We start from the raw sequence: 72,089 nt of genomic DNA on the forward strand, positions 1-72,089 counted from the left end.
TTCTTGGAAAGATTTTGCACATGATACCAAGTTCCAGGTGGTCAGATTGTGGCTGGCCTGCCACCCATATGCAAGCTAGCAAGTTAAAAGCAAGCTGTGACTTAAGTGTAAGTCTATACTACACAGTTAATCCAAATTGAATGGGATTTTCAGTCCAGCCCCCTTTTATGAAGACAGAGGAACAGCTATAGGTATTTAGAGTAGTTTTAAGCATGGTTTTATTTTCACATAGCTGAACTACATTCTAATCATGACTGTGACAATCCTCACAGTAAAAAAATTACTTAGGTACTGGTAATCTTCCAAAAATTTTATTGTGTTTTTCATGGTAGGGGAACAGTTTTGCAGAGTGAATTTATTATTAGGAATTCTTGAGCATCTCTGTGTAAGGAGCTGAAAAACATGTCCCCAGACACATGAGAAAATGTAAAAAGGAGTGTACAACAATGTAGATTGAACTCCTTTGGAGACAATGTTCCTTAGAAAAGCTGCTGATTACTTGGGCTAGGCAGGTGGTCTGTAACTAGCTTTCAATGTGAGATTTAAAAATGAAAGGCACCACTAGCTCTCGGTAAAAACCATTTTGAAAATCTTTATAACACCCTACTCCTCAGTATCCACATGTGGTAGAAAAGGGTCCTTGTAATGAAGAAGCAGAAATGTGACATCAAAGCTAAAGAGCAACAGCTCAAAGCTTGTTGGGGAATGATGAACTTTACACTGTTTGCCCGCCTGCTATTATATCACTTAAACTGTTTCTTTTATTCTTTAGAGACATCATATTAAAAAAAAAAAAAAAAAAAGTTTTAAAGTTTGACGAACATTCTTCAAGAAATAGTTTTTGTTCAGAGTGCTCAGAGCATTTTATTGACAGTTCAGTTGAGAGGAAGACCGATAAAAGAAATAATAAAGGACTAGCTTTATTTTATCAAACTATCAGCTATTTTTCTTCTCTCACTTGAGCTCAGATTTTAACATGGTCAGTCTTTCTATTGGTCTAGTGCAGACATGACAACTTTTTGCTATTGCTGCTCTCTCAGCTAGAATAGGACGGGGTAGAAGCCATGACCTTATCACTGAACTTACTTTTACTTTCTTGCCAAACATGGTAAAACCTTCGTTATCTAATTTTTTGGTGCACCAAGAATAGCTAGGAATGGTAAAAAGGTATTGTGCTACAGAGGACTCTCCTCTGTTTTATTGTAGAACTGGGTTTTTTGTGTGTAATGAAGCTTCATTACAACATCAGAATGGTTGTAAACAAGAGTCTCTGATTGTTCCCAGCATTTCCCTTAAGCTTTTATTTTTTTCCATATTTCTTTTTCTATTGATTCTACTTTTGACATAAAAGTTTGAAAATCCATATTGTAACACTACTCTGTGGTAGAAAGCAATGAGTTGCTCATGAGAACTTACTTTCAATGGTGTTAATGTCATAGGAGACCCAAGCATTTAATTTATCAATGCCATCCCCCGATGGTAGTCCAGGAAAACAACGAAAGAAGCAAAAAATCAAAGCAGCCAGAAAAAGCAACACAGAAAGACGCAGAGGAATCCTGTCTACTGGAAACTCCTGTTTAGCTGAAAATGGCAGGATGTTTTTCAAGGCAGCATTAAAAAAAACTTACACTGAAAGCTTAACAAAAGAGTAAGCATTATGTGCAATAAGAAACTCAGCTGTGAAGCCAAAACCGCCCAGTTTTGTATTTCATGGTAGGAAACTCTACTTGCATCAGTACTTGCATTAACTTATTCCTATGGTTGCAGCCCCATAGATGTGAAGGAGTACAATCCATTGTGAAGAGCTAACAAGAGTACAAATGGCTTAAAACCATCAGAAGAACTAAATAGCCACATGACTTGCAAGAGCTATCCTGTGTGCATTAAATAGCACTTTTGTGAAAGCAGCATTCAATTTCTGCTCGTGAGCATGTGGACTTTTGAAACAGGACTGTACAGACAAACCGATTGTCTTCAAGGAAGACAAATATTCAGAGCAAAGTGAGGTGCTGAAGTACAAGCAGAACAGCAAAGCTTTGATGGTTAATGCCAACACCATCAAACATTAAGAACTAACAGTCAGTTGTATATGCTTATGTGCCCTGACATTCTCAGAGGATTCCAATGACTCTGATTCATACAGAAAGACTACTGGAAGCCAACACAGGGCCTTTATAAATTCTTAGCCCTGTTTTAAGTTATTCTTCTAGCTCAATGACAATTGCAGGAGAGTGTAAAGAAGGTGTGACGTAGCTTTTTCTTTTGTCAGAGTACCTGGAAACTGTTCTTTGTCTGTGCTGTGAACAGACCAGTGTAAACACACAAAGGCCCATTGCAGCAATTATAAAGCAGGAGTCAGGATAAACATAACAGTACCTTTGCTGCAATTCTGCTTGCTTAGATTACCTTGGCAATGTTCTCGAAATATAATTTTTTGCTTTCTTTTTCCATACTGGAGAGGAAAAGTGAGGTTAAGGGGCCATTTTTACATCACTAACATATTCTACAGGAAATGTGTGGATCCCAGATGAATACTAAGACATCATTAGATTTACTTTTCTCTTCTATGTGTTATGGATATGCTATTTCAGACTTATGTTCCTGTGCTGCTTCCTCTGTTGGTGTTGAAATCTCTACAAATTACCTATGGCAATGCATGCATTCAACACAGAAAATCCTCAGTTATATATTATTAAGTTCAGTGTTACAGTGGTAGCTTTCTCACTTGAAATCTATTTGAAAAAGGATTGCTCTAACTTTGGCAGAAAATTTCTATTAGGTAAGTGGCTAAGGCTAATCATCAAGTTATTAACAGTATAAGAGACAGCTTTACAGGGATTATTTGTAATAATAACAGGTGTTTTTCAACCTAAGTTATTCTATGATCCTAATTGTGTCACAGAACAACATGGTGTACATTGGTACATTGGGACATTGGTGTGCAATTTCCCATAATACTCTGATAAAAGTAATGTTGCAAGGTACTTCAGTAAAACACAGATGGGCTTCATCCAGAACCCAGGCATTCTGAGTTGTTCTTCCCAAGGGAATCTGGCAAATTGCTATTATTTCTGTATGAACCGAATCTTTTTAAAGAAACCTAAAAATATTGGAAACCTATAATACTAAGTATTAACTACAATTATGGTTATAGAATTAACTAAGATTGTTTAATTTGAAAGTCACCAAGGCAGGATGTGTTAAACCAACATAGTGAAAACAAGAATTGTCTGTTATAAGTTGTCACTCTAAAATCAAAACCAAATTATGGAGATGGAAAGTAAAAAAGTAATTGTAGTGACTACTGAAAAGACATTTGGTGTTTCAATATTATGTCATTACATATAATCAATTGTTGAGCACTGTGAGAGAATGGTACAGAAACAGTTGTCATAAAGTTGTTATTTTCCACTTGACACAACCACTTGGTTACATATTGAGCGTTTAATCCAACATGGCTTTTGAGAAGAAATACTTTTTCCTCATCTAGCCAAAAGTTTGGGTTAGCTGCTGGGAGTACCAGGTGGCTGAAGTGATAAACAAAAAGAAGTGAAATGCTCTCAGTTCTCATTTCTGGGTTTATGAAGTCATTCTATATCTTTATGCCTTAGTTTTCCTCCATGTGTAATGGAGTAATATAATCACATCTGCCCTTTTCCAAGCATATTAAACCAATTCGTATATTTTTGAGCACTGGTGCCCAGCCCTTCACAAACTAAAATCCTCTGAGAATTTCCTTTCAAGCAGCAAATACAAAATATGCTCTTCTGGCCAAATGGCTAAGCAGCGTAGTGATTCGATTCTTTGCAGCTATTAGTACTGATACAGGAAGAGGAAAATGGAGTTTTTGAAAAAATGTCATTGAGCTCCAGGCCTTGCAAATCTGTTCTGAGCATCAGAATCGAGCACCGAGCATGGAACTCAACACAACCAGAAATCATATAATCATAGAATATCTTGAATTGGAAGGGCACTCATAAATCATGTCACAGGAACGATGTGAACACAGCACAGACTTTGTCTAATTATCCACACAACAACTTTCAACTGAATATGTGAGCTGCAGTAGCTTGTCTCACTTACAGTGTAACTTGAGAATGTATAATGTTGTTAGTACCTGTGTAGGGGTTAATCTTATTTTTCAATATTACCAGATCTGGACTAACACATTTACATATATATATATATATATATATATATATATATATATATATATATATATATATCCAATTAGTTATTTTGCATTTTAAAAGCCTATCTACTGGAAATTAATAATGGAAAAAAATCTGGCCTTTTGAGGATCTGATTTTTAAAATTGGATTTTATTAATTTTAGGGTCACTAAGAACGGGTGAGGAAACAGCTTCTTCTAACCACTGCAATATAAATTTTAACTAACTATAGGATTAACAGCTAACATGGGTCTTTTACACTTCTGTTGGAAGGAAAAACCTGGAATTCTGAAGGAAATATTTTTTAATTTTTTCATTCACTTTCCTGTAACTTTTATTGGATTATGAGTGTGTCTTCCTGACTTATTACTTTTATTATTACATCTGACATTCACCCTTTTTGTAGGACTACAGGGAAGACCTTTGCCTGGAATTTCCTAGATGGCTCAATTATAAGCACATGTAAATGGCAAGGGCGACACATGAACTCACCCTTGAGTGTTGGGTAGCCTTATTTGAAAAAGATTATAGGCAGCCAAAATCCCAACAATTAAATAAACAGAAGAATTGCTCTTCTGAGCCGGTTACCACAATGTTACTGTATATGTAGGAACTGTATGTATCATACTTGGAAACTGCTACAGGAGTGGACAAGTTGACATCGTTCTATTTCTCAAAATTAAAATAAACACAGGACCTTGGTGTCAATTTTTTATGTTTTTCATCTTCTTAGATTATTATTTTGAGTGTATCAATAACCCGAAAAAAAATGAAAATGTGCTGAAAAATCATTTGCAGGGGTGTCGGCTTAAAAATAATTATCAGTTTTGGAATGTGGAAATATTTTCAGTTGATTCAGAGTTAATGTAGCTGCCAGGGCACTACATAGCAGCTGTGTGCCAAAAACTGCCTTCCCCTCTGTGACTCTGTGGCCTGGGCTGTATCTACAATAAGGGCACCATCATTAAAAACTGATGAGAGACAGCAATAACCCCTGAGGGACAGAGCCTTCCCTGAGCAGACAGGTGGGTAAGTCACAATTTCTCTGTAAGAAAACACCTCTACTTTGTTTCACTTTGGGCAGAATAGATCTTTTATTGTGGCAAATTTTTTGTTGTGGAAATTCCAATTTCCACAGAACACTTTGAGGGAGGATTTCCATCCAGCTTCACCAGGATGAAAGTTGTCACCTGGTGAACCAGTAAGGACAACAGTCTGTGTGAGTGGGAACCACTGTAATAACCCCACCATTCACAGAACCACAGAATCATTAAGATGGAAAAGACTTCCAAGATCATAAAATCCATCTGTTAACCCAACACCACCATGTTCACCAAGTCCCCAAGGGCCACATCCACATGCCTTTTGACCACTTCCAACGATGGCGATTCCATGAAGGGACAACCAAACTGCAAATGGGGCCCCAACAAGGTAGTGCTGGTGAATACTAAGAGACAGACATAAGAACCTTGGTTTCCAAGGTGAGATAAGGTGATGAGAAAAGGAAGAGCAGGTTGTTCTCAGCAGCTGTATAGGACTGGGAAAAACCCACTACGGAAGCAGCAGGAGGTGAGAGTAGAGTCCCTGCTGGTGACACCATGGGGCCATTACAACTTTTCAGGCAGGCAGTGCTAAGGAAGTGGCAGCCTTTTTCCCCCTCACACATTAGTGAAGTTGTCGAAGCTTTTATTCCTCCCTTTGTGACTTGGCAAGCTAGCACTACAGTTGAAAAATGATCCAGGTCCTGGGGATGCGATGAGAATTGTCTGTGCTGCACACTTGTTAGTGTTTGTGCTTTGCTGCTTGGATACTTTTATTGATGATGTGAAGTACTGCATACTATTAAATTATCATTTCATGCTACTTATGATAATAGGCAGAAGAGCATGGCAGATTATTATTACTTTCATTTGTAACTGATTAATGTGTATTGTTGATAGCATGCATTTCTTTCTTAAGGAGGGTGGAGAGGTGTGAGATTTCAATTTGAAAGATTTTGTTATGTTCCTATATAGAGTTCGATTCTGTAAAAAGAAAAAGGAGCAAAGTAGAGAAAAGAGGACAGAGTGAAAGGACAGGGATAGCTGTGTTAAACAAGCTGAGATGATGTTGTAATAATAACTGTTCTGTGTCTCTATGCATATGGTGCTGAGCACAATGCATTGATTCCCCTTAACAGTTATGTCTTTATGTGTGCAGTCCCCCTACAGTTAATAATCTATTGTACCTGCTCTTCAAGACACCTTGCTATTGAATGAATTACTAAATAGCACAATGTGTAGCCATTTAATGAGGCTGAGTAATTCTATTATATTTTCATACTATTTATTCACCAGCTGCATATTTTCCACCTCCACCACAGATAAAGTTAACAAAATTAATTCTACCATCAGTTTGATAGTCCTGTCATCTCTGTGTGTGTGTGACATGCATGTACTGGAGATCCACCATCCTGTGATTTGTCTATGTCCTACTGTACTTGAGGTAACCAGAAGACAAAACAGTTACTATAGGAGTACTATACAGAATAGCCACAAAATTTCATTTTACTTGCCATAATACTCATTTTTCACAAAGAGTGAAAAGAGTTTATCTCCTTTTGACTGCATGCCAAAAGAAAGTCGCCAAAAGAAAATTAGGGCCTGTTGCACACTAGGTGAAGACTGTTGTATTATGGTAGAAAGGAAACAGAGAAGCACCAAGGACAGACCATGTAATTTGCACAAGAGCTGCAGCCCTGCCACAGATCCACACTGAATGAACCTGATGACTGTTGAAACTAGTATGTTACACCAAATGAAGCATATAAATCCTTTTTGCTGCCTTTCACATTCTTTGAACATTTTTAATATCATTATTCTTCACCAGCCATTGAAACTCAAATTCCAAAACTGATTTTTTTTTTGTTTTTGTTTTTGCATTCTGTTGAATAACTATGACAGACATATTCAATTGTCACATGAGCAGCATAAACACACACATGAACAGTGCCACAGTGTTATTCTCATATATGGACTGAACACACATGATGAAAGAGGAATGCTGAAGATCTGTTGAGGATGAAAATGAGAATGGTAGTCTGATAGTCTCTCTAGATTTGGCATGGAGATCTCTGCAATCTACCAAAGTGTTGCTCAAGCCAACTGGATTTAGTAAACCACAGCAAGATAAAAATCTAAGATAAAATATAAATTACTGTTGATGGTATTTTTATGGTGTTTCACTGAACTGGCCTTTTGCCATCAGATTTTCATAGTGGGCACTGTGAATGAACAGAAAAGTAGGAAATTGTATGAAATTTGTGAAAGTGCAGAGAAAAATTTGATGTAAAACCCTATTGTTGGCTCAGTTTAAATTCAGACTTCTGTGACTGATTTGCCCTCCTAGCTTTAATACAACTTAAATTGCTCATCACACAGATATGGTACTGTCCCTTGTCTCCTTCCCCACGTGGATTGAGTTTGGGTGCCAACAAATTGCTGTATGTAGTCTTAAGGTTTACTCAGGTTTTTGCTCAACAGGGTGAGCAAAATCCTTTGACCTCTGCCACACATTTATGAGCACAGGTTGTTTTCCTAAAGTCTATTATAAAATGGGGGACTCAGCTGCTTCAGGCCCACAGAACAGTGTGGATGGACCAGAGTTAAAACCTATTCCCACGCTCTGCCAAAAAAAGGTACACAAACATAAAAACATCACTCCTGACATCAAAATTATTGTCAATCCCATACACTATGTTGCTCAATGATAACTAAAACTGAGGAGCACTGAAGCTTGAAAAGCATCATTGAAAAGTATCCTTCTGCTTTAGCTAATTGAAAAGTTACACTGAAGCAAAAAACCAAAAACCTGCAAATCCAACCCAAGTGCCTTTTTTCTCCTCCTCTTCTCAGTCTTTCTCTTCATCTTGCAGTTTCCATTTTGTTTGGCTCATCTTCAAATTTAAATGAGATATTGAGCTCAAAAATCATCTCTCTATCTCTCCTATCACTGTCTGTCCCTGAGAGACATAATCTCCTTTCTAGTATGTGAGAAGCCAAGAGTTGGATCCCTTCATAACTCAATGAGCAGGTCAGTGCTGCCCGTGGAGGAGCTGCAATGCTTAGGGGCTGCAACAGTAGGGAAGGAATGGATGGAAACAATCCTTTCAAATGTGAGTTTCTACCAGGGAGCACGTTCCTAACAACAAAGCAATGGCACCAAAGCACCAGGTCCTGCTGGACATCAGACCCTAGAGCATGGAGGCATGTGGTACTGTAGAGCAAAAGAGAATTTTGTTATAGTGCTATAGATGAATGACAGATCTGTATATTAGAGGGGGAAATGGTGAGGAGTTGCTCTGTCTTATAAAACCTTCATTAATTAGTATGTGTAAATCTAGTCCTCCTGATAAGAGAAAGGTCGGTTCCCCACAGAAAAATTTGGAGAATTTGGTCTTACCTCCATCATGACCATCCCACATTCACAGTCAAATAGAAATCATGATTTAATAGCTTTCTGTTTTCTCTGACCTAGCTTAAGAGAAGTATAGGCATGGAAACACATGTGCTCCATGTCACCATTTTTTGTTGAATTTAATAGGATTCATATATTTTCTTATGAGAAATTTTGCAAGTCAAGAAGTAGAAGCTGTTTTTTCCCTCTCTCTACACTTAGTAATTATTTTATCAAGTCTGCTTATATTGACAAACCTCTAGCTGTCCATAAAACATTGCAGCTAAATCTTTGTTCAGCCTACTCATGCTTCTTTTGCACAACATCTATTAATGTTTTGGAAATAAAAGTAGGAAACTATACTGTGGAGGGGAGAAATGGAACATAACAAATCTAATACTGCCCAACAGTTTAATATTATTTATGCAAGTGTCTAACTCAGTTCCTGTCAGAGGTTTTACCATTTTGGTTCTTGTTGCAGTGCATTTGAGATTTACCCAAGTCCTGCACGCTTTTGTTTCTTGTTTTGTAATGGTTTGTCCCTTATCCCCACATTAAAACCCCTGGTTGTGAATCTTGTCTGTCACCCTGCCCAAAAGCCTGGAAAATTCTGGTGAGGTTGTGGGGTGATTTGTCAGGTTCTCAGTTCCCCACCCTCTTTTATGTATAAGATTGTTCTGTTAATTGTCCCCTGTTCTGGGTCACTCCCCTCCTTCCCTGAGATTGGTTCCAGGTTGTCCCTGCTCTGTCTACATCCCCGGTATTTAGGCCGAAACCCAAGGGCCAGAACTCACCCTGCACCTGGGCAGCCCTCTGGGTGGAATAAAGTCTAGTTGAAGCCCACGTGGGAGTCCTCCTTTCTTCTTCCACGCCGTTTGCCATGTTTCTTCCTGAAGTTCAGGCCCACAAGATCGATGAGCTGTACCCCTGAATGAGGATTCCGTAACGAGATACCCAGCATGCAGCTCCGAACCCCCACAGGTTCTCTCATGCAAAACAGCTCCACTAAAAAAACAATCCTAGCACCCTATGAAACAGTAGACCAAGTGTTTCAGTACCATAAATCATGTGAAAATACACCAAGAAAAAAAATTCACTTGATCAAATTATAGACATATGAATATAATGAGTCTTAAATTGTGCATTCTGACACCTGTCCAGTTACAAAATTTTCAAGAAAATGAACCCAGATTTAGTCAGTTACCTAAGTATTAGGCATAATTTTAGGCACATTATTAATCTTTGTGGTCTTGCTGAGTTATGAATGATTTTGAATTTAGGAGCAAATTATTTTTTTTAAAACTTGGCTTTTTTTCTTCTCTCAAATGCTACTCATCCAACCATAACTGCCTTAGAAAAATAAAGTAGCCATTGTGAAATACTAAAAAAGACTCTTGACTAGTCCTTAACTAGAAAGATGATGGTGTAAAGTTAAAAAGGAACAACTTCTAGACTGAGTCATAGATCAGGAGGACTCTGTGAAAAAATGTTTCTCACCATGGTAACTTTGAGAAAATTGCACTAAAAGAAGAGCACATGGTTTTCCTTTAAGCTAAAGAGACAATTATCATGTCTCTCTTGTTTAAATTAAGTGAAAATCTGAGATATGCGCAGCATAAATGAGGAAAGCATATGGCCCTTGCTTGGTAATTTAAAGGGTAATTTGGTTAAGAAATTGAGAGTAGTTCAGACCAAAGTACTATTATGTAATATCAATGCAAAGCAGAAGCCTCCCCAGATAATCAGGTCGTATCTTGCTGACACATTTTTATACTTCATGATTCATTTCCCCTGTTTCTCACACTTCTTATTTGTGGTTTTAAAATATGTTCAACTTTTTTTTAACACGGGAAACACTGCTTTATTAAAAAAAAAAATATATAAAAGTTAGCATTTACAAATGAAATATAAGGAATATTTTTCTCTTCAGTTTCAATCAAGAAAGGAAGAAATACTCATCTTATTCTGAAAAATATTTTGAGTTTTACTATTTTGTATATATTCACAACAGAAAAAGCTTTCACAATATAGGATTTTTGCCTGTGAAAAGCTAGAGTTGGAGTTCCTCCACAAGAGTAAATAAAAGTGCACTGTGGTATCTTTAAAAATCTTCTCCAAAATGGACAGAGCAAGGACCTTTTGGTAGTAAATTAAAAATTGTGCAGGTTGATTCTACTTTGAGCCTGCTTTCTCTAAGTGTTTAACCAGAAATATATTTTTGAATTCCCACTAAAATATTTAGTCAAAGCTGGTAAGAATCTGTGTGTTCCCCCATGAGCAGTTGTTTAAATTAATAGCACTTTGACCTCAAAGATAGCCGTAGTACACCATGAAGATATTATCTTCTTACTCAAGTCAGTTTAATTTGTACTTTATTTTTCATTATATGCTTACAACCAGTGCAAGCAAAAGGAAATTAATGTCTATTTGTGTTGTAGATATAAGAATATGCATCTTATTATACAGAATCTCTTATTACTTGGCTAACTGCAAGATACTAAGTATTTCCAAGGGAAGAACCTATATAAATGTTGAATTCAGTCAGGAACCTTGTATCACCTAAGAGTTCTTTGTAGTCTGCTAGATAATCCATTATTTAGCAAATTATATGAGTGTGCACTTTAATATTTCTCATTGTGCAAAATTGTGCAAACATACTTAATTTAAGAACACATATTATCGACTTACTGAATTTAGGCCCAGAATTTGCAGGTTTATGCAAGGATTATTGACTTCTGACAGATCTATTCTGAAGCTGTCAGAGAAAGCCAAACCTTTATGAAAGCTGAATTTATGCTTCACTGATGTGACTAGGCCCTTCTAGGGAAATCAGTCATTTTACTTCAGTGATATGCTGCCATTAAGTCAGAATCAGCCCAAAAAGATTTTTGAGAATTGTGTATGTATATGCACATGAACATACAGAGAAGCAAATACCTATGGTAGGAACCCACCAAGATATTCCCTTAAGGGGAATACCTCTTGTCCAGAAATAGGAAGAATATTTTACATGTGCAGATATAATGCAAATTCCCTTTCATTTTTTTGAAGACAAACAAAGAGTCAATCTTATTACTTGAGAAATAAAACTATCCAGAGTTTTTTCACTGCAAAAATTGTAAGCTAGTTAAGAGTTAAAAGACATGGATCGTAACCTTTGAAACTTTCCCCAAAGCTGCACAACTACTGATGGGGTGACATGAAAAGCCATTTCCCTTATAATGAGATACCAAGCGGATCTGTCTTCTTTTAAAACCTGGCATTTAAAAATACATTTACCTCTATTATGTACTGGCCTAACCTGCACAGGCTATTTCTTGTGACATATTACCAGAGCAGATGTTTTAGACAACCTGCTGGCATAACTGCAAAGAATGAGCAATGTTTTTTGTTTTTCTTTTTTAATTTTGACAAACTCTTGCAAAAGTTTATTTTCCAGTATTTTAACACAGGTTTATCCAAGGATTTCTTATGTAAATTGCCTATTATTTTTCCCCTACTGTGCAACTGAGTAGTGTAATATGAAGAAATGGGAAAAAATGGACACCCTGATGACTTTTTTTCACAGGACATCTGCTCACCTTACCCAGATCTTTTGCAGCCAATTTGTCTGAGACCATATGGATGAGATCAAATTGAAGAGAATTGGGGGGAGGGGAGAATGCAGAGGAAAAACAGGGGCTAGTAAGGAAGAATAAAGGAAAAGATGAGATGAGTTTGAGAAAATAATATTTTAAAGAAATAACACCCCCACACACATATTCTGCCACTGATAAAAACATTGCCTGCAGAAAATAGGAAAGAAGAAAGTTATGATTTTATGATTTTTAGTTGTTGCATATCAGCTCTAGGTTAAAACTTCATGTTTTTATTGAATAACAAGATACTTTGCACAGAGTAGCTATTGCAGTCTTTCTACTGTCATGACCTTTCCTGAAGCTTAATAACAGGATCTCAAACTGAATCTGTTTAATATTTCATTAAATTGTTTAAAATATAAATACAGAGCATTATGCTACAGAATATATTTGTACTTTTTACCAAGAGATGGTATATTTCTGTATTCATGAAGAAATGACCTTCAGGATCTGGAAGAAGGTCTTCTCTGTTTCATAGTTCCCTATTCCATTTTATTAGGTTTTTTTTCAGGCTGTACAGAAATATGAAATTCATCTCATCATCTCTAACAAATGTATGATCAATCAGGGAGATGCAAAATCATCTAATGTTTATATTAGTTTCCTGGCACAAGCAATCACCCCTAATGACTTAGTAATGCCACAGTAAGCTGTGCATATGCTCAAGTATTTTCATTTGTATTTCTGATATTTATCTTTACATGGTTATGGGCCCAATCCTTGGGATAGTTATGCAGGTTCTTAAACTGAAATTCTGTGGCCAGCTTACAAACTTAAGTATGTGCTTCACTGTTTATAAACAAGAGCATGCCTTTTTTAACATATATAATAGATGTAACAGCTGTGTAAAAGAAAAAGTATCAAGCAATATTTTGACAGAAGAGGAAGGGGTTACAAGGCAAGAGTAATAAAGAAATCAATGCACAGGTTTCAAATTCCCACTAAAGTCAGGAGCCAGTTCTTGATAGGACACGAAAAATGATTTTAACATTATTTTGCAGATAACTAAGGAGTGCAAAGATGTGTTACATCAGTTTGCATCTTTTTTTGTTAAAACTAATCTAACAGCTAACACTCAGCTGCTGTATAGCCCTGTGTTCAGCTGCAGTAATGCCTTTGTGCTCTTGGGTTTTGAAGGACGCAGAGTTCTCAAAGGACAAACTACCGAGCAAAGAATTCAGCTTTATTACATAAGCGTACTCTTACCACTATCAGCTGTCACCTATTGCATCAGTTGGACAACTGGAAAATGTAATATTGAAAGATTGACCAAAAGAACTCCCCAAAATGCTGTATAATTAAATGAATCCACTGGAAGATTTCTCATAAACAAGTGTGTGATGGTGTCCTTGCCTACCAAGTGAGATGGGTAAGGACCACTGTTTTCAATTGCATAATTTGCTGATCTCATTATTTGATTCATGCTACTTCATGGAGAAAACCAGAAGAATGGACAAAGTGAGGTTTCTCAGTTTTGTACTTCTTTCAACTCTTTTCCCACCAATTTCACCAGTTTGTATTTTCATTTATTAAAATCATCAGAAACTGATAGCCAAGGGAAATATCTCCAATGCAGGTCTGCACATTTGCAAAAATTACTGAAGATATGACTCTTTTGACAAAGAAAAACTCATTTTCCAGGTTTCGTATTCAGGCCTCTTTTGGCCAATACCCTCTTTTTGTTGGAAATTCAGTGCTATGACAGCACCTACATTGGGGCTGGCTCAGGCCAAACTTCCACAGACTTCAGCAGCAGCACCAGCTTAAGCTCCTTCTGTCCACATTTGTCCTCCTGCCTCTCATCTTGTGTTCCTGCACTGCCCCTCACTAAGAGGAGCATAGCTGGGAGGCCACATGGGGGGACAATCACAGGGTGAAAAAGATCAAAAATAACCTATTAATTTTAACAGACACCAGTTCTCTGGTCTGGTTCACTGTGGAAACTCTTGAGATGTGGGTCTGTCTTTTCTCCCTACAAACATTAGGAGAACAGGAAAAGGCTTCAAGTTGCTCCAGGGGAGATTTAGATTGCACAGTAGCATAAATTTCTTCCCCAAAAGGATTTTTAAGCATTGTAAAAGGTTTCTCAGGGAAAGTGTTGAGTCATTGTCCTCAGAGGTTATTAAAAGACATGTAGATGTTGCCCTTAGAGACACGGTTTAGAGGTGGATTTGGCCGTGTTAGGTTAGTGCTTGGACTCTATCATCTTACATGTCTTTTCCAACCCAAGTGATTCTATAATTCAATGAACACAGGAGGCATCTGGGAGTAGGAAAAGGCAGCTGAAAGTGAGGAGAGAACCAGAATCCACTGAGCAGGTGTTGATGCTAATAGAAATGATCCTTGAAAAAGGCTTTCTTCTCTGTCTGTCTCTGTCTCTCTACCCCAGTTCTCATAGCCAAAGCAGTACTCAGGCAAAAAACTCTTCACAGGGCACCTGAATTTCTGAGTGATATTGCATTTGCCTTTGTTCTTTAGTAAAAACAGCTGCTTAACTGTTTTTTAGAGCCATCTGAAAAAGGCTGTGAAGAAATCTTCTAAATTAATCTTATATGAGAATGCTTCAAGAGAATCAAATAACAATTAGAAATATGTTAGGGCTGTGTTTGAGTTTCTGTTTAGCCTAATATCATTCTGTGAAGTAGATGCAATATCAGGGAAAAAAAACAACAAAGGATAGTTTTCTTATCTAAGCTCCATAAATATTCATTATATATATTGCAAACATAGGTTTAGATGATTGTATAATCAATACATTTGAAAGAGCATGATATACGAAATTGTGTTTTTTTCTAATAGCAAAAGAGTTTCCTTAACCAAATACAGTATGTTATTCACGTTGTACATGATCAAATGAGCAAATAGGGAATATGATCCAAAAAGTGCTATGCCTGCTAGAAAAACGATCAGACATGAGAGTAACACAGGGAATCAGTCTAGCTGTAGGGAAAATAGGCTAAACAGTGTTTTGGGCAACAGTGACAGCTGAGGGAATTGTTACAGCTGTGTTCAGGTTGGAAAAGTATTATTTAGCATGTGATAAATTCACAGAGGGTGTACAAGTGAAATGTACTAAACTGGCTGGTTTTCATAAATGCACACTAACCATTAAAGGAGAATTTAGGGAACAAAATAACACATTAGTTAATTAGGTGGGGGTGTTTTTTTCCTGTCCTACACAAAGAGTAATTTCTGAGAGTTGCAAACTTCATTATTAGGTGCTGTATTCACAGTCGTAAAAGAGGGTGGAAGTGAATGCAATATACTTATAGCACAAATACATTGATAGAAACTCACCTCCAGACATTCTGTGCAAAATAAATACACTGGTAGGTGGTGTGTTCAATATATCTTTTGAACATAGAATTAATTTCACTGCATAAGTGGATATGATGGTACAAAACAGAAACTTTTTTTTGTCAGCCCAAATGCTCATTTAATAGTCCCAAAACAGCCTGATGAAAGAGGTTTTGAGTCAAATATTGCTTCCTTTAGATCTTCAGCACTAAATAATTATACATTTCAGAAATGCCAAAGGAAGATAGTAGTAAAAGCTTGCTGATGTGAGTGGGAGCTCCCCTATTTGCTTTAAAGGATTCAAGACGTCCAGATACTTAACATTTTTAAAGTGTAAACTGCAGCTCCCACACACCTTCACTCCTTTGTGGACAAGATGCTTTTGAAAAACATCACCTTCTCTCATCTCACAGATGCCAGTTTTGTCTCCTCCACCCCCTTGACCCCACATGCTGTCTTCAATTTTTTTGTACTAAAAAGATCAATTGTTAAACCAATATATTCTGAAATGTGTTTAAAGCTGTTAAAATCAAAATGCCTAAGTTGCACTCCATGGCTCACTACTCATGGTTTTTATACTATTAAGGTAAATCCACTGATGCAACTCCTGAAAGAGCTTGGAATGGTTCAAAACATAATTATTGAGAAGGTATTTCTGTCAAGAACTCACTTTATCGACCAAAATGTGGACAGAATTTAACAGATCTGCATAAAATTACTTTGGAAAGTATCTGCCCATTCTGCACTGGGAGGAACTGCAGCTGAACAACGTGTTAGGGAAAAGTACATAGCTGCCAACAAAGTAGCTGCTGCTGTTGGACACCATAAAAGCATAAAGCAGAATTACTAGATATGTTGGTAAAATCCAATTGACTGAAATATTCTAAAATTCCATATAAGTTGTAGGTGAATTAAAGACATATTTTGATGACACAGGGAAGAGAGGAGGTCAAGCACTACTTTCAGAGTGTTTGTGAGGGTTTAGATCAGTGTTTTTCCATAATGGTAAATTTTTGCCCTCTCATACTCTTTTAGGAAATTATTCAAACTACAAAATGATTTCTGAAATTGGCATCTGGATTTACTGGCTAGAAATATATATTGCCAGCTGACATCTATCAGGTCCTTCAAAGCTTTTTTGTCCCTTCTGATTACTAGTATTGGAATAATTTTTCATTAAATGATTTTCCATAACAGTAGGAATTATTACTGTGTTTAGAAGCTGGAAGATAGGTAGGTAGATAGATAGATAGATAGATAGATAGATAGATAGATAGATAGATAGTAGTGTTATTGGGTAAGCGTATAAAGCTTTTGTGTCATCTCTTGATTCCTGCTTGTCTACAGCCATAAACTGATTATTAATACTGCACAGGGAAAAACTGCTGAATATTTAAATCTACCCCATCTGATATAGGGAGCCTTAAAAATTTGACTTTTAAAACCCTGGCTGAGTAGCAGAAGACTTTCAACTCTTGTAGTCTTCTACACACTTGTACTTAAGTCTTCAGGCTTCCTCACCTGTTTCGTGTCTTCTGTGTTTGGGTTTGGGTTGACTTGTTGTTTGGTGTTTGCTTGCATTTTTTTTCTCTTTTTGTGTGTGTGTGTGCAGGTTTTTTTTTTTTTTTTTTTTTTTTTTTGGGTTTTTTTTTTAATTTTTATTTTTATTTTTATTTTTATTTTTATTTTTATTTTTATTTGTTTTGTTTTTTTTTTTTTTATTGGTGGGTTGGTTGGGTTTTTTGGTGGTTCGTTTGTTTGGTTGTTTTTTTGTTTTTTGGGGGGGCAGGGTTGGTGGTGGGAAAAATGTCTGGCTTTTGTAGAATTTGTGAAAACAGAAATAGCACAATAAGGTTTCCACTTGTTTTCAATAGTCAGGAGAGCTGCCAAAATGAGCTGACACAAGTACAGCACTGTCTTGTCCCTACATATGTCTTGGATCATGAGGCATAGCAGCATTTTAGCTTCAGAATGGTGCTTGAAGAGCAGGCTTCATGGGGACATGAGCATGTAAATAGGATGACTTAATTTTAGTGCATATGCATGCATATTTTTCCTCCCTTGTGAGCAGCTTTTCATTCAAGGAAATGATTAGGTTCTTATTATTTATACATTGTTTTCCATTGCTTAGGGAGATTTTTCTGTAATCTGCCTCACACTCTGAAGGATTGTAAAATAACTTTCTGTCCATTAAGTAATTGGCTTAATGCAAGAAATAGAGAATGAAAGAAATCATGTGTACAGGAGGCTCTCTGTTGACTTTTATTCTCTTTAAATTCAGACAACAATCTCGTCTGGCCTCGTTGTTGTTTAAAAGCTTTTGAAGATTATTGGCTGGAAAACAAAAGAAAAGCAGCAACAGGAAAAAAAAAGAGCCATGCAGCATGTTTTAAGCTAATGGAGCACCCCAGGGAGCTTATTCTAGAGAAACTCTCCTTAAAGGCAGCAGCAGGGATGGGGAAAATCTCTGTCCATCTCCCCATATCCAGTTGGGCTTACATGATAGATGTTTTGATTATAAGCTAAAGAAGGATGCTTTTGACCAATTATGTGATATTAATTCTACATATGACCATAAGGACTCAGATTTATTCCAAAGTAAATGGCTGAGTGTAGAATTTTAATTTTTTTTAAATTCATAACAGACACAATCTTACCACTTTATTCATGTTCTGTAGCACCTAACTCCTGCAAACCAGTAGAATTTTGGGGTAAGGGAGATAATAGTCAAAAGATTGCAAAATAGGAATCTAGCTCTTACTGAAAGAGGCATTTCTGCCATCACCCTATCCTAATGCATCTCCCTTACTGTCCAAAATGCAACTGAATGTTGAGAAAATTATATATAGGGGAGGTTTTATGCCTCTGACAGCTCACGCCTTTGTGTAACTGTCAAGTTTCCACATTACACAGAATCTGCTTGGTCATGATATGAGTTCAAGTAATCAACAATCACTTGCATGAACACATATTCAGTTTTTTTCAATCAACTCATTGCATCCTAATTGTATTTGGACCATTAATGCAATAAAATTTCTTGCAGAATTTTACCATAATATGTTCAATCTGGATGCTATATTTGAAGATTATTCTATATAATAGTAATTAAAATGCCTGCACAAATAAAAAGACATGAAAATATTGGCTCATGAACATCAGGATAGAGCCCTTGAGTGGCAAAATACAGAATGCAATGCGTTGTTATTTTAGGTGTTCTAAAAGAAAATAGGAAAATGGGATGTATTGACAATAAAAGTCATTTGGGAATTTTCTCATGGAATATTTTTATCTGCAAATGCAGATTTAATGGGGTTAAAGAACATGCTGTTTCAATGATAATTTCATCAAATACTCAGATAGTCTCATTTAGATTTAAAATGAATATGATGTTAAAAAACAGCAACAAAGATAGTAATTTAGTCTTAGGAGTCTGCTTTCCCTAAAATATCATTAGAAATGGACCTTTAAAAGGGTAAATCAGAGCAACAGCTCAACACATGCTTTAAAGACCTCAGCATCTTTTTCCCAAGTACAGAATAATCAACAAACTAGAGAAAAAGGCAAAGCTTGATATATAGTCAGAAGCCTCCAGTCATCCTGTGCAACAGGCAAGTATCCTAACCCCACTTATGGGCTTGGTTCCATTCTGTTAGCTAGTTAGCTATTCAAATTATTTTACTGGATTAAATTGTTAGACAACTATTTCCAGAACAGTTCAAAAGGTTACAGTTAAGTCGGTTACTTGCCAAAGAAAGGAAAAGGGTCAACACTTTAGTTTCAGCAAGGAAAAGCAGTGTGACATCAGTAATTTTGGCTGGTTGTTCCAGCCTTTCAGCTTCTGAAATGACTTCTGAAACCCATTTTTTCTGCTCAATAGGAAAACACTGAAATTTGTAAAAAATCCTTTTTCGTCCCTTGCTCACTTCTCCTGCCTACCCTTAGTTTTCACTAAGAAAAAAACTGCGAAAACTCAACACCTCTATGTAGAGATAGAGCAGATGAGCAGATTTATGAAAGTTTGTTTTCTTTTTTTAGCTTGATAACCACAAGTACAATGCATGTCTCTGTATTTGTGTGTGTGTGTGTGCCTATCTGTAGAACTGAAGTATGTAGGAACTGAAAGGATTATTTTAATGAACAGTTTCTCGCATTTACCATTCCTCACAAAACAACCAGACAATGAAATACCATGGAAAGAGAGAGTGGACTGAATAAAGCTTCCATTGTGTTAAATAACAAAAAGTTTAGAGTAAGAATAGTCACAGGAGAAAGTCATGTCAAAGAATATAAGAGACACAATAGGTAAAATAGTGAATTGTACTGATAAGAAAAAATGAAATACTATTTTTCTTGTAGTAAGCAGGAAGCAAGACCAAAAGCAGCAAGACTGAGACCAAAATCTTGCATGTATTAAGCCTCTGGAAGAGAGCCTGTCAGCTTTTGGAGACTAATTCTACCATTTACAAGTCTAATTAAATTCTGAAATCCATAAAATATTAGAAAGTTAAAACCACTAGCAAATTAGAGCATGGAAAGTTTTTTAGAAGGGATCTGTGTGTTTTACAATAATAATGAAAATATATATATATAATTTTACACAGTCTGGAAATCTTTGATCTCTGGATACAATGGGTGCAAGACACTGCCAGTGGACCATCTAGTCACTATGAAACTCTGCACAATTGTGGTCACAGTGCCTGGAGGGCTGTTGGCACTACAAAATTATCTGTGAAATACACAGAGATTCTTTAAAAGACCTTTTCAGAAAAAAAATATTTCAATCCCTTAGATCAAAATTGGTTAATATGCTGAAAGTTAGCATCCTGTTCAAATTAATTTTTTTTTTTTTTACCAGAGTAACTGTGGATGTTCTCATTACTCAGATAAAATTTCATCTCTTTTTCAAAGGCTCTTAAACTCTTGAGCGCACTGATATTTCATGACAGTCAGTTCCACAGGTTAATTGCAAACTCTGCAAAAGTATATTGCTTTCCTAGTTCATCAGAACTTTTTGTTCTTGCATTGTTAGAAGATGAATAGAACCTTCTTATCAACCTTCTGAACAACATTTGTTGTTTTAGCTGAATCAAATATATTTCCTGTGATGTGTTTGCTTGGGAGGTTTTATTGCTGTTTTTGTTGTTGTTGTTGTTGTTGTTTTTTAATTAAGCAGATCAAATCATCTTGGTTTCTTTAGCTGCTTAGAAATTGCCTGTAGTCTGTAACCATTTTCATCACCTGTCTTTGAAAACTATTTATTTCTCCTAGAAACATAATGCAATGACCAAGATTCTGGTACCATTAAACTTGACATAAGTTCTTAACACCTCATTTTTAAGGCCAGATCAGATTTTTGCCAGTGGTACAAGTAAGGAGACACTCTTTGCTATTGCTGTTAAAGCATCTTCTAGTACTTTGTTTTGTCTCATCTCTTAGGTCTCTATTCCTTTGCACATGTAAGGTGCAATTGTCATTAAGCTTCACCATCTCTTTCAGGATATTTTTAGAACACATCGGTGAGTACAAGTAAGGTAAAAAATTTTTCCATTAAACATTATTTTGCAATTCTCAAAATTTGTACAAGTTAATATTCTCTGCCCCAATGTTAGTATGTTTTCTGAATTTTTCTGTGTTTATCTGGGGACTGTGATAGCAACTTTTTTTCCCATGTCTTTTTTCACTCAGAAATGTAAATATATTTAAAATCTTTCAGATATATTTTTATGCCAACTTTTCTGGCACACTCTTTAGCCAAATCAAAATTTGTTTTGTTACCTAATGGTTGCTTTCATTAAAAAACTTATTCATGCTTAGAAGTCTACACTTTTAACATGCAAACATTTTTAAAATAATAATTTAATAATGGAATAATCTGTATAGTCAATTTCAAGTGAAAATTCATTATGTTTATTTGCAAATACTGCACGGATTTGTACTCAGATATCCATACAAGTATGTGACTTTTAATTCTTTTTGGATAAGTGTACTAGCTTTGGCTGTGGTAGAGATAATTTTCTTTATTTTACCTTGTACCATGAGGAGGAGTTTTGCCAGGTTGCTGTTGCTCAGGATGGGTGGTCATCTACCAGTGGTGAGCAACTGATTTTTGTGTCTCTTGTTTTCTTCTGTTTTGTTTTGCCTTGTCATTTCCTCTTTTGATTATTAAAATCTTATAACACAACCCATGAGTTTTCTCGCTTTTGCTCTTCCTATTCTCTCTCATTCCACCACAGAGGGAGAGAGATAGAAGGTGTGTGTAGTGTTTGGCTGCCTACAGGGTTAATCCACAGCAGCAAGCATTTCAGAAAACCCTATGATCATCAGACTTGTAAACAATAAGTTACAGGTAAAAAATGTGGGTGCACTGCCTATCACTTGTCATGAAGGGTTGCTTCTTGTTTATGAGATTTTTAGAACCTTCAAGGCATTAGGCAATCTTCAGAATAACCTGATCAAATAACTGCTGTTTTTGTTTTACAGAAGGAAAGGAGGCAGACATGTTACAGCAAAGATTTTCAAGGGTGAGCCAGAGCATCAATTATTACTGTAGCTGAGTATTAACTCTCTCTGAAATCTACTTGCTTTAAAGGATGGATCTTAAGATGTGTCCTCAAAGTCTAAGCCATCCAATATGTACGAATAACTGGAAATTTGGGGCAATTGGCCAGCAGACCTGTCACAGGATTTCTGATCTCCTTGTCCTTGGTTTCATGACACTGCATGCTATCACAATGATATGGCTGCCATTTTATCAAAAGATTTCCCAGTTTCAAGTGGCTCTTCAGAGAGCTCCTGACTGACTCGTAAAGCAGTGAGTGTTACCAAGCCAGCCCACAATACTTCCTTCATCTTCACACCCAGCCATCCTCCCACTCTTCTTTTTTTCCCCCCCTCTTTTTGTCTTTCCTTGTCCTTAGTCTTACTCAATCAAGATGAGGAGGTAATCAAAGCACATGTGACAACAGCTGCATTTGTATCTATTTAGATAAGTATTTGAAAAGCAGGGTCATCCCATGGGTGCTTTCTGTCTGTTTATAATTTATACATGGGCAAAATGTAAGAGTATTTTTAATAGCATAAGGTATCATTTCATATGAAAGTTAATAGCCAAAACTGAATGTACTGTGCTTATTTTTTTCACAAGACAACCAGTTTGCACAATACCAACAAGTTGCCAATTGTACTTTAAAGAAGAAACTGTGTAAGATTATCAGATATTTCAGAAAATATCCTCTGAAATCAATAAAAAGTTCCTGAAAAACAAAGGCGGTATATTGTCCTCAGGGTAAATATTCACCTGATAACAATGGTCCCATTATCACTGCGTGCAGCTCTGCTCAGGAGTGATGGGTAGCTCTTACATCAATGAGATGAATTCCACATATTTCCATATCTTTCAGGAAGATATTTCACATATAACTGAGCTATTGAGCTCTCTCTCTGCATTGCAGACAACACATACTGTATTGCAAACATAACCTAGCCTTCATATTCCAGCAGAAAATGTAGTAATGAAGTTTTCAGGAAAAACTTAATTTATTTTGTATACTGTAATGTATTCCGAGAGCAAGAGACTTCCTGAGAATTCATTATATAAGGAGCAGTCACCCAGAACCATATGAAGACAATTAGTTACGTATTTCTGGTAGCTGAATTGCAATCTCAAAATTTTAAAAGTGCCTATAACATTAAAGTTATATATTAGTCTGATCCTATGAATTATTCGCATAGTGTTTTAACAACATAACCCCAATTCTCAAATGGTTGCAAAAAGCTTACTTTATTATTTTTTAAAGAATTGTAAGGATTTAATGAAAAATGAGAAGCTAGAAAAAAAAATTGAGTTACTAGATTTAATTTAAAGCAAAATCACAGATAGGTTATGCATTTGAAACTTCTATTAGTTGAATATGTTGAATAATAGTACCATAAAACCTATGCAACTGCAATGCAAACAATAAAATATGAGCACAAGTTTAGTGTTCACTGTTCTGTAGTTAAAATTATTGTTAGCCAAATATACACATAGTAGAAGGAAAGGAGTTCACTCTCCCAAAAATGCATTCTGCTAGTTCTCTGAAGCTTCTTATACCTCATAATGTCAGAGTTTATATATATTGCACAGGTAAAACAGAGGATCGAGGGCAGAATGGTCCCAACTCAGCTTTGTCACTGGTATACTTCTCCAAATCAAGTAAGGGTTTCTATAGCCTGTAAGTGACAATGTTTTTTGTGACAAATATACTAGACAGAGTGGTGGGGGGAAAAAAAATTAAAAAATTTAAAAAAAAAAAAAAAAAAAAAAAAAAAAAAAAAAAAAAAAAAAAAAAAAAGGGCAGCATGAATTCTAGGGTAATTTGTTAAATTTTGAACTCATTTTCATAACTCAGCAGGAAATACATAAATACTGTGAGAGGTAAGAGGGCTTATGTTGCACTCTTGCCACTACAGTTTTAATATCTGAATTGGGACATATTTCAGAGCTACAAGAGAAGAAGGCAAATGGTCTCTGCTTAAGCTGTACAGATAACGGATAGCTGGGTATGCACAACTTGATCATTCAGGAGCTGGATTTGTATGATCATCTAGACTGAGAATTTGACTGGATTGTATCAAAACCTTCTGCTGGCTGAATACCCATCTTCTCTATCCAGACAAACAAAGCTCAGGGGAAGAATGATGTATGGGACTCCCCCACAAAATGGAGTATGAGTGGAGCTGAAGCTCAAATATGTAGAGACCCAAAAGATGGGAAGCAGTTTTGGGTCCTTCAGCTAACATATGTGCATTGTGTATTTAAACATAGCAAGTGAAAAAAAGAACAGATTTCAGTTATCAATTCATCCTGTTCAGGTGGTGATGAAGAACTAGGATGGTCACATTCCTGTGTTGTCCCATTTAAAATGTATGTGAAGCAACCAGTCCTCTTCCTTGGGTTATATGGCTCTCTTATGACTATGGCAATTTTATTTAGGGAGTTCCAACTAGACCTTAGGCTGATGAAAAAATCTGGAGAAAAAAAGTACGTATTCAGAAAAGTGACTCACCTAATCCTTGACAGTCATACAACAGAGATATACCATGTGCAGTAATGGAGAACAATAAAAAACAGATGTGCTGATGTTCGTACAATTTCCTTGAAGAGAGTTAAGATAATTATCTGTGAAACCAAGAAGTGACTGTGAGGTTGAGTCATGAGTGTCAGCTCCTGAACAGAGTGTGCCAAGACAGAATTCACCAGAAATGTGTTATGCCATATTTACTTGAAAGCAGATCAGACAAGCTTGTTGCCTTTGAGGCTGATCATGAATCTATTGTATCTAGAAAAGATCTGCTGCTGAGGAGAATTCTCAGAACTATTGAGGCTGGAGTGGAAAGACAAGAGTTAAAAGAGACTTGATTGTTTTTTGAATGATTCTTATCATAAGCTGTAAATCAGAATAATATGATTAATACAACTAATTTGATATATAAGTTTTTTTTAGAGAAACTATAGTGTGTTAGAGCAAAATGGTAAACAGCGCCTACTATTCCTAAACAACTGTCATTCACTGAATCTTTGTGAAGCAGATTCAGCTGAAAATGATACCAAAGCTGTTGCTTGTGCTGGCATAGTGAAGACTGTTTACAGTTTGTTTTGTAGCATTCCAAAAAGCCAAGACACCCTGCAGCGTCACACTGGAAATTCCCTTCAAGGGCTCTCTGGTGCAGGATAGACAGATTGTGTTAATGGTGACTGATCCTTCACAGCTTGTTTACCAGGCATCAACACAAATTTAGAAAAGCATTTAGAAAAATCTAAAATTAAAAATGACTAGGACATGGAAGGAAGTAAATGAAACTGTAACACAATACACTTGCATGTACAGCATGCTAATAGCCATTAACTTAAGGAACCAAATAATTCAAGAAAAACTGATGATGCAGAAGTGGAAGGTCTGCAAAAGTTGATATGTGAACTGGAAATCATCTGCAATGGTTCTACGGGAGTATTCTAAGCAATGATCAAACATAAAAAAGGAGGAAATAAGTTTCAGATTAACACTATAGCTGACAGAGGAATCACAGTTTACTTCACTTACACATTAATTAACCTCTTATTTCAGCCCTTTCTTACACTGCCAACTTTTCAGATGTTTGTGGAAATGCTCTGGGGTTTTCAAGACTATATATTTATGGCTTGTATCAAAATTTTACTTCTCCAGAATAATTTGTATATGTTTGAGCTGAGTCAGGAAATTTTTCACCTTAAGACAAACAAAGTCAAATTTGGAGTATGTTCTCATGTCTTTGTATGTAGTTAGACTGTGTGGGATTTTTAAAAATAATTTATACATATGTCAGTTATTTTTTCATACACTGACAGCCACAGCTGCATCTCCTTACCATCACTGAGCAAAATCAAGATCATCAAAAGCTCTTACACTTGCAAGTTAGTTCAGGACAAATTGCATTATATCAGTAAAACATTTTTCCTCAAGACTGACATAAGTAAAAGATTGAATATAGGGCCTGAATATTTCCTTTTTTCAGGCAGCCATGGAGACCAAAGCAGTGATGGTGATAGTAGAGCACAAAGGCAGATGAGATCATTTGGGTTTTATCATGCTAATTCTGACATTATCAGGTGAACTTAAGGTCTGTAATGCTGAAACTTTAAGACAAATGACAAACATAGATGGGCCCAAATATGGCCCTGTCCTCAAAAATCTACAAAAGATTGTCATAAAGAAAAGAGAAATCTGTTCACACAGGAAATACATAACTTTTGGTAGTTTTTGTTAGTGGAGCCAGAATGTAGACAAAGAAGGGCAGGGAAGTTTTATGTGCACACACAACAGTGAAAATGAATGAGGGGCTCTGCCATCCAAGAAAAGTTATAGAGCTTGGAAATATAAACCAAGATTTTTGTCTACTTTTTTTAAATTTTATTCCTTAAATTAGGATTCTAAGTACTTTTTGATTCTTTCCTTGTTACTCTATTGTAACATCATCCCATCATGTTTTTTCAATAATTTACTTTTTAATTGGCTTATTTCGATACTTTGGCCCCTGGACTAGGTTCAATTCTTCTGGACTTTTCATCTGACCTTAGCCTACTTCCATCTGTGAAATACTTGAGCATGTCTTGGCCAACCTCTACATCTCTGTGTGCACCCCAGATTTGGGGCTGGGAGTATCAGGCGTGCTCTTCCTCATGCAATGCTTGCAAATTGTTGTTTCCACGGCTCACGACCCTCACATATCATTTAAAAAACCCAAGTGGCTGATTTGCTGGTAATATTCAGCAACAGTGGCCTAGCTTCCTTCTTGATTCTGCCTATAAGGTTTAGTGATTGCCTGGTTACTTTTCCCGTTTCTACTTTTTTTTTCCCCAAAACCTCAAAGAAATGCAATCTTCATGCTTTTTGATTGAAAAATACACGGCTCATATGTCTTTTCATCCAACAAGATGTTGTTGCTATGATGACCAATAGCACCTACTAGCCTGCTTGAGTTGTATTTGGGACCCAAAATAATTTTATTTGTCTTTTTTATATGGACATGCATCTTTGACATATGAGTTCATTCTAATTACAGCCTCCTAGTCTTTATGATATTGGCATTACTCCTAGTTCCTTTGTAATAAAGATATACCAGAAGAAAACATACTTTTCCTCCAGGAAACAGATTTCTGATTGACTGAGTTGCAACAGTAAAATCTTTCATTTGATAAGCATTTTGATCTACACACTTTCCATTCCACTCAAGTAGAGATAGCCTTGAAGGCAAACAAAGATTCCCCTAGTAGGTGGTGGCAGATGCAATTTCCAACTGGCTTTCAAAGATTCTTTACACTCTGGATCCTATTTAAACATGAAGCAGTGAATGCTCTGTGGCAAAACCTGGGGTTCAGTCTTTTCCTCTACCAGTAAAGATACTCATAATAAGTGAGGTAAAGCCCCCTGCCCTTTAACTTGGTCTACTGCCTCATTCAGAGACTTCCCCTAATTATCTCAGCCACGACCTGGTTTCCTGCTCGGAAGTCAGAAAACCACATCCTCATTGCAGGCCCTACTAGTTCTGCACCAAAACACTGTGTACAGAGAATAGACTGCAGTAAGGACTCATAGTCCTTTTTATTATTAAAGCACTGGATCCAGTCATAAGATATGTCTTCTTGTTCATTTGCCAACTTCTATGCATTCTGGTTAATATTCTTCATGACAGGTATAAGCCCCTTATGTATTATTTTTAATCCACAGGCAAAACAACTGTTTTATCCCTGAAACTGTGACTAGGGAAGACATTGCTTTTCGCTGATGTCAAGGCTTTCTCTGGCGATTGAGAGCCTGGGACAGTGCTGGAGATGGAAACAGAGCCATGCACTGAAAAAAAGGCGGAGTCGAATAGCTCCTTAGTTAGACAGCATCATCTATTCCCTGAGAAATATCACAGGTGATGTAATTAAATATTATGTGATAGACACAAGGGAACTAAGTGAAAGCTTTGTAGTCAGCTAACTTAGAGCTGTAACTACTTTACTTTGAATTTTTATAATATAGTTACATGTAATACACTTTATGTGAATTACACATGCAATTAATTTATTAAATCATCATTAATTCTTTTAAATGAATATATTGAAGAAAATAAAATATTTACTTTAGACTTGGCAAAACTTACCAACCTAGTTTTAAAAGCCACTAAAGGCTTGTATTTCTCACTTAATAGGAAAGATGAACAGTCAATGCCCATCAGCTTTTCTTGTTTTCTATTAAAAAGGCTATGTTTACATGGATAAGAAATGCCATACTTATTGGATGCTTCTAACTGACTAGCCTAGAGCACTAGAGGAAATTACTCTGCCTGGGGATGCATTAAAGTTTGCTTTGAAGCCTAATCTAAATTTCACAACTGAATCGTCCATGGAATTGGTTTAACAAAATCTCAGTGCAAAAGCCTATTTATTTAGCTAAAGTTATTGTGAGGAACAGAGAAATACAACTTGTGGTCTTCTCCACTTCTAGCTGTCCAGACACAAAATGTATTGTACTGAGTGAAAAACCACACAAGAAGTCTTATCAAATAGTTAAGTAAAATATATATACTTCATACCATACATATTTTATGTATATATGTTACTGTGTAGTGGTTTCTATTGTCAAATAAATTAAAGGATATTAAAAATTTGAATAATAAATTCAAATCTCAGATAAGGGAGATTTGTGCAGACCACCCAAATCTGCAACTTCCAATCTTTCTAAGTTTGGCTGAAGACTAGCTAGGTTCATTATTCACAGCACATGTATCTTTATGAGTCCTCAATAATCAGAAATGCAATGATGACAGAAAACTGGAACCCAACATATTAATGATGGTGAATATTCTTTCAGAGATGAAATGCCATTAATCTGAGAACTATCATGGGTTACAACCTGCCTGTAAGAAAGACCTCAGGTCCTTTTAGGCTTATGTATAGTGATTTCCAGAAGAAATTATTTAGATTACAATATCTAATTGTAATTTATTTGATTTTATGAATTGGAGAGTCTTTTTTTTTTTTTGCAGTGCATGAAGATTTCTGTGTTTTAGAGAACACAGCTCAACATTTCACATCAAGGTTAACATCTTTTTTACCTTAAACACAAACCTAAAATGGTCTCTCAGGGTTTGCTTATGATGACAGAAAGCCAGTAGTTAGGCTAGTGATTTTCTGCTTGAGGCAGTGCAAGCACTTGTCAGGGAAATGTTCTAAGGGGACCTTTTCACAACCTGACTCCACTGGTTCACAGGCTCTCACAGGCACAAGGCCAACTCCACACCATTTGATCATGAGCATACAGTACATGTGACTGGAAAAGAATTCAAAGAGCTCTTTCAGTGAACATTTGGGTCAGAACTTTTATTATATAAATAGGCACCTGCTGCACAGAGCTGTGGCAGTGAGCATGTAGGCATATGCTGCTATTCCAGCATCTCTTCTAGGGGAATCTCTGTTCTGGCCCCATACCTGGCTGCTTCCAGCATGTGTCTTCATGGAAGACACTGCCACTATTTTAAAATTTGCATGCTTCTTTCTTCCTTCTAAACAAGTTTAGTCTACGTTTTCTTCCTAGAGCTGGAACATCTAATGCAGATTATAAAGGCAAGGATCCTGTAAACACTTGGGTGAAAATGATGGCAGCATTCTAGGTAAATATTTAAAAGACAGAAATATAATGAAGAACTTCAGACATTTCTGTGCACATTTGACTCATTTCTTGTGGTGTGGATATGATCTTGCCACATTGCAGTGTGTGTTGGTGTTTAGAGCCTACCCTCACCCTACAAGGCTTATTTTAATTCCCAATAATTCATGGACAATTGACCAGACAGGTCATAATGTGACATTCATTGTTTAGTGAGAAGTACTGAGAAATACTTCAACTTCTGTATTATTGACTCAATCAAAAATTTTGACTCTTTATAATCCCAATGACCAGTTGAATCAACATTTCTAGTGGGAAAATCCATGACCATTAGTATCCAAAAATGTCTGCAGAATGTTTTACAGTATTTTAACACGCATATAACCATTATTCTAAAATAACTAACTTAGTCCTGAACCATTGAACAATAATCAGAGACAGAAAACACACAAACCAAAGGGCCATTTAGCAAATTAATGCTTCCTGCTTCTCTTCAGGATTTAACTCCCTGAAATCTAGTGCACGTGAAGAATTTAGCAGAAAAGTCAGTCTGTCCATACTCCACCAAGAGAGCATCTCCCTCAGGGACATTTCTCATCTTGGCTACATCTCTCTATTGTGTCCTCATCATGTCCAGGTGATAGCATGGGACTTTATTCCGAATTATCTTTGCAAGATGCAAGCATGGCAACATATTGCACTTTGCAATGCTGTGCATCTTTTGGCTTGACACATCCATGGGAAAGAGTAACATTTCAGGCAAACATGTCTCTAGATCTGAAGACAGAGTTCACAAATTAATCATTGCCTGGCTCATCCTTTGATCATTTTAGGGCTGGTTATTTTTTTCTTTCATATCCTCCATTCAATGAAATGGAAAGGGGGAGTTGTGGGTTCATATTTTTCAGTTTTTATAACAAACCTCTAAAGACGCTTGGCACTGATGCTGCTTGAGACCTGTGCAGCAGCAGCCTCCCTCCAGAGCTAAAACTGGATCAGGGTTTCTGATTTTCCAGGGCTGATTTTTTTATTCAGGTCTGAGGACTGAGCACTTTGGCCCATAACCACCATTGCTGCTCCCACACATTTTGAAACCATTTCTGGTACCCTCCACACAAACTCCCAAAACCTCAACTTGCTGTATCCCCCCTCTACTAGGTAAATGTCTCCCACTTAGCTGCCGTCCCCTCAGCAGGCAGATAGAGACTGAAGATGTGAATTCTTTTTAATCAAGAATCAGATTATCAGGGAACAGTTAATAATCAAAAACCAGTTAGCAAACAGGTAACAAAAACTGCTCACCACAGTTATCCCTAGAAACTACCAGAAGCAACCAAAATTCTCACAAGGAAATCTATTTTATTGATCGCCATCAGGCTAAATGAGTTTCATTACATCTTAGCAAGAACCTAGTTCAAATATAGTAATAGGAAAGAGATGTACAGAAGTAAAAATATATATCTTAGACTATATCTATATATATATTGTCTAAGATGAGAGTAAATTCAGGAGTAATGATTGCTTCATACGTGCCCAGCTAACCTTTTTTTATTCCAAAACAATCACCAGTAAGTACTGAAAAAATCACATGATGAAATACATTAGTAAAATTTATAGCTAACTTCTTTAGTAAAGTGCAGCTTGACCTTGCACTAACCTTGAAATTTTGTGAGTAGGAGCAAACAGTCATTAAACTATGAACAGCTTGCATAATATTTAAGTAGCAAATATTCTCATGAAAATTAATTGAAGTATGAGAATTATGAACACAATCACATATTTCTAGTTTTGTCAAAGGTAAATGGGATACTGTTTTTCTGACTATTCACACAGGACGCAGCAGGAGAAGAACAGTGACGTCCCTAACATACTTACACTTTACTAAAGATTTCGAAAAGAGAAACTATCTTAGTAGGTTAGTTTTCCAGAGGTGTGAGTATGTGTGTGTACCAGTATCAAGTTCCTTGTGTGGATTTATTTTTGCACCTTGGTATTTTTTTACACATATGCTGGTCTAGACCTGTTGTGCATGTGGTCTTCACAGCAGCATGCCAAGATACAGAAATGCTGACTAGCCATGAGCCCTAGATGACATTCATGTGGCCCATTGGCACTAGATAGCAGCACCTTTGAAAACAGATCTGGTGATTCTGAGGCTCTGACAGACTAGCTAGTAAATACTAAATCACTGTGTGATTTTTAGTAATCTCATATAAACCAAATAATATTACATCAATATAAAACTGCAGTAATGCACTAGCTAATTAAGCCCTTTGAACGATTAAGCCGTATTTATAGATCTTCTAACTCAAAGAGATCATACCTGGCAGATCAATGCTAGTGTTAAATAAGTTATTAGCCTCTTCAAAGATTGCACACAAGGTCAGTGAATTGTGAGGGTGGAACATTTTAATGAGCTAAACACTTGACCTATGGGAACAGAACTGACAACAATTCACCTGGTGGAGACATGCTCTCCATGTCTGAAAAACATCACATTGTCTTTCTAGACCTTGATTTCTCAATCAATAAAATGGGAACGATAATTCTGTAACACAAAAAAATCCCACTCAAGGTAAGTAATAGCACATGTAGAAGGTTTGTAATGTTGTTATAGCACATAAAAAATGTGTTATTAAAATTACATTTTGTTCACACGTTATTGCAACAAGAATTTATTTTACAACTATTCTCCCCTTACAATGTACTATTTTTAAAAGAAATACTAGAAAATCAAAATAATTACGTTACTGTTGAAGTGAATCTGGCACACTTCCAAAGGTCGATGAGGAATTTTTCAGGTCCTTCCTGGAGTATTTTAGGGTCTCAATTCTTACTTTCTTTTCCTGCCTGTTTGGCACTCAACATGACAGTATTGTTTATCATCTATTTGGCACCAACAGTGAATGATAAATCTCTGTGATGAGATATATGTCCTTTTATTCATACAAAAAACAAATCCAACTCTGAAAAAAGAAACTGAAATATTTGCCAACCCAGGACAATATCATCAGTGGAAATGTTTCACTAATATTTCAACCCGAATTGGAATTACCTTCTCCAGTTTGTTGATTCTAGCATATCTGTCATCTTTCTTCTAAAACTTATAAAGAAAAATCTAATTGCATTTTCACTTTGTTATTGGACCCCTGACTTTAAGTTATAGAGGTGGAACCTTTCCTCACTTCACAAATAGCATGTAACATCTGTTAGAAGATGGCATCAAAGATGCTTCTGTATCATGGATTAGGCTTGATCAATTCTTTGATTTTCTTATTTCAAACCCTAGAGCTATCATATTAACAAAATCTGTCACTGCCTGATTTTTCCTAAATTTTCTATAATATGGTTTGTTGAGAGAAAAGCTTAGCTAACCCTTCATATACTTGAATTGAGAATTCAGCATGATTGCCCTGTGAGTGTGTGCCTGGAGGGAAGCAAAAATAGGGTTGTTACATGGAAAGATGAAGTGATTGAATTCAGTGCCTGAGGCCACAAACCTCATTTTCATGACTGTTAATATGTAGAACTAAGTGAAAGTGAACTTGTGAGCTAGTGCATGCTTTTATTCTTGTTCCATAAAAACTAACATTATGTGTTCTACCTGGGAGATTTATTTTCACTCTTGCAAAAAAGAATGTCACTGATCTAAGCCTACAGTCTGGAACATGATCAAATGATCTACTGCTACAAGAAGCTAATGAACCAATAGTTTGAAATTTTATCTAATGTACTTCTCAATGCCATGGATATCCATTAAAGGCACATTGTTCAAACCCTTGAAATATGATTTGGGATCCCAGCCGTAAAGGCACAATGGTTGAAGATGTTCATAGAACCAAAGAGTAATTGTACCTGGTCTCATCATGAACATAGCTCAAAATTGTGTTCTGCCTTGATACTGTCATGGTAACTCCTGTTATGGATGAACCTCTGTAAAGATTAGTATAGAGATAAGTATTGTCAGGGCATTTGAGCACCACTGAATTGTACAGTTATCACTTATAGACATTTCTTATGTGGTATTTCTAATAAGTAACATAAACTCCAAGCTCCTGCTGGTGATACTTATTACATACAAAAAAGTTCATCACATGTTGTTTGATGATGCATCAGTGATTTGTTAAAATATTCAATCCACCTTTGACTTCCAGAATAGATTGGCCACATCACAACAGTGTTGCCTGGCCATTTTGCCAGGCTTCAGTATATTACTAGTCACTGGCTGCTGGGCTCAAGTTGCTTTCATCTGTCAGTTTGATGATGGGCTCTTAACAACACAGTGGGAGGTCTTCAGTGAGACAGTCTCCTAGACACTCCTACGTTAATAGGTGTCATCCTCTCAAGTCCTGACTATAAAACATGATAGATGGCATGAGCAATAACAGATCAAGCAGGCCTGGACCACGGCAGCATGTCAAGTGACTTGAACAAGATACAGCTAAAAGTAAATATGTGCTCGACAATACTCAAAAGCTTTCTTGTTTTGTCACTTTCTAAGAATTGTTGGAAAGAAAAAAGCCTGTATCTACTCGTCCAAACAAGCTGAGAACTGGTAGAGCAAAACTTAGCTATTTTGATTTGGATTTGGAAATTTCAAGAACTATTGGTTTCAGGGAGATCAGTTTGTCGTGTCTAGAGGCACAGGAGAGCTATGATTCATTTAGAATAGGAAACATTGGCTGCTTTTAAAATATCTCTTAAGCATCACCTCATTACCACAGAACCCTGCCAATGGAAAATATTGTTTTGCCTTGTTTTATTTTGGCCTTCTGGGTTGCTGCAGTGATAGGATAATCCTGAAGTCCACAAAAGTTAATATCTCTATCTACCTCCGGGGAGGTTGCGGGCTCACCATTTCTGGAAGTGTTCAAGAGCGTGTAGATGTCGCACTTGGGGATATGGTTTAGGGGTGCTAATGGTGACACTGAGTTGATGGTTGGGCTAAATGATCTTGAAGGTCTCTTCCAAACTTCACGATTCTTTGGTAAGTAACTACAAAAGAAGAAAATGTGAGTGACAATCTAGGGTCAGTTCTGTAATGAAACCCGTTTGTGCCAATGTCTTCCCACCCTGATTCTAGAGTACTATCCATCTGTTGTGGAACTATTGGATTTACAAACTAGTGGAGGTAATTTTATGTCAGCGAGTAGTATTTGTCAATGTCAACACACACAGCAGATGATAGGTAGGAAGCATCACTAAAATAATGGAATTGTTCTGCAGCAACATATTTTCATTTACAATTACTCAGATGTAAAGCACAGAAACTTTTGTACTTAAAAAAAACTTCAAAAAAAATTATCATACTATTGGTTCTGTTTGCTTCTATCTGAAAACAAAAACATAGTTTATCAAAACTAGGATCTTACCTCATTGTTCTCAGTATAAATCCTCTCATATGATCATGGTGGCTGTTTTACCATCTCTGTGGAGAAGTCTCATCTAGTTTAGCAGCTGATTTTAATATCAACATGAAGTATGGATTAATAAGTGAATTATGGAATGGAATGATTGACACGGCAAGCAATATGGTATTAGAAAGCGGGATTTGAAAGCATTATAAAAGAATGCAATGACTAAGTGTGAGCATGATGATTAATAGTATAATGTATCAGAGGAGAAAAAAATTATTAGCATAGTAGGAAGGGAAAACCCTGACCAGATTGTCAGCTCGTGTACACTGACCAAACCCCATGGAAATTAGGGAAGCTCTGACAGTTTATGGCAGCCAGGAATGTGGCCCCAGGAGAAATAAACTGAAATTAGGAAAAAAATTAAACTTTAGCTAAGTATCTGAATAAGAATCCTAATAGCATGATCCCTTTAACTGAGGAACAGTCTCCAATGGGAAATGCTGAATATTTGGAAATAGATTAGGCAAAGCCTTGAAAAAATATACCATGAGGGCAAATTTGTACTGGAGGGAAGATGAATTAGACAGCCAAATAGGTCATTTTCACACATTCTATTAATTACTTAAAACTAATTGTATAAAGAAAAGAAAAGAAAGAACTTGGCAGTGTTTTTTGCTGATATAGTTGTCCACTGGTCCTGAGACAGTGTTCAGTGAGTGTCATTCCCAGATGGAAACATTCCATTGCTCAGGATATGGCATATATCATCTTCAGCTGGATGTAATATTTATTATGAATGGCTTTTCCCCCCCTGCATATAATGGGAAATAATGAGAATTCAAAGCCATTAAATGGGGATGTTTCTGTGAGTATCAATGGAATTTGAAAGTTGGCCATGAAATAGATATTTTTTTGTTTCCCTATGATGGTGGTGGTGTACTGGAGTCATGTCAGGCATAAGAAACAGAAGGCATGCTCATCTAAAGTTGTAACTGAGAATGTCCCTTCTTTAAATTAAAAAGGGAAGTCTAGGCTTTAAATGAGAAAAATACAACATCAGGCTCCAAAAAGCCGCTTTCATTTTCATATAAATATGTAACCATCATTTGTTTAACTCACACCAAGCTATCAAATTTTGTGGTGGGCTATAAACTTGTTGAGTCATTAGCCTGGCTGCTTAATGGAGGAAAACTAAATTTCTGTTCCTGCATAATGACACTTATTCACTGTAGACATTTGCATCACTTGGAAACGATAAAACCTCATCCTTCATAATGAAGTTCTGAGCTGACAAAGAGGAAAATATAGTGTTGTGGGACAACTATGAATATAAAACAAGCTTAATAAAGAAGTAGTGACAAATTATATTATGCAAAATGCAATGCAATAAAAAAAATGTTACTAACTCATTGGAAATGTCATAAATAAACTAAATAGTTTTTAACTGTCAAAGCCTTGAAAAATATATTCCTTAAAAAAATGAGGTACAGAATAGATGCCAGTTTAATTGCCACCATATTTTGACAAGCATGGAGAACCTTGTATCCAGTTTATTTTCTGAATTCAGCTCACTTGCCTAAGATGAAATTATGGGGGGAGCAATACTGTTTTGATTTTTCAACTCAGTGATGCCCCATCAAAAACAAACTACCTCAGCCATTTTTAAGTATTGATGTTTTCCATGCCAGATCAACATTTACAGTTTGCATTTACAATATTTACAATCTCAGGAAAACTGATCCTTATAAAGCAAAGAGAGTTTCTAATGTGGATGTTCAGTAATATTATGTACTGCCTTCTTAAAATCAACATTGTTTTTGAACAAGTAAATAAACTGTCTGCTATATCTCTGTGGGTCAGCAAGTGCATGAAATACCACTAAGACAGCTCCTTGTAATATAAAAGTCTTTGTCCAGTTTGTGTGTCCAAATTACTGACTTTTCACTCTTCCAAAAATTTAATTTTACAGAAAGGAAAAAGACAGTAGCATTTCAAGAATTGTTGGAGGCTCAAATAATGGCTTAGATTCTATTTCTGATGAGGTTTCAATGATTCCAATAGTCCCAGTGACTTGAATAGAAGCAGCTTTGATGCTTGCAAACCATTTCTATTAATGAAAACAGTTGCAAATTTAACAACTAGTATGATCAGATCCTCACTTCAATGGAGATTTCCCTGCTGACATAGGAACCTGCTTAATTAAATGCTGCTCATACTTTTAAATGTAAAAGGTTCAAGATGCTTGAATCAGTTACTATGTATTCTGGAGTTCACTCACATAGGGACAAATGATCCATTTAATGTACTGCTAAGAGATCTGCTGAAAATCATATTGCCTTGAAAATACAAAATTTGACCTTTTTAAATGATTTTGATTTGTTTAGTTTTTATGTGAATGGCGGGCATCAAAAGTTGGAAATCCTACTTTGTCTTTTGTAAGTGAGACCATTTTTTCTAGGGAAAATGTACTTTAAATTTGCCTCTGTGTTTCAGAGAAAATAGTACGCATATCTTCACACAAACACAGAGGAGTTTCACCCTAGATCAAGTACATATAAAAAAATTGAGCTATTTTCAAAGTATTTTCAAAGGAATGTGGAGATTTTTACCCTTTGGTTGTTAGTATAGTGCTTCATTTCAGAAAAGCAAAACTCAAAGTAAGCAGTTTTTAACATGCTTGTGAGCGTTGTGTGACTTTTTATTTTACCCTTTCACACTTGGAACTGGCTATACAATATTTTCCATTATGCAGGAGGATTTGGAGTCACTCCATCGGCTGCGGTCTCTTTGGTCATGTCCAATAACTGATGTTTCCAATAACTCATTTGAATTTCCAGGTCTCCTGGGCAAGGCACCAGTCATTGTGATTATCTCTAAGGCTTGTAAATCTTCTCTTATTTTGAAAGATATTCATTTAGCACATTTAAGGCACAAATAAGCATTTAGAAAACAAAAATTAAGTGATTTTTAAGCCTGAAATGTGACTGCAGAGATTCCATTAGAGAAGAAGAGGATCCAAATTGGCCACAGTTTGGTTACTGGCAAATGAGGAAAACTTTCCTGCCCTGCTGTTTTTGTCTCTTAATAATATGGAGACGAACCTAGTGTTTGTTCGATTTTTCTAATTCATTTTATAACACTAACTTTCACTTCTATCTGGGGACTCTCCATCTGTCCAATGCCAAAAAACGCAAACTACTCCAATCTGATGAGACCTGTGTTAGAGAACAGAAGGATTAATTGCATTTTTCTCAGATCATATTCCTTGGACCTTTTGTGGAGGCCGTAATTAGCGCAGTCTGCAGACACGCTCCATGGCCAAATAGGATACATGACAGTATTTAGATGGCTGTAAAATCATCTTTCATGGCTGTTGCCCGGTCAAGGATATATCATAAAACTTGAAATAAGAAATAGAGCTTGAAGATACTTCCTGAAATTCCAAATGAAGGGGAAAGAGATCAGCTACAACAAACTATCCTGTAATTTACTAGGCATGTAAGACAAGACCTGCTTGATCTAAGTCAAAAGCTTGCAACTGGTTGCCTACAAGCACAAAAAAACTTCTGTCATTATTTCCAGGTCTCAGTTTTTACTCTTGCTTTTGATGATGTATAATTCACTGGTGAAAAGAACAACAGATTGAGAGAGTGACAAGCTATTTAGTTGAGTGCTCAGACATTGCAAGTTAGAGGTGATTCAGCAGATAGTTTCAATACAGGTTCCTCACTGACCCTCAAAAACTTTTCCTTACTCAATTCTGATTGTCTTCCCACAAAGAGATTTTAATCTGTTGAAAAGATATTTTTGGCAGAAATAAATTAACTTCTGTAGACGCCAGATGTGGCAGCTCCAAAAATGTAGTTAAGAAGAGGCCTGCCTTACTTTTGTTTAACTCACTCTGCTCTTGCCTGTGCTGCAGAGACCTCCAAGTCTGGCTTATTTCAGGACTTTGGGCTCAGTGAACCACAGTTGTAGAAGCTGATATCAAGCTTCTTCTCCCAGAAATTTCAGTATGTTTTTACTATTTTTATTTCCTACTTTTTGTGCATCATAGAGATTATTGATTACAGACTGAAATATTGGGAGTTCTCCTCATAGTTGGAGATAATTTTTGCTCATGGCTTCTGTGGGACCAGTCTCAAATTTCCTTCTCAGTCATGAAGTTGCATTGGATCTCTTCACAATGCAAAAAAAAGAATATCAGTGTGACTTCCAGACTTTCTCATTATTCACCAAGAGATTAATTTTTGGAGACCAGTCATCTGAAGAAGTCTTCTTTTTGCCTGCATTAACCTTTATGTCATATTAATATTACATCATTATGTTATATAATTTGTTTCTGTTTCAGTCATCTGGAAAGGCCTATGGTGATGTTCCCCTATACCAAAATGACAGAAGTACAAACTGTACCAACTGTGCTGGCAAGAAGGTGTCATTTTTGTGTTTTTAGGAACACTCTGGACTTAAGCCTTTACATCTGCTGATCATCCTCATCTCCCATTTCATTTTGTAATTTACTGTCTCTTTACAGAATGTTTAATCTATATAAAGGCATGGATTTTATGCCAGCATTTGACATGTCAGTCTTTTTTGTATGCCTCTTCTTTTTTCTCAGTCTAAAATCTACTTGATTTGGCTTTTCTCTGTATAGTGAATATTTTTTTCACAAATAGAAAAAAACCCCACAAAATTAACCCACTAAAAAGAGTAATTTCTGAATAAATCCTGCTGTGAGAAGGAAGTTATATTCATTTGAGCATTACTTGGTGATAGCCATCAGTTTGGTTATAAGAGCACTCTCTCAGTGTACAGCCCCAATTCAAGGTTGTTTTTCTTTGAATAAGCACTGAAGTAGATCTCACTGGGTTCTATGTATTGCTTCTACCCTTCAGTTATGATTAGAAAGACAGTGATAATTTACTCTGCTGTGACTGCTATTCAAGCTCACAGATTATCTTCACTTCCCTCTGGATCAATGTACATAATGGCTCTTCTCTTTGTGCTTCTGGACTACAGCTCTGTTGCCCACATATCATACTAAAACAGTAAACCCATAACATGCCTGTCGTTCCATTTCATCTGGTCAAAGGAAGCTACTAAGAGAAAACCCAAAGAAATTTTCTGGGTTAAACTTGTTATTCCACATCCTCAAAATAATGAATTTGGAGGAGAAAATAAATAATGAGGAAACATCTCTGGACGTACACACTCTAGTACTTCTCCCTGGCCTGATAAGTAGCCTTTGCTTAGCTCAAGCACCCTTAAGTCTGTTGTTGAGTGAGAGAAGACTGCAGCACTCCTTCACTTAGGGCTTGCCTTGTCAGGAGCTCTGGATAATACTCTTGGGCTGTTCCCATAAGACTGGCATAACTTGAGCCTACCCTCCATTGGCCTTAGACTGATGAACGTCACAGGATTAAGTATCTAAAATGTAGATATGAGGTGCACGTGTAAGGCTTCAATGAAAAACACACACACACTCTTTTAGAGTAGGCTTGTATAAACAATGCCTTCACAAACTTATAGAACCAGACGATGCCAAAAAAGAAGCCAAAAACCTGACTTATAGATCGTTTAAAGGAAAAAGAAGGGGAAAAATAAACAGCTCCTTTTCTTCAGACTATATGCCAGTGGATATTTTCATCCCTCTATGTCTTAATGCAATCTGTCATAGCATGTCCTGGTATTATTGCTAATTTTTATGCACTGTAAAGGTGATATTTTCCTATTTCTGTTCATGTTCATGACTTTCAACATAACCTGTGAAATGCAGAATTAGCAAGGTTAGTCAGCATGTTACAATTCAGGTGCTACAGTATTTGCAAAAGAATATGCAATCAAAGAACATCAACAAAACATAATTGACATCACCCATTGCATCTCATTGAATCAAGAATTATCCTCTGATTGATGCACAGTAATGTGCAATCACTTGTAATTGATTGGAATTCACTCAGTATAGAATGACATGTTGAGTAATTGCTACTGAGAAATAATGACTGGTTAAAGCAAAGAGGACGGGCTTCAGCCAGGCCATATATTCTGGATTTATCTCCTTCAAAAATTTATGAACATCTTAGTTTACAGCTTGTTGTTTCTGTACACTGGACTTCAAAAGTTGTATACTAGCTTTGCTTTCAGAATTCATTACATAGAAGTTTATTATATCTTGAGGTTAGTTAATGGAAAAACTAGGTGAGATGTTCTAAATGCTTTGAATCTTGAACAGTCACTGAGCATAAAATATTGATGCATGTCCTTAGAAAAACCTTTTTTGTGTGTTCAAAATGGTTAAGTCAGGTTTTTCTAATAGGTAGAGTATATTTAACACAATCATTTTATTCTTGGTTTTAGCAGAAAAATATTAACTCACTGAAATCAATGAGTTTACTATTTCCTAATGTAATGTTTTGAACCACCTGCGGTTCCATAGAAAGTTTTGGAGAGATAGATGCTGTATAGATAAGCAATACAGGGCCAAACCCTTTGTTAGTGTCTCTGGTGAATTAATTTTCACTTCATATGACTTGTAACAGTCAAATCTCAAATCTCAACAGGTTTCAGACAACATATGGCAAAGTACTGAGCCAAAAGATAGAAATTTAATTTGTTGTTACTTCACTCTGCATAATATGACATATATAGTATCATATTAACTACTTTTATTTTTTACCATAATCAATTTGTGGCAATTTCCATTTAGGATACCCTTATTCTATGGGCACATGAGGCAATTTTACCACAAAATCTTACATAACTTTACTGCATTGTTCTAAAGCGTGTTTAGGCCACACAACATAAATCAATCCAATACTTTCTTGCACAGAGTCCTAATATATTCAGCACCCTATAGTAATCTAAATAAGCATAAAAATTTCCACAAGAGAAAGATTTCCTTTCTTTTCAATTACAAAAGCTTTTAAAAATAGCACCTGACCAAACGGTAAAAATCCCACAATTTTTATACTTTAAAAACTCTGCATGCACTCTGTTTCAAGTGCCTCACCTTCCATGTTCTGAGTTTAAAGCTTACAGACAGAGCTGTTTGCCCAAAATACACAATTTCCTGACCAGAAGCCCACAACGAACTCACAAATAGCTTGGTTTTTTTGTCATGTTCCCCATTGCAAGGCAAACATTTTTATGCACTGGCAATGAACACTCAGAATCTAAAAAACTCTCAAGTTTCTATGAAAATGTCAGCAGAAAAATTACACTCTTCTGAAGCTGGAGACAATACAGGGGCCAAGATCAAGAGATAATACTGAGAAAGAGATCAGACTGTGTTGCAGTTGCATCCTGAATAGATCTGGCACATGTGAACCACTTTAAATTCTTGCCTGAAACAGACAGCTTGAATGGACCAGAAGAGGAATGTGAAGATGAATGCCCAGGCAACACAATTCACTTCTTTGACTATCTCCTTTTTTGCTCTGTAGAGATGAGTTTGATGTGGGCTGAGACAGAAAACAAAGGGCCAAACAGATCAGTTCTGCCTCAAACAGCAAAATTCTAAGGTTTCTAGGAAAGGCACTCACTTTCCTACATGTAGGACAGGGGTGGCTGGTGCACCAAGGAGCAAAGAGGAGGGGCAGGGGACACGCAAAAGTCTCCTCTGGGAGGAGCTTTTGAGGACGTTTAGACCTTTGAGGGCTGGTGCAAGAAAACAGCTTGCCAATATTTCCTGCTATTAACCATGTTATGGACTATCCAGCAGTACTGAGATGCAATTTATTGTAGTCTAACAAATTTTTTACCCTCTTTGTACCAAGAAAAATTCTTCAAAGACCTGAAAGACATTTTAACTGGTATTTTTTCTGTATTTCTTACAGATTATGTGTCCCGTGGTTTATTATTACCAGTGATTTGATGACTGGCATGTGCTAAAAGGAGTTCTCTGTTTCCTAACGTCACATTCTGATATTTTTGGCTACTACTGTAATTCGAGTCAACTCACTCATGTACAATTTTTATCCATAGGTTCAGGTTTTTGTTTTTAAACTGAAGGGTTAATGCCTCTTGCTTTGAAAACCTGTGGAAAGTCTCCAGGATAAAGTAGTGGAGCCTCATATTGTGATATATAATCTCACGTGGAAAACTGGAATTGTGGTGATACCAGGCCTCAGTAATTTGCAAAAGAGCAACAGCAACTACCATTTGTACTAGTATGTAAGTACATACATTTATTTTCAAGCTGATAGTGTATTTTAAACAACACCATGGACAATAAAATAGTTTCTGCCACTTTATGAAGCTAATAAAAAGGTACAGTCAGCACGTCAGCAGGAGGGGAGATGATTCTGCTCCTGTGCTTGTCTAAACTGGGCAGAGGGGCTGATTTATTGTGGGCATGTAGGAAAAATATTGCCACTCATCTGCTATACCTGTTCTGCTATGCAAACACATCCTCAACAATACATTCCTCGGTGGTGTGGGTGCATGCTTGAAGCCATTCCACCCCAGTGAATTTCCTGGTGACACTGCCAAATGAATCAAATCACTGCCTGGTCATTGAAGATGTGGAATGTTGTTTGATGCTTCTTCTCAACTTCTTTTGTTTGGGCTATGTGTGTGCTGCTTTGATTGATTGATTTTTTGGTTGTTTTCCTTTGCTTTGGTTTGGTTTCTTTAATGACTCTAGCAGTTTACTACCTGTGCATTAATTCTATTTTCTCCCACAGGTACATCTTCCTGATTTACAATTGTCCTTGCCAAGATGTATTTATGTATTTGGTACTATGGAGGATGCATCCTAGTTTTAGATCAAAACTTTATATCAAGCAGCACTTTTATACTAACAAGCTAGTTCCATATTTTGGAATTTTTATTTTTTAAAAAAAGGATTTTACATCTGCAATTCTCAGGGGAAAAAATATAGTTTATGCCACAGAAGGATGAATGATAAGGAAGTCTTTTTTTGTTGGTTGGTAAGACGATACTTCCTGAAACATTTAAAATGGATACAGCTTACAAGCTTCATGTTGGGAAAAGAAGAGAAACAGGAATGGGGGAGGGAAGAACCTCTGATGAGCTGCAAATGTGATTCTTTGCCTCTCAGAAAAAAAAAAAAAAAAAAATTGGAATTGTTTTATCTTGATTTTTATTTTTCTAAAGCATGAGTAATGATATAACAATTCCATGAGGGCAGACTAAACAGTAATCATTATGGACTAGGTTAAAGGAAAATATAATATTAAAGAAAAAAATCTCATTTTATATTGCCAAAGAAGTTTCATCACCTAGAGACAGTTTACACACTTAAACATTTTTAAATGTAATGCTCATTTCTAATCTTAAACTCAATTACTAGATTTTCCTCTCGCTCAGATCAAGGATGAAAACAGACTTTCTTCAAAGTGTGTTTGAAGTTCCCAGAAAAGTTGACTCTGCTGACTTTTTCTGTTCAGATTTTCATAGTAATTATCATAAGATATCTGAAGTTTTTTCTAGTTGTAACTTCTCTATTTCCCGACAAAACCAGATGTTTAGCATTTCAATTATTTTCCCTCATCTTGGTTTGCTGTTATTATTTTTTTTTTCATTGTTACTCAACTTTCTAAAGATTTTAAGTTCAAAGTAAAAAGTTTTTCCCCAGGAATGTGCAAAATATCTAATCTTTCATTTATCAGATATAATAGAAGAAAAGATCTTAGAAAATAACTCCAATTATGAGATGCTTGGCGCACACTAGGCACAGTGTCTGAAATACATGTACAATAAGCTCGTGTGTAGTTAGAGAGGTAGTCAATATTTATAAGCCTGCAAGTCTAGTACAGTTTGGTTAAGTGAGGACATTGTACCAAAAATGAAGTAGAGAGAAAAACTATTCCTTTTTACACAAGTTTGTAACATGAATGGTCACCGAGGAGGAAGGCACTTTTCAGTCTACTTGCACTACTTCATATGAAAAATTAATTAGCTCCAGAAAAGTATTTTTCTTAGCTGGCATTGCTGATGTTCCAGTGGACAATCATATAATAAAAAATGTTTTTCAGAAGACAAAAAATAAGAGTGCAACTATGAAATATCAGTTACTCTAGAACATTGCCAATTATATTGCTATTTACATTTCATGTTTGGTGGCCTTTAAACTACATGCTAACAAAACAGCTTTATTCTCATCATTATTTTGGCCATGAAATATATCAATATTCTCTGTCAAAAGGCCACATGTGGCTGTTCATTCCACAAGTGAATTAAATAATCCAAGGGAGCAGATAGAGCTGACCTGCACAAAGCTTCAAGGCTTACCTAGCTGCCACGTTTCCTAGTTCAGTGTGGCTGACATATGATGGGTAACATCAAAACAAAAAGGCAAATTCCTCTCTCTGATGAGGTTCTGTTACTAGACAGGTTAGAGAAAGTGAAGTTATAGTGGAGACATATAACAGCAGAGTTTAACAGCGTCATGAACTACAATGTATTGACAGATATTGCTCCAAGCTATTCCTTATGGAACCAAGTTATTCCTTCCAGGAACCACAGTCTGGTGAACATATAGAAGAAGAAGTGGCAGTGCAATTGGAGGGAGGGCAAGAGATTTTGCTGTGGTTCTCCCTGTCTCACTAAAACACATATAGAAAAGTTGTAAGGAAAGCAAAATTTAATTAAAGTTGCATGTTTACAGGAAATGGATTATACCTGATGAAGTATGCTGAGAGCATAGGCACACTTCTCTAAAGCTTAACTCAGCACTGCCCACTGTTCATGCCCTGTGAGTAGGCAATAAATCAGTTGGAATGCTCAGGTAAAAAAATATTAAAAACTATTTTCTGAGTTTTGCACTGTGCAGGAAGCAAAAGTAGGTGTACCAGTGTCTTTTCTTAGTTTCTTGCCATACCCCCAACTCTCTGAATAGCAAAGTTAGGTTTTGCTTAACAGTGTTTCTTTGTATACAACTTCCTTTACACATGTGCCACTGTCACAACACAGTTCAATCCAGATCAGTCAAACAAAATGGAAAATGTCCACTACCAAATATGCTCCTGTCTGGAAGGTGGCACACTCTGGAGCTGCCTCTTTGCCACTCTGCATTATTGTAACACTAACAGATGCTCTGCTGAAACTGGGATGATTTAGAGCAGACATGCAGCAGCCTGGGGTAAGTAGCAAACATAGAACAGCTGCAGATTGCCTTTACTTTGATGTAACTGTTTATATCCTCCTTCTCCAATGTAGGAAGTTCAAGGCAACCTCCTGTTGTACATCCATGAAGGTCCACTGACAAATTCATTAATGTCAACTTGATATCAAGGATACTCTGGAGCCTCTACTGTATGTGCTTATCCGTATTCTTTCTCTGTTTCTGGCAATTTCGTGTAGCATGAGGTATTTTATCCACATGTTCTGTACAACCTAATTCTGCAAGACAGGGATTATATGTGTTTGTTGCACATCACTAAGTTTAGCAAAGCCTCCCTTGGTTCCCCTGTAGGTTTGTTAGACAATAACAATAATTATCATCTATGACTATAAAGAGTGTTTGAAAGTCATCTTTCTAACTAACATTAGCACTTCAGAAGAAAAACCCAACCAACCAAAAACCAAAATTCAAACAGCAACAAAAACCACAAACAACACCATCCCCCCCAAAATGAAAACCCAAACAAATAAAAGGAAAATAAGGAACCCAAACACACATAAAAAATCTTCCAAACAAACAACAACAACAACAAAAAAATACCCAGCAACTGTGCAAAAAGGAAGCTTTAGATGAAGTTGAAATACCCCAATACAAATTCATGCTCTGCCCCTTCATTCCAAACTCTGGAAAGAGGCAACCGTGCTAATTAACTGGGTAGCATCTAATTGGAAAGCAAATATCACTGCAAGCTCAAAGTGAACATCAGCCTTGCGTGTCCTGTCTGTGGTGCTTTTTTTACTACTTTCTTTTACTTCTAGCAAAACAGGGGGTTTGGCTGAAAATCTTGAAAATAGTACTAGGCATAGAGGCTGTTTCTTTCCCACTTTGTGTGAAGACAGCAATAAGGCAGAGATTGGGAGAGTTTCATAAAGGGCTAGCTTTAGAGGCACTTGAAAGGAATTTGATATATGAAATAGGTACATGGCATACAGTTATCAGAGTTACAGACTAATCTCTGACACCCCTGTGGGCATTATAATTTGGTCTTATTTTGGGAACCATCAAAGATCTATGGAAATTCTGAGCTTCACATAATAAACACCAAAGAAGCCATAATTCTTCATTTATTACAACTCCTAAAATTTGTTTATAGGGACAGAATGGAAAGTTTATTAAAAATGTCCTCTTGATGCAATGCTTGGCATGTTGGAAATGCTATTAGTAATGATGAATAATGATCAGAGAAAGTACTGCTTAAGAGTAATGGAAACATAGTCCATGCAATAATATTTATACTTAGCATTATACTGACTGTCACTTGTATAGAAAAGACTGTGGAAAGGAGTTACTTTCAGAATGAACTTTATTCCTTTCTCAAGATGGATAAAATGTAGGTATGACACAAGTTAAAAGTCCCTGGTGGATAACTGACTTAAGCAAACCTTCGTATGTTCACATACAGGAGATTTTTTGATTAAATCTGCTGCAGGGTTCTGGAACATTTAAGAGAAAGTTACTTAAACTCCCTGTGGGAGAAGGAAGCTGGGAGCTTTTTTTTTTTGTTCCCAGGCATGCATATATGCATGGGATTGTCGTCCTTGACAGTATTTTGAATTCATGTTGAAATGAAATTTAGGTAAACAGCATAGCTTCCTCCTCCCTGTCCTCATGCCCCATCATACTCTGAGTCCTGAATCGGTGGTCTATTACTTTTCCTACTTCACTTTTGAGCCCAATGAAATCCTCTGTTTCCATATTGTTCTCTAGTAGTAAATTCCAAGCTGTCTGTGTAAGGAAGCTCTTTTATAAACCTATTTAGATAGATGTTCTGATGGTTTAATAATCTTCTCTTGTTCTCATGTTGCAGGCCTGCAAGATTAGTTCCACATTCATCTTAACCCCTGCTTTCAAGATTTTGTAAACCTCATACCCATTCATCTTGTCTTCAAACTGAAAAGGGCTTGTGAGGAAGGGGAGCTGCTCTTCATCCTTGGTCATTTTATCTGACACCTTCTCTACCTTCTTCAAGTCTTATTCTTTCCCAAGATGCAAGAACCAGAAATGCACATTGAACTCAAAATATGAGTTCATCAGATTTTTTTGCAGTAGCAAAATTATGTCCTTTCTTCTCAAGATTCTTCTGGATGATCCAAAATATCTTCTTGTCTTCTCTAGCTACTCCTGCCCATTAATCCAATTCTTTCAGGCAGTGAATATCAGTGAATGACTATAAAATCTTTTTCCCAGTTTGTAGGTCTACTACATTGTGTTAGAAGCGGTTTGGATTATTTTTCCTAGTTTTTTTTATCTGTTTTGAAGCTCATCTGTCATATTCTATCTCATTCAGTCTTATGAAGTCCTTCTGGAATTTCTTGCCATTGCCACAGCACCTTACTTCCCAGAAGAATTTAAACTCATCTGAAAACTTGTCACATTCACACTCCCTTTCTTTTAGGTCCCTTGGGAAAAATTAAGAAAGGTCCATTTGGATCTATAACACAACAGGGACATAGGATTTTCCTTCACATAAGCCTCACTGATTCTTGCCCAGGTAACCATATCTTGTCTGCTCAGTGATCCTGTTCTTTAATATAGACTAAAAAAGTCCTTAATCCCATTCTTTAACATATACTTCACCACCTTTGCTAGTACAGATAGCGCTGCAATTTGTAGTTTCCAGGATACCCTTCTGGGCCCTCATTCTGTAAGGAGCTCATGGTGGCAATCCATCTGCCACCCATCACAGGGGCTGTTTGTAGCCCATGGCCACAAGCCTGGGTGGCAACTCTCCAGTTTCATACAAAGGTCAGCCTTGGATGATGCTACCTGGACTGGGTGACCTACTGACTTCCAGATAATCCATTTGATCTTGTACTTGAGTTATAATTATTTCCAATGGATGTATCTTCTCTCACTGCTCTGCAGCAAAGACCATTTCCCACAAAGGGTTGCCTTCTACAAGGAATTGGCGGAGCTTTTCTGCTGTGGCCTTTGTCAGATGAGTGCTGCTTTTACACACTTGTCATCGGTATTCCCACCAGTTCCACAGTGTCTGAAGTATTTAAAGAACTTCTGTTATCAGTTTGAAAATCCTTTGTAAGGTATACTTGAAATTATTTTTAGAGCTCTCAATTTCCTGCTTATGTTTAACCTATAATTTTCTTATGGGTTTCTTCTCATTTTGGCAAACTCTCATTTTCTTAAACACTTTTCCCTGTGATTGCCTTCAAAGCTTTCCCACTTGTCCCGTGGCAGCTTTTTTTGTGGTCCTTTTTTTTCTTTTTAAATGGTGGCATTTATTTCACCCTTCTCCCATTACACTATTTCTCACAGACTCCAGGCTGTTTTAAGCGTCTTACTTTTTGGAATGTCCCTTTTGAGATTTTGGGGTTCTACTCTTTCTTTTTATTTGTTTCTTTTGGGTTTTTTGGGGGTTTTTTCTTACTAGTGTTGTCTTTTTTTTTTTTTTTTTCTCTCTCTTTTTTTTATATAATATTTTTTCTTGAAATTGCAGAGCCATATACTCTATTTATTGAGCATACTCTATACCCCACAGTGTTAAAGCTACTTGTATTATGGTTCCTATTATAGAAAGGCTATCTCACTAGCAGTTTTTGAGGTGTTGTGTGCACTACTACTACTACTACTACCACCAAATTCAGAACCATGTCTCTTCTGGGATCCTATGACAATTTTTTGTAAGTGGCAGCTCACTACATTTAAAAGTGTTACTTTTACATTTCCTCCTAATGAGGCATTGATCCAATCAATATTTGAATAATTGTTTTTCCATAATTAATACCCAATCTGATACGTGTTCTAGTACTTAAGATATTCCATGTAGACCATAGTGCCAACTGTTATTCAACTCCACACAAAAAGGGTGACATCCATACTTCCAGACAGGTAGAAATTCAAGTTCTTTTCTGTACTGAGGCCAAGGACAGCCTATTATAGCTCTAAAGATTTTAATCAAAGAGGTAATATTCTTTTCTTTAAACACATCAGTCTGGGATTTTCTGTAGTCGAAATATATTCTGGTTGTAGATCATGTTTTGGGGTATTATTAATTATGCATTTTCTGTGAAGGATAAAGTCTTGTACATTATTTGAAATTTCCAAACTATGTTGACATTTTTTTACTTCCTTAGCATATAGAAACAATTTATTATTTATAGCTCTGAGATGACATGCTCTCAGAATACTTCTGAAACAGAATTCTCCATTTCTTTTGTGTTACAGTAAAGCATTTTTCATAAGGGTTGTAAACAGGATTTATTCTATTTCACCATTTAAACTCAAATTCTCACTTCGCCCTTTGTATTTCCTAATTACACAAGACGAATGGCTTTTTATCAAAGTGTTTTATTTCGGAATAAAGTTCTTTGTGTGGCATCAATGGGAAAGTTACATTGTTCCTGATGTCAAGCAGCAATAAATCAGCTTCTTATTTGGTCTCATTCTTGTCAACATGAGATTTATTTAGTCAACATGTCGAAAATCAGAACAAAAATAAGTCTCTGTGGGCTTGAGTAATTTAATACCAAACACATGACTGAGGTGTTAGTGACTCTTAACTTCCAGCAGCTGTTATTTACCTGTTCAGGATGTAGAGGAGGCCACTGGAGAAGATGGAGAGAAGACAATTCTAGGATCTGTAGTGTTGAATGCAGCCACTTCTACCATTTCCTCACATCTTCTGGGTGCTATTGCTAGATATATTTTCACTGAGTGAGAATAGTAGAGAATTTGGATTTAGGTTAACTACCTGAAAAAAGTGGACTCTGTTCTGGGACTGCTGTTTTTAATATCTTTACTGATGAAAAAGACAATGAGAGAAAGTGTACCCTCAGCAAGTTTGTAGGTGATGTGAAGCTGAGTGATGCAGTTGACACAACAGAAGGACAAGATGCCATCCAGGGGGACTGGACAAACTCGACACATGGGCACGTGAGAACCTCACGAAGCTGACTAAGTCCAAGTGCAAGATGCTGCACCTAGGTCAGGGCAATCCCAAGGAGGAATACTGTCACAGGTAACCCAAAAGGTTATTGTATTCCATACTTACCTGTGCCCCAAAAATTGTTACTCTTTAAGACCCAGCACCATGACCAGAAATAGCCTTTCAGAGGGAACATGGGATTACTCACTGTTATTTTTTGCCAGCTGCTGTTTCACTTGTAAGTAAACTGCTATTTTTGACTCTCATATCTATTCGTATTTCATTTCTTTTTATTGGTGGAAAAGGATTGGTTGAAACTAAGGTGTGGTTAATAATTTTAGAGTGTCTACCTCTTTAAATTGTCTTAAACCATGACAAGTACAGACTGGGAGAAGTACTCAGAATCACAGAATCACAGGTTAAGCTGAGTTGGCAAAGACTACAAGACCATTGAGTCCAACTCCTGGCCCTGCACAGACACCCCAAGAGTCACACCATGTGCCTGAGAGCATTGTCCAAAAGCTTTTTGAGCTCTGTCAGGCTTGGTGTTGTGAGCACTTCCCTGGGGAGACTGTTCCAGTGCTCATCCACCCTCTGGGTGAGGAACCTTTTTCTAATACCCAACCTAAACCTCCTCTGACACAACTTCAGACTATTCCTCCAAGTTTGTCACTGGTCATCACAGAGAAGAGTGATGTGCAAGGCTGCACCAAAACAAGTGTGACCAGCAGGCCAAGGGAGGTGATCCTGCCCCTCTACTCTTCCCTCATGTGACAACCCCCAGAATACTGTATCCAGGTCTGGAGAAACAAGTGAACCTGTTAGAGTAATCCAGATGAGGGCCATGGAGGGATGGAGAACCTAACCTGTGAAGAAAGACTGAGAAAACTGAGATGTTCAGCCTGGGAAATAGGTATTTCTGGAGAAATCTCATTGTGATCTTCCAGTAATTTAAAGGGGCTTATTGAAAAAAAAAAAAAAAAAAAAAAAAAAAAAAAAAAAAAAAAAAAAAAAAAGAGAGAATTTTTACACAGGCAGATAGTGATAGAGCAAGGGGGAATGGCTTTAAACTACAAGAGGAGATATTTACCTTAGATATTCAGAATAAATTCTTTATTCAGAGAGTGGTAAGGGACTGGAACAAGTTGCCCAGAGAGCCTGTGAATGCCCCATCCAAGGAAGTGTTCAAGGCCAGGTTGAATGGGTCTTTGAGCAGCCTGGTATAATGGAAGGACTCCCTGCCCATGGCAGGGGTTTGGAATGAGATGCGTTTTAAGGTCCCTTCCATTCTAAACCATTCTATAGTTCTAAAATACTATTGTATTCTACACATGTCTAAGATAGGCTCAAGAAGACAGTAGGCAGTGAAATCAGAGGATATCTTTCTCACATGATTTGAAGAAGCTTGTCTATCTGCATCCTTTTCTCTTCCTGCAGTCTAATGTCTCTGTATCTTTCTGATTGTCCATGTGGTGGCAGTCTGAAAGTATGTTTCATCTCCTCTTGGCAGGAGAATTTTAATTAATCCTTTAATAAGTGTTTGATTCCTTATGAATTTAGGAAGGGACAGAATAACCCACTGTGAAAAGAAGGGACTCTTGGTAAAACCAAGAGAATACTTTGTCATGCGAGACTTCACAGCTGTTGCTCAGTAGTGTAGACAACATATGTTCCCTTCCTCCATAACCCTGTGGTGTGGCACCACGTGCTTCCTCATGCTTAGTTCTCTTCCTTCCTAAACAGGGCAGCCACATACCAAGACTCTGCACAGCCATTTGCAGACATTGGCAGATGTGAGACATTGGGCCATTTTGGCTGAGTTGGCACAGTCCAAGGGATGCAAAGAGGTATGCTAATGATTAAATCTTTCAGAAACCTGTGGCTAAAACAATGTCCACTTTTCTGTGACTAAACAGCCTTCACCATGTTTTAGTTATGGCTATTGGCCTTATTTAGTGGGACACAGAAAAGGAAAATCCTATTTTGCTTGCAAGGCCCATGAATTCCTCATTAAATTCTAAGAGGTGTATTCCAGTTGTTTTGTCCTTTACATCCTTTATGCATCCTTGTTACTTGAGTCATAATCCTAGTGTGACAAGAGATCATGCTGTGGTGATTGGAGTAGTTAAAGTTTCTAGTCCTTCAGAGAATCTATGAAAGGGACACAGCTGCAATGGCATTTTCTCAAGCATCGTGCTGAGTTCATGCTTTTGGAATTCAATTTGCTGCTCAATTGTCAGAGTCCTACAGTGCTGTGAGACTCCTCTGGCTTTGTAGGCATAACACAGTACAACTTGAACTGGAACATGGGATGGGTGAGGAAGAATAAGTGGCTTCTTCAATTTGAGATTTTCTATGTGAGTATTTTCTAGAAAATCATGCAAGATAATATATATTATAAGTACAGATGTGGTTCCTACAATCCCAGATGTATGCCATTTATAAAGGAAATAACGAAATAATTTTAAAAAATTTTAGGAAGTGAAACATTTCTGTATATTTCTCTCTGAGTCTGAAAGACTGTTTTCACCTCATTCAGGCAGATGTAAATAAATCACGTATCTGCTCACTCCGCTGTATTTGACCACTAAGAGCTTTAAGTGATTTTCTGGACAACTCAAAATGTTCTAGTGCAGATTGGAAGCTGAGAAAAACCAATCACACTTCCCAATATAAGTGGAAAAATAACCATAGAAACAAAGCAAACAAATATAAAACCTTATGAATAGTATTACTACACAGGGAAGAATCTTGATGAAGTGTGAAGCATGATACAGGGCAGCTTGCTTGGGGTTTTACTGGTATGAGTGGTATGCCTCTTGGTTTATTAGCCAGGAGTAAAAATAAAAAAACCTCTGAGGTGAACCACAGGGAATTCAAGTCACTTTAAATACAGCCACTGAAATAGGAATTTCATTTAAAAGTTTTTAAAGTGATCAGGCTTTAGAAAAACCAAATTGTTTCTAGGATGTCTTTAATGAAATTCATCAGCTGCCTAATTAGATACCTAGACATACAGTAAACATTCATTGAAACCCAATGGGCATGTAATTTGACAAAAAATATTTTGTATAACTGAATGTGTCACAAATATGTTGAATTATTTGTTAAGTGCAGATTACCACATGTGATAAGAGAAGATGTTCCAGAAAATTATTCAGGAAAGTCAGAGAAACTTAAAACTTTTCAATAACATACTTTTACATGCAGATAAATGTGTACATATGACCACAATTTACAACAGTGTCCAATGATTTTGTGTGTCTCAGCTTTCGAAAGACCCTAAAAATGGACCCCATTTCACAGGATAAATATTTAGTCTATTCAAAACCTCTTCCAGAAGTCTTAGAATGGACATCCTGAAATGTATATGGCCATCATAGCATGCCATTTGTTTTTTAATCCTGGTAATGATCTATGTATTTTGCTGAAGTGTCAGTTCATGGTCAAGCCACAAGTACAAGAAATAAGCAATAGAATATTTTAAGAAAGATGAATCAGAAAGTAAATAATACAGTTTTCCTGAAGTGAATCTGGTACTTGAAAGATGACAGAAAAGTGCCCTAAAATCCCACATCATCAGTAATAAAAACAAAACGGGGATATGTTTCACATTTCCTATTTCACATTTTCCTTTATTTTGAAGATTCAGCCTTGACCATTAATATCTTCAGCTCTGAATATTTAATCACCTTGTATTTTTCTTCTGCAATTGTAGCAAAGGTACCACATTTGAAGTAGGAACTGACCCCTGGGAACTGGACCAGAAACTTCTCAAAGTTCAAGTAACAAAAAGATGTGACTTCCATTGCCTGGGATGAATACTTTTAAAGTACTTTTAATTTAAGCTGCTGATGGAAAAAAAAACAATCCTAATTATGGAAATCCTCAATTCCTTCTGTTTTGAGTTTTATCAGCTTATAATAAAACAGAAATAAGTTACTGCTATCTGTTCTGTCAGTGTCAATATTAGATATAGGAACATGCTAAGCATGCTTTAATGGAAGGCTGCTAAAATGGCAAATTCCAATCCAGACATGCGTCACTATGAAATTTGATCTGAATTTTCTCATTGTCCTAGCCTACCTCTCTTAAGGAATTTAGGAGCTATTCCCCTGCCCCCTCATCTAGTCAGCTGTACATATGGCATACAGTGTCTGGCTGCCTGGGTAAGAGGAATAAGCATAACAATGCTTTTTGCTAAAAAAAAACTTGACCAAAAAATGACTGATCTCCTTTGCTTCTGAAAAATGTGACCCATTTATAATGCCCTCTCAAGGTGCCCACCAAACTCAACAGTCTGCCCCTGTAGGCTTGGCTGTGAATTCCACTGGAGATAGGTGCTGAAATACTTTATAAGCTTGTCTCCCATTGCTTTAGGCCAACTGCAAACTAGTCAAATATTCAGCTTTTTAGTCCTTTCTTTCTGTGTCTTAAATTTTGCCAGCCTTGGAGAGAGATGAGCAAAAGATCACTGTAAAGGAACAGATCCTTAAGAACAGCTGCAATTTTAGGAGTGTCATGTAGTCCACAGAAACCTAGACTGCTCAAAAGAATTCACAGACATTATGGAAAACACAGCATCTGTCTTAGTGCCCTTTGGGGAAAAAGAAGCTCCTACAAATATTACAGCAATATTTAGACAAATAAAATGGACCTGGACAGTCATTCTTCACAGCATGGGAGAGACTTAAATGAAAGGGAGATGCAATGGATGCTAAATTGGATAAATTAACCAAACGTGTGCATGCAACGGGGGAAGGAATAAGCAATACTGAAGAAAGGGAAGACAAAACAAAGAGATCTATGAACTGAGACAGAGTGTTGATTTTTAATGTTGAACAAAGCAGGAAAATTAGAAAACAGAAGCCATTGTACTCTTGCTGAAATTGAAAGTATAGAATTGGACAATGTGATGCTTTTTGTTCAAATCTTGTTCAATTACCTTTTAAAGAATAGTAAAAAAGCCTCATCACATAGTCTAAATGACCAAATCTGAGGTCTTCTGAGACCTGACAATAGTGTTGAGATTCCAAGATAAAGGCTATATTAGTCAAATCAGATAATACTGATGTGGGGCAAGAATCTCTGGTGATCAAGATAAGCAATTGCTCAATTGTATCTAAATCTGAGTATCAAAATCCTGTAAACACAGAAAGAATAAAACTCTTTCAGAGGTTCATTGGTCGGAAGAAGCCTAGAGCATGCAATGAGGTTTTAAACTATTCAAACACCAAAGAAGCTCTTCCAATTCTTTTCAAGATTTTTGAAATTCTGTAGAATAATAATTAATCTCTTTCAGATCATCAAATCAGTTTGATATCTTCCAAAGAAGCACTGAAATTTAAGACAGTGTTTAAGAAAAGTTGTATATTCAGACTGAGATAGGTGATTAAATTGTTTTTTCTTTAGGAGTTGTGTATCTGCTGGAAATATATTTTTAAAGCAAGCATTTCTGGTTGACATAATTATATATATCTGCCTCATTCTTTTTGTTGGTTGTTTGGTTGTTTTTGTTTGGGTTTTTTGGGGTTGTTTTGTTTTGTTTTGTTTTGTTTTGCTTTTGTTTTGTTTTGTTTTTGCTTTTTCTTGCTGTGAACAGCATAGTGACTTTGAGAAAATACTGCTCACAGGTTTGAGGGCTGGGTTGCAGGGGAGACAGGATTTAAGGTAATTGCTGAGAAACACTTTTGGAAAAATTGTATTTTCTCAGACAGTTCTCTAAATACAGATATTCCTTGAAGAAAAGTTGCTTTCTTGGCACCTGGCATTTAGCTCTGAAATGCTTTCTTGTGTCTCGTTGCTGTTGTACTTGTTTTAATGACCGTTTCATGTAACTAAAAGAAAACAAGGTATATGAAGAAAATATTGGTCCTGCAGTTCGGATTTATCCTCCGGTGGGAATCCTCTCTATAAGATCCCAGCATTGACAATGACTCAGGTGGTAGGAGACTCAAATAAAGACTTTGACTGAAATAAAGATGAGTCATTTAGTGGGGAAATATTTACTGCCTCCCAGAGCAATAGAAGATAATGGCCTGAAGCCAGATTGTCCATGCAGTTGCAGAGCACTAAACCTTTCAGACCTCCTTATATCCTCAATACAACCTCTCTGAACACAGTCTCCTCAGTGCCTACATCAGTGTCCACTTGGCCTACTGCAATGTGGCTCTGTTTGGTTTTGTCCAGTCTTGACTTCAGGATTGTTTCCTTGCTTATTATTAGCTCTCCCTGTCCAAAGCCAATTCTTAGAATTTACTCTTTCCCCATGTCTCATCAATTGGTGCTTTCAAATTTTTAGTGAGTATGCACATTTGATAAGATAGTCAGCCTCTACTAGCAGTTGTTAGAGCCTTTCTAGGTCTTGGTATTTCCTTACTCATCTTCAATTTTTGTGTCTGGCTGTAGACCATCTAAAATCCTCAAACACTCAATGGACAAAAATCTCTCTTCAATGTTCACCTGTTTGCCATCCTACTGATCACAAAGGAATCATCACAATTTTGTACTTTTGCCATTCCTTTGTTTCTTCTTCTTATACTGCAAAACCAAAACTAGACTCATTGTGTAGGAATCTGGATTATACCTAATCAAATATTAAAAGATAAAACACTTTTACCTTTCCTAAGCCTATCTCCTTATATGGCATTAAACTCTTAGGATATTATACTAGGATGTGACATTCAACGAAAAATAGATTTCCAATACTACACTGCACACTGCATTCATGACCAGATCTCCAGGGCTTCAGTTGCCCTGAAGAGTAATCTGAGCTGTGTTGTTTTGGGACTTTTGTATTTGAAAGGTGGTTTTGCCACTGCTTTACTGTGCACTTCATCAGAATTTCCTAGCCTACTACTCATATCATACTGGGAAGAATCACATTGCATCTGGCTCCAGGCAAACATCTTTGGCCAAGTGAAAACGCTTTCCCCTCTTCTCATTTTTGATGTGAGCTTGCCAAAAAAAAACCTAATGACATGCAATTTCTAAAGCTGATGTTTTATTTAAAGAACAACAAAAACAACCAAACTACAGCAAAATGACTCACTAAATAGGAGAAGCCCCAGAAGCACTGAGTGGGACAGATTGAAGATGTTTGGGAAAAAATCAACCTTCTAACCACTATGTCTTTACAGTGTTTACCTTTTTTCCATGTTGCACTGAAAATCAGCATATTTCAGTTCAAGTAAAACTCCAGTCTGTCTCACTGGAGACTTTCCTTTTGGCTTTTCAGGAAGTCCTTTTACCTAGAACTTCTGAGACCTGATTTGGGACTGCTTCCCTTTTTAGACAGGACAGTTTTTTTGATTATACCGTACCTCTCTGCCAGTACTCCAGAAAGTCATCCAGCATCCATCAAGCTCATTTGGGCTACTGTGGAAGTAGTCTTTCTCTTTGGCCTGATTTTCAGGAGAAAATGTTTCAGGAAGTGCATTGGCTCAGGCAAGGTAAACAGAACATTCTCCTAGTCCTCTGCACAACCTTTTTAACACAATATAAATGAGACAGCATCTGATGTAATATAAAATGCTTGAGTTAAATTGAAATAATTGCCTAGCACTGTCTGAAATTCCTATCTTGAGAGTCTGTATCACTCAAAGTCACACCTTTCCCCTCAGCCTCTTTCCTTCTTCCTGGAAAGCCTACCTACAAATATACATGTTTTGTTCCTTTTCTGTCTTGAGTAGCTGCAGAATTGTGATTGCTGTTCTGTTTCTCACTCATCTCATGCTTTTTGTCTGGTTTTAGGGGTATCTGTGCTGTCATTCATTGTCAGTGTCCCTCCATTCCTTTTCTGCCTTTCATCAATGTCATCCTGTCCTTCACTCTGTCATGGTGATCTTCACTCTCAGTGAGTTGAGGTCTCTCTAACATTTGGAGACCTTCCACTAGAGTTATGATTCTTCTGCTCAACCAAAAGCTGGGAATCATCTGCCCTCTGTACTAACCTCCCTTTTGTTCTGCTTTTTTGAAATCTCAGGAACTGCATGTGGATGCCAGAAATCTGACTTGTGCAATGCAAATATTTGCTTGAAGATCTATGTTACACTCACACCCATGAAAGAAGTTGGCGGAAGATGAGACCAACTATGAACAGCTCTAAGCGCTGTTACGTAATATGAAGAACAGTTAATTTAAAAATTAGTCTAAATTTAAGTCACACTGTTGACTTTAAACTTGCATGCCTCAAATTCCCATCTGTAAGCTGCTTGTTGCATAACGAACTCTTCTGAACTCTTCTGGTTTTGTGCAGACAAGTGGATTCCTACTCGAGAGGTATTTTGATGATGCAGGAAGGTTTCTTATAGTAATACTTCCAAGGGAAAAAAATAGTTATTTCTTAGTGCTTGATTTATTCAGTATATACATAGCTTTGGGCCTTAGGTGAAAAGAGAAAAACAAACAAACAGATATTGAATACTTATAAAATGAGTATATAGACTGGACTATATAGAAAAGGGGGGAAGAATCTTGTGGAAAGCTCAGATAAGTAGTGGTCAAGAACTATGTATTTTGTTTTGAATATGTTACTATGTCAATATATTATGTTAATAATGAAAACTAATACACCAGGAACGGAATGGAGATTGTCCAGGCCACTGTAACTGTGGCATTACCTAATGTGAAGACAAATGACTTAAAACTTTGGTAAAGTTCTTTAAACACCAGTTTTGTGTAAAATATCAGAAATACTTAAATGCCATGAAGAGGGCTGGTTTTTTTCATGCAGAGTTGGTCTGTTAATAATCTATGATGATTCTAAATAAACTCATCCTATGGCTGGCCATGAAAATAATGCTAAAGTAACTTCTTATAATATTACAACTGAAGTAAATACCTCTTGAAGAAATCAATTCAAGCTTTATTATCATTTTAACAGTGACTGGGTTTTGCTTCTCTGTTTTAACTTTCATCAGTTTATGAGAATTAATCCTATTTGTATAACAAATTGTACATATTAATGCATTTTGGTTATTATTATGTGTAGTAATTGCTGACATATATAAACTTGTAAACAGCATATATTGCATTTTGATGAGACCAAGAATACATGATCCACATATTACATCCTTACTAAGCTTCATAAAATTTAAGAAAGAACAAACTATTTTTACTAACTGCCTGTTTAGAAATAATCATTAGACTATTTATGGGGCTTAGAATACTCTATTATTCCTCACCATTACCTTTCAACTTTTGAAAATAATTATTTTGTAATACTCAAATAACTTTTTAAGAGTTGTATGGAAAACAAAAGCATCTAACTCCTCTGGGAACCATTCTCAGTCTTCACAGATGACATTTCCTGTCCCAGTTTTAATCTGTATTAATAGGAATTAACTCCAAATCTTTCTGTCAGGTTGGCACATACACTCTGAAACAGCTCAATAAACTGGATCAGAAAAATCTATATCAAGATCTAAAACTACATGAGATATTCCACTAGATTATACTTGACTGGAAAACAGCTAAATTTCATGGTTCATTTGCAGCCATTACTGATAAAATTATTTGAATGGGAATACTTACACAAGTAAATTCAGCTGGGTTTGGTCCATTATGATAGTAGTTCATGTTGAGAAATTAAGTTATTTTCATATTTAGAGCCAACAATGGATGCTTTGAATCAAATGGTTTTGGCATATGGTTACTAAGTATACTGACTATTTACTAGGAGGAACAGTGATGAAAGACTAATTGATAGGCATTGTAATTGTGTCAGTAAAATATCAAAATAAGCTTCACAAATTGAGACAATTACTTCAGAATTAGTGAACCATTCCTCTTCTTTGAAAAAAAAAAAAAAAAAGTAGTATCAATATACTTGCCAGCTAATCTATGTATTGCCAGCATGCCAGTAAATGTATGACTCAAGTAAAACTTAGGGAACATGGAAAGTTCTAAAGGTAAATCCACAGAGAGACAGAGAGAAAAAAATATTTATAATGAAGAGTTTGTTCTTCACTGAGTTATAAAAAAAGGCTGCATAAATTTTTCACAACAAGTCAGTTGAATTAAAAGACTTAGGTAAGAACAAAAATTTAAAGCTAAGTAGTTACTGTCATATATGGAAAACGGAATTCAAGCACAAAATTTTATTGGTATGCATATATCACAAATGGAGTTCTGTAGTGTAAATCGTTATAGCTCAGCTAGAAAGTCAGAACATTTTGGTGCATTAAAAATTTTATTCCTGGAGGTGATTTTTGTCCATATAGTTATTGAAATATTGCCAGGACAGACCTACCCATATAATTATGTAGAACCTGAGCAGCAGGTAACCACAATAAACTATTGTGAAGACTTCTGTAATTATACTCTCCTTGATATCCAGAATGAGATAACAAAGAAAACAAAACTACCTCTGAGTCGAAAGGTGAAAATTAATGAAATCCACTTTGTCAAAGTGTGAAAATTTGCCTCATGAGAAACACAGAAGTTACAATGTTGTTCATCGAACATCCTTGTTGTTCAGTCAGAATACTATAAAGGCAAATGTAAGCCTAAAATGTACTGCTCACATCTACACTGAATATTCACATTGCCTTCCCTAACCTCCCGGGTGCATTCTCAGCTGATGTGAATCTGGATAGCTCTTTGTTGACTCCAAGTTCTCCTCATTAGAGCCTTCATAATCCTCATCAGTAATTTCCAGTGTGATTCCCAGAATAATAGGCAGAGCTATGGGCATCCATTTCACAAGCATTTGAAGTGAAATTTTTATTAGTGTAAACATCCAGCAGTCTCTTCTTTGCAGTGTTCAGTGTCTTTCTAGGCCCTTGGGTGCAAAAAGGATGAGACAGAAAAGTAACATGAACAGAGAAAAAGACTCTTTTTCTGTAAGTGGATGTTGAAAACCGCAAAGAGGGTAAGCCAGGAACAAAATGTAAGGATCAGCTGTGAGGACTGCAGATATTGGTTGGAAGGATTCTACTTCTCAAAGCCCTCAAAGCTTTATACAATTATTTTATGCAGATGGAGCAGATTTCACCCATGGGGAGAAGACAGTGCAATGCATGGCTTTCCAAAGAGTGTGCATCAGCTTTGCAAGCTAAATATCTCTTATCAATTATTTACACTCAGGAAAAGGTGACTAAAGTCTATCTGTGATGCTATACTGAAATTAGATGAGAACTCAAAAAGCACTTAGGATAAATAATAGATGATTAACATGTCATATAAATCAGTGTATCATGTTATTTTAATTTGTTTGCTTTTTCTTCTTTTTCTTTCCTTATTCTTAGCTTATATCCTTACTTGTTTCATAATACTGTTAAACTTCATTCTCTTATGTATTAGGGGTACTTCCTGTTTTATTTATGGGCTCAGGTAAAGTATAGAAGTTAATAAGTAAATTGATAAATGTCATAAAGATGTATCATTATATTGCTGAGATATAAAACTCAAGATCTGTATGTTAGACCTGCCTTTTTCTTATAGGTAACTAACACTCGTCAATTAATAAAAAATTGGGCAATAAATCTATTCACTAAATTAAATACCTACAAATAAAGATCAAACTACCTTCTAATAAAATTTTAGGAATAGGATAGAGAATAACAAAAGTTAATAATGATATTCGGCAACTGAGGAATGCTTTATGGTTCTTTCTTGAAGATGCGTGCATATTTTCAATGATTTAACACCATATACAGGTGTGCAGACCTAGACTAACAGTTAAAACTCCCTGCTGACATACAGTTGTGACACTGTGTGACACTGGGCTTTAAGATTTATTTCTGCCATGGCATGTCAGGTGATTGTTTCTAAGTGGCTGTGGGTAACAGGTAGGCAGAGGTTCTGATGTCTACACTATTCCTTTCCCAGCATTAAGAAGTGGCTCATGGGAGCTAAAGTCCAGGTCATAAACTTGGCCATGGAAGAATACTAAAGCATTCAACATGTGTATCACTTTCCTCATGAGCCATTATGATTGTATTTTGTAGCTATTTTCTTTTTTCAGCTAACATTTCCGAGGAAAAAATGTGCAGATAATGAAATGCAGACGTATCAGTGTTAATTTTTGTCATTCATATAAATATATAAAGTTTGGAGGTTAAAAAATCGGTTACATAACAGAAATACTCCATGAAACTGGAATAAAAAAATGCACAGTCTGCACCTATCCTCAGTGGCATCATAAACCACATTCACTTTTTGAGTGTCAGTAGAATTTTTATTCTTTCTTTCACTACTCTGTCTTCTATAGATCTGTTCCCACAGTGCAAGGGGAGGATGTTTGATTTTCTCATGATGCTATACTGTATGGTTATTTGTTTGTTTCTTATTGGCAGGATGCAAACAGAGGAGGAGTTTCTTAGATGGACTAGACCATGATTCAGACATTGCACAGTAAATGATTTTGCACATCTTTTCCTTGTTTGTGCAATCTATTAAATGTCCAGGCTACATTAGTGCCCAAGATTTTCAGTGTACATGGAAGAAATCTATACTGATGCAACTTTAATATCAGTCGTGACATGTTGCTTGAGAAGATGAATTTAATTTATATATGAAATGTGTTTGTGCATCAATATAAAATTTTTGTAGGCACGTCTACAAAATTTAAAAAGTTTGTCTAAACATACCTTAGTTAATGAAGCACATAAAAATCTGCAGGGCCTTTTAAACTAAAAAAAAAAAGTTACAAAAATATGAATTTGAAATGAATGAGATGATTGATATGTAAAGAACTTTAAAAGCTGTAAAGTCCAGTTCCAGCTTTTTAGCATCATGCAGCTGAGAAAAGAAAATTATACAAGTGTGCTGTAGCTTGTTTCAGTGACTAAGAAGCCAGGATAGGATTCAGAATTTGCCTTTATATCTCTCCATTACTTGCAATTAAATTCTCCTAACTTGAGAACAGTGAAGGATATAGCCCAGAGCATAACTCCTGATTTGATATTCATCTCGATAAGACTAATGCAAAACCCTAAGGTAAAGCTTTCTTGGTATATGAGGTTTCCATTTCCAAAGGGCAGAATAGAAAAAGTGGCACCTACCTGATCATCATTGAACACATTGATGGACAAAAGCCAGACAATCGACCACAAACCTTCTGTATCCAGTGTTACAAACAATATCAAAGTTCAGTTTACTTCTTTCAGATGTCTTTACACAAAACTGCCATTTCTATTTCAAAGACCAATACTGGTTTTTGCATACTTCCCAGACACAATTGCATATTGCTTCTCCGGTTGGTTTAACTTAAGATGAAGTTAATTAAGGTGGGCAAATGAATGATGTGTCCTGGGATGAGTTTCATTTTGAGCGGGTAACTGCAGATCCTTATGGGTTGTTTGTGATCTTGTTTGAAGGCCACTATGTTTGTTGTGTCTTATTCCTCATGACTTTTAATATTCACTTGCGGTACAGAAGATTTATCTTTACTTCAGATAGTCAGGTTTAAAATCCTTGTAAGGACCCTTCACAGTAAACACTACTATTTTCAATATTTTTTGTATGCTATTCTGATAGGTTTTTAATGTTTTCAACTCACTCCAGGTCCAAATTTATGTGCAGAGATTTTTTTGTCCTTTAAAGTAATTAGAAAATTCATTGATAACATCTGTGTCCATTTTAACAATTTATTTTCAAAATTGTTCATTTTCTTTTTCCTCTTGAAGATTACTACCACTTAGGTTATGATCTTGCATAGATGGTAGACCTAATTGTCATTTACAATAAGGCCTTTTTTATGTCTTTTCTAAAGAGACTTTAAAATGGATACAGGCATTAATAAATCACAAATTTAGGCCTCTTTGCTGGAATGGAATAAAAACTGCCTTTGAATTCAGGAAGAGAAGGTTACCTTAAGTTATATGGTTATTTCTTATTCAGAAGTACTTAAAATATTTAAATATTAGCTTCTTAAATAGGAAGAAGGAATAAGTATGATTTAAAGAATGAATTGTTATAATTAATATTATTTCAAGGTAGAGAAACCTCACAAAGTTGTAAATCTCCATTATCAAGAAGTTAGACCTTCACCTTCTCAAATTACTGCTACATTGACCTAACTTAGAAACATTTTTGCAAGTCAGCATGAACTTTCAGCACAAAAGGAATAATATTTATCATTGTTACTACTATATATTTTTAAAACACCTCATGAGCTCAGAGTGATGCTAATTAATCCTTACATTGCCCAAAGGGAGAATGATAACTGTGATTTTCAGCTTTAAAATGAGGAACCTGATTGTATTTTCATTTATGCTAGCATAAATCATAAAGCCTTCTGCTGAAGTGAATGGAATTGCACTGCTGGGAAATCAACAAGAAATTGGTATCATATATAGGGAAAAATGTTAGAAAGGTGCTAAGTGCTTTCCTAAAAGAATGACTCAGCTTCAAAGCTATGTTAGTGGTTCTCACTTTTTAGTGGGAATTTTAATACTTTGACCATTACAAAGCACTGTCTTTTAGTTAAAAAAAAAAAAAAAAGAGGTTTTTGAGATTAGTAAGACTACACTTAATTGCAACTAAGAGTGATAGTAGTTCTGGAATAATTATATGAATCTAGTAGTTCAGCAGATGCTTTTACTTATATATTTCTGAGCAAGTGTAAAGCAGTACTAAGAATGCTTACAAGCATTATCTGCATCAAGGACTATGGGTGGCTTGGTTATTTCACAGTATATTTAAACTAAAGGGTAAATTCTGTATGAGTGGTATTCAAAGAAAAGTTTGAGTTGGAAAGAACCTTTAAAGGCCATGTGGTCCAACCCCCCACAATGAACAGGGACATTTTTAACTAGATCAGGTTGCTCAGAGCCTCTTCCAAATCTGATCTTGAATGTTTCCAGGGATGGGGCATCCACCACCACTCTGGGCAGCTTGTTCCAGCCTCAATCTACCCTTGTTAGTTTAAAATCATCATCCATAATCCTTTTCCTATGATAATTAAGAAAAAAAAAAGTCAAAGAAAAGAGTGTTGGAAGGATTGATATTTCTAAGCCTCAATTGGAGGTACCTGCTATATGATTACTGTCAAACTAAAAAGACTCAAAGCAGCACATTTTCTAAAAACTGTTGATGGTTGTAGCCTGATGTGTTTTGGGGACTGAAATGCTCTTCTGGTTAGCTTTGATATTCACTTTAAAAAAAAAAATAATTGGTTTTCAAATAAAGTCACTAACACAATGGTGATGGGTTATAAGTAAAGTCAAGTTGAACTAGGAGAGTGGATCCATCAAAAATATTTTACACAGAGACTATTTCATCTGTACAAACCTCTGTGGAGATTTATACAAGTATCTTTGGAGAGCAAATACACACACAAGAAATCTATATAGCTCAGATTAAAATCTGCAAAGTCAAGTTCACTGTTGTATTGAGTTTCTGATTCATTCTACAACCAACTGATGATGTGATCTTGAATAAAACACCTCCTTAAACTGAGCACAGGAATCTATATTTTGGCTGCTGAAAATGATGAACTCAGACTTTTGAAAGTGTTGAATATTTAAAGGATGTTCATTTCAAGAGTGATCCAGCCCCATTATACAAGCATACACTTCAAATACATGCTTGTGGCTTGTGATTCTTTCTGTGCCTGTCTGGAAGGGAGAAGCAGCATCAGTTTTTTGTATCATGAAGCTTCATGTAGTTCGTAAGGATGCAGCTTTAATGGAAGTTTGGGAAGACCACACGGAAGGGGGAAAATATCTGTGAAAGGCCTGCAATAAAGCCCGAGAAGTACACACAGAGTGTTACAGGAGAATGAGGGTTTTAACAAATTTCATAATTATTTTCTATTTAATAACCCTTTAAGGCTGTTGAAAGTTCAACACAATAAAACACTGCTTATGTTGGCACTATTGTGACTAGCCTATCTCTTACTGTAAGTTGTAGCAGAAGCACAATAACATTTATATAAGGCTACTTTTTGTTTATAGCAGGAACTTCACATAAGCAACATCAGAAACCTGGTGAGCTGGCAAGGAGATGGGGGCAAACGCTTCATCCCATTACTATGGATCACATGACACAGTACTTCGAAGCCCCTCTTCTCTGTTTGCACTGAAGGATAATTTTAATGATGTATGCTTCATTAAATATTAATTAATAAATATAGAAATATATTAAATTATTTCTTTCACTGATAAAAGACAAATCAGTGTAAGCATTTTTTTTTCCTTTACATTAAGTTTCTCAAGACCAACATGTGTACCACATTGATGAGACCAACATTCATTTCATTCAGTATTATGTTTGCAATGGATGTCAGTATCAGCTGCCTCCTTAGAAACTTCCAGAAATTATGCAGCAGTCAGTGTTTAGGTTCAGAGAAGTTCCCACTGCCAACCCATAGGCTGTGTATCTTTATACTATGACTGGTTTTATCCTCTGCAATTTTCAGTTTGTCTTAATTTGAAAAGGGTTAATGCAAAATTGAAGATTTTGGGAAATTTGATACCAAAGTCAAGTTCATATGTAGATTCTATATGAAATCTCTAGTTTTCCTTTGTTGGATTGAACACAGAGAAATGGCTTCTGCAGCAGTTCTTCACAGGTCTGCAGGAGTTCTTCATATGAAGCTCTCAGCACAGAGGTAGCAAGGCAGCCCCAGGGCCCTGCCCTGCTTTCCAGCAGCCTACAAGAGGTCAGATGCCATAGTTTGAGGCATGAAGTTCTTATGACCCAAGTGGTCTCCTGTGCTGTTGAGTGTGATTTTTCCCAAAAAAGCATGTGATTTACTTGGGTTACAGCTATGGTTATTAGTCTTAGTGCAGAAAGAAAGGGGGCAGTTTAAAGACAGTCATTTAGGACAGAACTAAGGCATCATTAATGTGGTTTCCACATGGGAAAATCTCATTCTGACATATCATTATGGTTTCTAAGAGGATTAGAAATATTCATCTTCTGAATGTACCTTTTTTCCCTGTTGTATTTTGCAGTAAATATATCCCTTGTAGTGGTGCTTTGGCTACTCCTAAATTCGCCAAGTTAACGATAAGCCTTGCATAGCTGACTCTTCATCTGTGTCTTTTTGTCAACAGCTCTGGCAAAATCCCCAGCCGATGCAACCTGGCCTATCTCCATGTAAGTCAATGGACACCAGCTGAGAATTTGGCTCTCTCAGAGGCTTTGGCTGCATGTGCAAATTCATCGACCCAGTGGAGATAATGAATTCAGGCACTGATTTCAGTGGAATTTTTTTTCTGGATTCTTTATCAGCGAGGTAGAGAACATACCAGAAAATCCTCTTGGCTTTCACCTTTAGGGAAAACGTTTTGGGAGTCTCAGGAGAGTTGTAGAGTTTTGCCACTGTAGCTATCTGCAGAATTAAGCTATACTACAACAACTAAAGAATATGTATGTACATATTTGAGCAAACACAGCCTTAGCTGGGTTCTTTGGTGTCCTGGGTTGTAGTGTAGGATGTACACAAAGTATTTATTCTATCACCATCTTCATGAACTGTTGAAACCAAGTGGGGCAGTGCTCTAGTGTAGGGCTGTCTTCTGCTAATGGTCCATCAACGCCTTGCCCATGAGTCACAGGTAACTCCCTCCAGGAGTTATCTCTGTTTAATGGACCATCAAGGACCCACTTCACACTCATCATCCCATTGTGAGATGCTCTGCCCAGGGGGAGGAGCCAAGCATTTTCACCTGGATATAAGCTGGTACGTGGGACAGTGTAAGCAGCCCTTACCTACTGGATTCCCAGAGGAGCAGAGCTACCAGACCTTTCTACAGGATCACTGCTTCAGGAAGCCCACCTCACCTGGACTGCTTCCACCATCCTGCTCATGTTGTATTCTGACTCTGTCAGTGGTCCTTTGTGTTATTGCATATATTTTATTTTATTTTTACCTTTTTACCTTTCTTCTTATTAAATTGTATCTCTGACTTGGAGCCTCTCATTCGTTTTGCTTTCAAACCACAGCATTTGGCTACATTAAAAATCTAAACAAGATCTTCAGACACCTGAACACAAAAAGGTGAAAATGTTATTATTGTTAGAAATATCTCATGGAGAATATTATGGAAGCTTAGACAATATATTTTACAATGATGTCTCTTGCAGTTCTACCTATAAGACAGATGAGGTCCAAATTGCTGATGAACTGCTGATGAACTGGTGCTGCATTCAAGCCTGAGTATATGGCAGCTATTTACAGTGTCTGTCTGTGCTACCAAATCAAATATTTTTCTTAAGGAGGCCAGCTGGCTGCCTCTATAATGATCAAAGGCCTGTCTATTCAGAGGTTTACTTCCAGAACAGGATATATGCAAGTTGTCCTGGACATCCCAACACACAGGATGTACCTGAGTAGAGTTTGGGGGACTACTCACTTGACCAGGGCCAGGAGAATGCCAGGACTCTAGAAATGCAGCAATATTTACTCCACTTTGATGGTCAGGAACTCATTAAATTGCTGGTATAATCAGAGCTTAGGGCTCCCAAGCCCACCAGGGATGGTGTATGAGGAAGGCATGTGTGGTCATCACCACTAAAGCCAGGACAAGACTCTTCTCAAACATCCATGATCCTGAGCTTTTCTGTCTGTGAACATGTTTAAGCACTCAAAAATCATGTTCTTTGCTTAAATATTATAAAAGCTCGAGTTGTCCATATGACTTGATTTTTTTCCTTAATCCTTTCCTCTGCATCATTCATTCCTAGTCTTTTTTTTATAGGATAAAATCACAAAATTTTTATTTCTGTGTTTTATAATGAATGGACCTAATTGCCAGAGTAAACAAGGTGTGGAAATCTTCTAGTTTCTTGGTAGATTTCACAATCCTATGACACGTTAGTTGCATCTTTCTGTTTGTTAACAGGACTGCATGTGACTTTTAAAGGGCTAATTTAAAAAGGGTAATTATCTTATGTCCTTTAAAAGGAAATATCTACAAAATTTTCATCTTTAAAATTACTACTTCATGTGTTCAGCTCTTTCCAGACACTTTAAAGTCAAATGTCCTCATTAGCCAGTTTATCAGTGTGTGGCTATTGGAAGACAAAAGGTGGTGTTATTCCCAGACCTTAACCTGAGAGAGGCTGAAAAATACTGGCTCTGGTTCTAAAGAAAAAAAATAGCTTCTGGGCTGGATCTTTGTAGGCATCTGAAAATTATACTGGATGCTTGTAAAGAAGCATATCTGAAAGCCTTTCATTTTTAACCTTTTCTAATTTTCTGGGGGTTTTATTGTCATTCTTGTTTTTTGCTTGTTTGTTTGAGTTTTGTTGGGTTTTTTTAAGCTACACATGCTGATTCTTTCAGGAGCAGGGACATTCAATCCTACAGAGGTTTGTGAGGTTTTTTTCCATTATTTACTTGGCTTCAGTATTTTTCCAAGTACCGAGGTGCTTTCAGTTTTTTAAAAATGAGAAAAAACCTAATGTTGTCAGCATCAATAAATCAACAACCAGGAAGAGTCACTTCCTATCAGGGTTTCAGAAGTGCTTCATGATTTTCCGATCTCCTGTCTGTACTAATCATCTCTGATGTTCCACATATGCATGGTGTATGATGCCAGGTTTTAAAACATAGCTGAGGAAGGAAATAAGGAAGAAAGGAAGGAAGAAAGGAGGAAAGGAAAAAAGGCAAGAAGAAAGAAAGGAAGGAGGAAAAGAAAGGAAGGCATGCAGGAAGGCTGAATTATCTGTTTATAATTGTATAACATATATAACATATGTGGTAGAGGACAGGATCCCTCGGAAGTCAATTAATGCCAGACAGCCTCGTAGCTGAGAGACAGACATATAAACAAAAAATAAAGAGTACCACACCCCTCCCTTATTTTGCTGCATGTAAATGTATATGCATGTGTATTTTCATAAACATATAAAATAGTCATACAGTAGTCAATATTCCAGTATTTTTACTTGTATTCAGATCAATATGTAAATGAAAAATGAACAAACCTAATATATCCTTCTGGCTTAAAGCTGTGGATGCTAGAAAACTGCTACAAATACTGCTGCCATCTGCAATGCAGTTGCTGAAAAGTGCTGTCATTTCAATAGGAGGAGAAACTGATATCATGCCAAGTTTTCCTGGATGTTCATAAAATCACTTGACATTCACTTTCATTGCACTTGTTAATTTAACGTATAGATAATATTAATAGTACTGATGATTGGTTGGGTGGTTGGTTGGTTGGTTGGCTGGCTGGTTGGTTGGTTGATATTTTTGTTTACAATCTTAAATGATTTTCTTAACAGGTTTCCAATCTTAAATGATTTTCTTAACAGGTTTCCAGTTTGGAAGGTATGCATTAATTTTGAGTGTGGTGGGGATATGGCAATGTAGCAACAATATTCATTTTATCTTTCCCTTTCATTGCAGTCAGCATTGCTATAATAAAGTATTCACAGTCTAGTTGCTCTTTTTTTTCAGCCTATTTTGATTTTTATTTTAGAAAGTTTATGGATAGTGTGTTACTTGTGATGTTTGAATGCTTGAATAGGAAGACAACATATTGTCAGCTTTTTAAAGGTGAATTCTAGCTCTGGAGCTTTTAGAGAAAGCTTGAGAATGAAGAGCAGAAGACTTGAAAACAAGGAAGGCAAAACCCATTATTCTCTGTATGAGTAATTAAATTTCATTACTTCATGTAGGAAAAGGGGTCTGTTACTGTTTCTCAGATGCTGGAAGTTGCTAATGATGCCCTTGTTCCACAACTTCATCAGTTTATACTGTTATTAAAAATGGTCATCAGTGCCCATAAAATTTCTTTGGGGATATATGCTGATTTTTATAATCTCCAGTAGGAGTCCAGAAACAAACACAGGACTTCCTGAGAATGAGGCTTCTATTAGAAACTCACCAAGTTTCCCTTTGCTTTGTCCGTACAGTCACTCAGCTAAACCACAGAAGAGTTAGGAGAGCCAAGGAGTGTCCAGATGGAAGAACCCTCTGAAATCAGAGAATAGTCTTGAATGAAGGAACAGCCAATGTTCCTTCCTGTGTACACTTGGACAGAGCTGAAGCACATGCCCCATGGTCTGGGAAATGCCTCTGAGAGCAACTC

This window comes from Zosterops lateralis (assembly GCF_965231275.1).
Source record: "Zosterops lateralis genome assembly, chromosome: 1".
NCBI classification, from domain to species: Eukaryota; Metazoa; Chordata; class Aves; order Passeriformes; family Zosteropidae; genus Zosterops; species Zosterops lateralis.